General features: G+C 37.9%; 1 pseudogene; it reads left to right on the forward strand.

Moving 5' to 3' along the window:
- Window positions 1-17,212: 17,212 nt before the first annotated feature.
- LOC145112228 (protein TOPLESS-RELATED PROTEIN 2-like) lies at window positions 17,213-46,893 on the forward strand (annotated as a pseudogene).
- The last annotated feature ends 15,049 nt before the right edge of the window (window positions 46,894-61,942 follow it).

Consider the following 61,942-nt stretch of genomic DNA (forward strand, 5'->3'; position numbering starts at 1 on the left):
ATGATACATGTTATAGAACTTGTATCTTAGGCTCTGTGGTTGTGTACACTTTACTATGTTTTGTCAACTTTTTAAACAAGTATCGTACACTTTACGTGTACGCTTATCAAATATACTTGTTGTTTATCCGTATCTGCGGTTGCTAAAGTACAACCTTGGCAGATAACTTTATCCATATATCCGTATGTCTGTTTATCCGTATTTGCGGTTGTTAAGTATAACCTTGGCAAAAAACTTTATTCGTTATCCGTACAACCATGGGCTTGGTTGCTTTCAAAACGGTTTTTAAGTATGAAAATTACTTATGGAACTTAACGTTTTGGCTTTCAAAGATTCATTACAAACACAGTTTTAAGTATGGAATTACTTATGTAACATAACATTTTGGCTTTCAAAGATTCATTACAAACACAGTTTTAAGTATGGAATTACTTATGGAACATAATGTTTTGGCTTTCAAAGATTCATTAAAAACACAGTTTTAAGTATGGAATTACTTATGGAACATAAATTTTTGGCTTTCAAAGATTCATTACAAACATAGGTTTACGTATGGGTTTACTTATACAAACTATACATTTTGGCTTTTAAAGACTCATTGCAAACATTGTTTTAATTGTAGTTATACATACAAAGAAAATAATTTTTGGACTTTTTAAAAGTATTACTGCGGTTAAGCAAAAAACCTGTGACACTCACCAACCTTTGTGTTGACCCTCAAAATTTCATGTATTCTTAGGAAGTCATTAGACAAGCTTTCAGACAGAAGATTAGATGTGGATTACAGACAACTTAGCTATCTAGTTTTGTTATCTGCCTACTTGTTTAAGGCAACTACTAACTATTATCACTTGTAAGAACCTTTTATTCAAACCTTATGATGAAATATAAATGTTGTTTTGCTTATCGTTGTACTTGTGCTATATATTCGATTTATCTGTGATCCATGAACTTAGTCGCACTCCCGACATGTTCCACCTTGGTCGGGGGTGTGACACACTGATACTAGATATGTGGATCGAAGGGGCCACACTTGCGGCTAGGTTCATGAGGGTGCTTGTTGATCTTCTTTTGGATGCCACAATTGTAGCAGGCAGGGCCACGTGGCGAGGGATTGCCGCCAACAGGCCCCAATACCTAGCACCAGGATATGCTATCACTGCGACCAGGTTAGCCATCTGAAGGCGAATTGTCCATTGCTTGTTGCCAGGCCGGCGCAGGCTCCAACACCGGATACTCTAAGGATCATGGAAGGGAGTTAAGGCAGGGTAGAGCCCCCAAGGGCTCGAGGCCGCGCTTTTTAGCTCACGGCAGAGGAGGCCATGGCGGCACCAGATGTCGTGACCGACATGTTTTGATTTATTATTCTGTTAATTATGTTCAATGTTATGCTCATGTGTATGTTCCTGATAGGTACGTTCTTAGTGAACTCCTTTCCTGCTCTTGTGTGTTATTTGACTCAGGCGCGATTCGGTCCTTTGTATCTTGATCTTTCAGTAGGGAGTTTGATATGCCTATTGGGGAGTTAGATTGTCCGTTGCAGGTTTCTATCGCCAACGAATACTATGCCTATTGGGGAGTTAGATTGTCTCTTGCAGGTTTCTATCGCCAACGAATACTAGGTTTCTACTTCCACAATATATCAGGGTTGTGTATTGGAGATCTTCGGGGTGCCTTATTCGATTGATTTAATCCCTATCCCCATGGGGGATGTATGCGTGATAGTTGGCATGGATTAGTTGAGCAGGTTTGGTGCCATGATTGATTGTGAGGGCCAACGAGTGGTAGTTCGAATCCCAAGTGGGGGAGAACTAGATATCTATGGAGAGGGCACCAGAGTTGGTTTGGGGCTTTGTTCGGCAGCCGGGGCTTGACAGTATATTCATCACGGGTGTGCGGGTTATCTGGCTTATGTGGTTGATACTCGGATTGGGGAGTAGACTTCTGTTTCAAAGGTACCAGTTGTCAGGGAGTTTTCTGATGTTTTCCCAGAGGAATTACCCGGTGTGCCTCCTGAGAGGCAGCTTAAGTTCAGGATTGATCTTTTGCCAGGTGCGACCTCGATTGCCAAGGCGTCGTACCGCTTGGCACCACCTGAGATGCAGAAGTTGTCATCACAGCTTCAGGAGATGCTAGACAAGCAGTTCATCAGACCGGGCAGTTCTTCATGGGGAGCGCCGATACTGTTCATCAAGAAGAAGGATGGTTCACACCGGATATACATTGATTATCGGGAGTTGAAAAATTTAACGGTGAATAACCATTATCCCCTTCCGTGGATTAATGACCTCTTTGATCAGTTGTGGGGTGCATCTTGGTTCTCCAAGATAGATATGAGGTCTGGGTATCATTAGGTGAGAGTGAGAGAGGAGAACGTGGAGAAGACTACGTTCCGGACTCATTATGGGCATTATGAGTCCGTGGTGATTCCATTTGGGCTCACCAATATGCATGCTGTATTCATGGATTTGATGAATCGGGTATGTAGGCTGATGCTCGAATGATCTGTCATTATGTTCATTGATGATATCCTGGTGTATTCCAAGACTAGAGAGCAGCATGAGGAGCACCTTCGAGAGCTTCTGGGAGTTTTGAGACGGGAACGACTTTATGTCAATTTCACGAAGTGTGAGTTTTGGTTACGAGAGGTCTAGTTCCTGGGGTTTCTTGGGTTTGGCTAGGTTTCTATCGGAGATTTATTCAGGACTTCTCCAAGATTGCGACACCCCTCACTCGTCTAACGAGGAAGGGGGTGGATTTCCGATGGGGCCCTGATCAGCAGTTGGCGTTTGAGACTCTTCGACAGAGGTTATGTAAGGCCCCGGTATCGACCCTACCGGAGGGAGTCGAGGATTTTCTGGTGTTCTATGATGCATTCATCACTAGTTTGGGGGCGGTCCTTGTGCAGAGAGGACGGGTGATTACTTATGCATCGCGGCAGCTGAAGCCGCATGAGACACGATATCCCACTCATGAACTGGAGTTAGGGGCAGTGGTATTTTCCCTCAAGATTTGGAGACATTATCTATACGGGGTCCGTTGTACGGTATACACGGATCACAAGAGTTTGAGATATCTAATGGATCAGTCGAACCTGAACATGAGGCAACACAGGTGGCTTGATGTGGTCAAGTATTATGACTACGAGATCCTTTACCATCCAGGTAAAGCGAATGTGGTGGCGGATGCTTTGAGCCACAAGTCGGCTTGGTCTTCGGTCGGGGAGATGTGTATGAGGATATCCGTTAATTCTCTGCTTTTGGGATTGATCAGAGAAGCTCAGGCAGAGGGAGTTCGGAAAAAGAACTGGAAATAGGAAAGGATCGGAGGTGAGATTGAGAGATTTTTCACGGATAGTCGAGGGTTATTGACCCGGTGTAGTCAGGTTTGGGTTCCAGTTTCAGGCGGGATCTGACAGACAATGTTGGAGGAGGCTCATAAGTCTCGCTTTTCTATACATCTGAGAGCCACCAAGATGTATCAGATTTGAGATTGAGCTACCGGTGGTTGTGTTTGAAGAGGGAGATAGCCTGGTATGTCAAGAGGTTCTTGACCTGCAAGATGGTCAAGGCCGAGCATCAGAGGCCGCATGGAAAAGTTGCAGCCCCTGGAGGTTCCCATGTGGAAATGGGAACAAATCACCATGGATTTCATCACCAAGTTGCCGAAGACGACAAAGGGTTTTGATGCTATATGGGTCATCGTGGATCGATTGACCAAGAGTGCCCACTTTTTGGCCATTCGGGAGAGCTCTTCGGCTGAAAAGTTGGACGATGTGTATGTCCTGGAGATTGTTGCTCATCATGGGGTTCTAGTATCTATTGTTTCCGACTGAAATTTTCGGTTCACTTCCCGTTTCTGGTAGAAGTTCCACGAGGAACTGGGCACGAGGTTACACTTCAGCAATGCTTATCATCTGCAGACTGATGGCCAGAGTGAGCGGACTATAAAGACCCTGGAGGATATGTTTCGGGCCTGTGTTATTGATTTTGGTGGGAGATGGGAGTCCTACCTACCTCTTGTGAAGTTCTCTTACAACAATAGTTATCACTCCAGCATTGGTGCTCCACCATTTGAGCTCTTATATGGTAGGAGATGTCGTACCCCGGTTTGTTGGCGAGAGGTTGGTCATAGGGTTATAGGAAGGACCAAAGTAGTCCTTCATACCACATGGCTTATCCAACAAATCAAGAAGAGACTACAGATCACTCAGAGTCGGCAAAAGAGTTATGCCGAATGGCACCGATCAGAGTTGGAGTTTCAAGTCGGTGATATGGTGCTCTTGAAGATCACACCTTGGAAGGGTGTAATACACTTCAGGAAGAAGTGGAAATTGGGTCCCTGGTTTATTGGACCTTTTTGGGTGATTTCCATGGTTGGCAAAGTATCTTAAATGTTGGACTTTCCGAACGAGCTTAGTCAGATCCATGACACTTTCCATGTCTCTCAGTTATGGAAGTGTATGTTGGACAACGAGGTAGCGGTTCCTCTAGATGATATTCAGGTCGATGAGCGCCTGAACTATGTCGAGAGACCGGTAGCTATCCTGGAAAGGAAGATGAAGGTCTGGCGCGACAAGGAGATACATTTGGTAAAGGTATAGTGACAGCATCGGAGAGGCTCTGAATGGGCCTGGGAGCCGGAGGCTAAGATGCGGGAGCATTATCCTGAGTTATTCACCGCAACCGACTTGGAGGACGAAGTCTAGTTCAAGTGGGGGAGAATTATAACATCCTAATTATGAGGTACTTGTAAATTGGACCATACAATTGAATTATATTGCATTTTAGTCCCAAAGTGTGAGAAAGTGTGAAAAGGGCCCATAGTGGCAATTTGGTAAAAGTTGGGGCTAGAGGAGTACGCTGTGCGTACGTGTGTACGCTAAGTGTACTAAGGTGCACCTTAGTACACTGGGCATACATCTCGTACGCCAGGCGTACGTGGAATGCATGCAAATCGCAATTTATGGCTTTGGCTCATATTTAAGCAACCTTATGGACTCATATCCTCTTCTTACCCATCCTCCTTCTGTGATATCAACTCTCAAGCGACCCTAGAGTAAGAGAGAGAAATTTTTGAGCCTTTAAGAGAGTTTTAGAGTGATTTTGAAGAGAGAAGAAGGTGGTGAGAAGATCTTAAAGTTGAGAGCACTTTGGATTTGGAATTTCTTCATGGTTTGAAACATCTTAAAAGTATAAAGTTTTCATCTTTTCCATGCCATCTTGTAGATCTAGGTTTTTTCTCTTTTAAGTTACTTTTTGGTCCCAAGATGATGATTCATGAACATAGCATGTTCTTGACCCATTTAGCTGTCCTTTCAGATCCTTGGGAAGGTCTTGAGTCATAAAAATGGATTCCAAGTGGTTGGTTTTGCTCCATGCGTCATTTATAAGGTCTTAATGGATTAAGAAGTTGAGTTAAGCACTTATGGGACATGCAAGGTCATAATGTTGGAAACTTTATGACTCTTGAGAGTATTTTAGCCATGGATCTGAAAATTAGACGTGAGTGCTTAAGCCATTAAGCACTTATTGAGTTTTGGGACATCTGGGAGTATGCGCCGCGTACTTGGAGTATGCCCTACGTACGAGGTCAACCACCTTGATGATGATCAAATTGCGAGTACGCCCAGCGTACCTTCGGAGTACACCCCGCATACTCACCCTGTGGTGACTTGGCTGGGTTGACTCAGTTGACTCAGTTGGTTTGACCAGTTTGAATTTGACTTTGACCAAGTTTGAACGAGTTTGACTTAAGGGTATATTGGGATTTTGATTGAGATTGGTCATTTGGTTGGAATAGGTTACGGTTAGAGATGAGATTCGGAGTCGAGATCTCATCAGATTTTGTCTAGTTTGTGAGGTGAGTTTTCCTCACCATACTTATGGGTCGAAGGGACCAAGGCCGACCCATTGGTTTGATATCTTGTTATTCACTGATATGCCAAGTATGGATTAGATATGCATGATTATGCTAGTAGCCGATATGCTAGTCTGGTAGATCTGTAGGACTACATGTGATTCTGTCTGCATGATTATATATATATATATATATATATATATATATATATATATATATATATATATATATATATATATATATATATATATATATGTGTGTGTGTGTGTGTGTATGTTTGTTATCTGTCATATGTCGACATATTGTGGTGGGTTGAGGTTGTACTGCTTCGTGCGGTAGCCAACAAACCCTAGAGTATTCCAGATATGAGCTGAGGGTCGGGTAGGGCATGCTAGACTCATACTGAGGGCTCAGGATCATTCTAGATATGAGCTGAGGACCGGGTGGTATGCTAGACTCGTACTGAGGGCATGATGGTATTTCAGTCCGATGACTGATTTGGTCAGGGAGCAAGCCAGACATAAGCTCTGGGCCTGAGGGCAAGCTAGACTTATGTTGTCGGCTTAGGGGTAACCCATTCTTTTAGCTGTGGACCCAGTACATGTTGTTATTGTATATGTTATCTGTTTATGTGTTGGTACTTTGGGCGAAACTCACTAAGCGTTGGCTTACAGTTTTGGGTTATGTTTCAGGTACTTCTGATGACCGCAGGAAGGAGAAGGCGTGACCGTACACATTCTCTTATTATGATTTATGATTTTGGGAGACTCTGATGTTGGAAAATGTTTTGAAAACTTTGATTTGTAAACAATTTATGAAATTGGATTGACTTTAAAAGTTTAAATTTCTTGTGATTTGTATGGGTGATACACTTTAACTCTTAAGGAATTCTCTTCCATGACCCTGCTCTATATAGGTCTCTTATTGGAGCTCTTCAGTATCTCACGACTACCAGACTGGACATTTTGTACGCGGTTAATCAGGCAGGTCAGTTTCTACAGTCTCCAAGTACCTCTCACTTTCAGTGAGTGAAACGCACCCTTCGTTATGTGAAAGGTACTCTATCCTATGGACTTACCTTTGATAATCCATCTACCACCAGGCTGACAAGAAATTCGGACACAGATTGGGCACAATGTATAGAAACTCGTCGATCTACCTATGGCTACTCAATTTATTTGGGTAGAAATCTTGTTTCTTGGAGTGAAGAGAAACAACCTACAATCCTACGTTCTAGTTGTGCATCAGAATATCAGGCAATGGCAACCACCACCGCTGAAATCATTTAGATTACTCACCTTCTTCTAGAACTTCACTCTCTGCCACCTGATCGTATGACTATTCTTTGTGACAACAAAAGTGCTCTTTTTCTTAGTCAAAATCTTGTGTACCACACATGAGCCAAGCATATTGATATTGACTATCATTTTATTCATGAACTCGTCTAATTAGGGAAGTTATACACTAAGCTCGTGCCAACCAAGCTCCAGGTTGCGAATATCTTCACCAAGAGCTTTTCTCGCCCTCTGTTTGAATTCTTTCGTGGAAAACTACGAGTTGGTCTCCCACCTGTTCTCTTGAAGGGGGTATTGGGAAATAATTCTCAGTTATGAAAAGTATATACATATTGTAATTCTCTAAATATTTCCCTTTTATATCTCCATATTGTTAGGAGATTATATGTGTATTTAAACCATTGTACGTATTGTTTTTTATTATCAATAAAGATTATCAATAGTTCACATAATGGAACTATTGGACCATATCCATTGAAAAACTCATAAACAACCAAGATAAATTTTGAATCAACAACTACTGCTTCTTGCTTATTTAATTAATTTTTAGCATACATTTGACATGTTACTGATATAGATTGACTTTACCATCGTACATAGTTATATCTGATTGCATTGACTTTTTCATTACATATCTTGGATTTTTATGTAAATTTTCATGCATATTTTATAAGTAGAATGTCATATAATATTATTCTTCCTGTAGAGTTTCATGATTCCGATCCTAAAGGGGATTCAGGATACAAAAGCTTTGTTCTCACAGATCATCGAATGCATAAATTATCTGAAGATGATTTTCATCGAGTGTGTGATGTGCCACACAAAAAGGTTAGTGTACTTGTTACATTTGCATGTTAGTTTTCTTGTCCTTTATGGTTCCTAATTTTACTTTTTATTTTATTTTTTATTTTATTTTATTTTATTTTATTTTTTTTAAGATTTAAAGGGAACAAATTTCAAAGACTTACCTGGAATAATTGTGAGTACTGATAACTTGGTTCACCATGAGAAAAAAATGGAACAAGTGTTGCTTCCATCCAGAAATCCATTGGTAAGTATGCTCTGCAAAAAAACTAAAACCAATTTAAAAACCAAAATTGTATAGGGTTAGTTTGGTTTTTCATTGTACAATGTCATAATAAGAAAGTTTTGAATGTAGTATGTGTAATAGTCTAGGTCTGATTTAGCATAGAATGGAATGGAATCAAGAATATAATGAAATTTTGAACTTGTAATTGAATGATTGAATGATCTAAAGGTTAACAAAACAATCTACCAATTCGAGAAGGTAGATTTATCCCAAGGAAACTGAACAAATCAATAGCTAACCAACTCACCCTTACTAACCTCTTATTTATACTAAACTAATAACTGACCTAACTGAGAACAAAATACCTCTAGCATAAGTCTCTATTAAAGAACAATCAGGGAGTTCAAAGTCAACTCCTCTAAGGTCACCACAACTCGTGATGCCTTAATTAGAGTAAGATTGGAAGTATAATGTTGTAATAGAAATAAATGAAAATTAGATGTGATAATTCACAACTAAATGAAAGTAATTAAGTTGATATTTCTTACATTTATTTGAAAAAAAACATAAAATGCATACTTTGACTTTGTTTTCTAAGCTTAACAAAATCGTACATGCTGCAATACATCCAAAGTAGGAGAAAGTCTTCACAATACAAGAATGTTCAAGGTTGCAGGGCTTTCATGATCATTATAGATTTTGTGGCAATGTTAAAGAAAGGTATGCAAGTTGTAACACCCATTTTCCTGAATGGATTGTTCGAATACTTAGAGGGCTTAACGATAAGGTTTCTTAGAGAAAACCTTATGCCACGACGTAGTGTATGGAAGACCACGATGTGGCATGACATGTATGGATTGCGTGTCCTGATGAACACCACAATGTGGAACATAGGTGGCCATGATACGGTGGTTGTTGTAGCCCAAGCCCACGATTTTTAGGGTTTCTCCCATATTTAAAGCCTTTAACCCCAAGATTAGGGCATCCTCTTCAGCCTCCATTCCTCCTTTTCAAAACCTAGCCTCTTATCCTATCCTTTAAGCTCTTTGATGGTGTTTTGGTCACTTGAAGGTTGAAGGAATGCCTTTTTAACAATCAACTAGCAAGCTCATATCCATCTCTTGGTGCATCTTCTGGACTCTTGTAAGCCTTCAAGTTCTCACCTTTACAGTTCACCTTTTTGTAGATCTTGGTTTTGATCTCATTTCCTTCATGTTATGTTGATATGAATGGTTGTCTTTGACAAAGTTGGCAAATTTATTAGTTTTTCAGGTCCCTTGGTCATTATATGTTTCAGATCTAGACTTTCATATTGATTGGTGCCATACATGGAGTTTTGTCTCCATTTCTTACCCATTTTGACATAGTCTTGAGAGAGACATGCATTTGACATGCATGTCCATAAATTAAGGATTTTTATGGTTCATTTGAGGGCAATGAATCCATATGGAAAGTTGGAGCAAATGAATTAATTGATTAAGTCCTTAATGAGAAAAAATGGTTTCTGATACTAACCATGATGTGGCTAGGGAGGGCCCACGATGTGGTGGAGTTCAGCCTCGCGATTGTTTTGTCTGGACATGCCTACAACGTGGGCAAGAGGTCATGTGACAACCCAAAACTTTGTCCGTTTCCGTTGCGCGAGTTTCGTTAATAAAATTTCGAATTTGTTAACTTTTCCGTCAAACTTTTTGGTTTAGAAGATAATCTAGTTATATTTAATTAAATTATTTACGAGTTGGAACCAAAAATCGTGCGGAAACCCGAACATCTCGAAAAATCAAGCATTTGCGGTCTAAATGAGATTACGACCGTAAACGTGTTTACGGCCGTAAACTCGTTTACGACCGTAAACTCGTTTACGACCGTAAACCTGTTTACGGTCAGTGAAGAGTGGACCCCCCACAACACTCCTATAAATACGATGCCTCCACCTTCATTAGAACATTTCTGGCCAAAAACTCTCTCCTTCTCTCTCTAAGAACCTTAACCGTAAACACTCAAAACGCCTTCAAACTTCAGAAATCATCGAGAAATCACGTTTGGAGTCACTTGGGAATGCCTGGAAACGATCATCTCTTCGAAATCAGCAATCAGAACCATTTTTCTTGAGTTTACGGTCCAACCTTCAGAAACCGTAAACTCTGTTCTTGAGTTTACGGTCCAACCTTCAGAAACCGTAAACTATGTTCTTGAGTTTACGGTCCAAGCCTTCAGAAACCGTAAACTCTGTTCTTGAGTTTACGGTCCAAGCCTTCAAGAACCGTAAACTCCTCTCCGACCGTAAACACCTTTTAAGTGGTGTTTTTGACTGAAAACTCACCCTCTTTGATTCGATCAAGTCTCGGTAACATTCCTCAACCGAATACAAGTGTTCTTATGACACTTTATTTATCGAAATCGCTAATTTAGATACATATATGTATTTATTTGATAATAGGATTCCGTTAAGTGTCGTGCAACAACTCGAGGATCTTCATTTCAGTCAACGATTTCACGCAACAACTATGAGTTCATACCCCTACATTTTTCCATATTTTCAATGTTTTCAGGGGGGGAATACAAGCTAAACATAAATGTTTTCAAAACTTATGCAAATCTCATACTTTAACCCTTTTGTACTGTGTTGAGCATAAGGGACGTTTTCACAAAAATTTGCATAGTTTTTCGGACACGCTATTCACTATTCATGCAAACTATAATCGGTATAGTTTTAGATTTTCTAAACATCACGAGTACAGAAACTTTCACTATTAAACATATGCACGAAGACAAAAATAGTTTACAGTTACATCACCACTTTATCATGGTTTTCATAACTGTAATTATCATTATATACGGTATACATACGGATTTTCACTACGGTAGAACGCTACTACACTACATGTAAACTAGATTGTACGATACTGTGAGGCGCTACTTCACTACTGTACCCTTAGGTGTACAGGGATAAATCCTACCACTGTATAACCAGAGTCTCCTGGAGGGAGAGCGTGAGATTTTTGAATAGATCTATTCGGGACTGACAATCCCACATCTGGACTGCTAGCTATAGTTAGGCGGGCACGCCTGAGATGTACAAATGTCATTTAACTCGACGCCTGAAGAACGTTGGAAAGGTCACTAGTCATATCAAGCATGGTTATACGGCTCACATTATGTATAAATCACCTTTAGTTTACAAATCTGACACTCTTCAACGGTTTTATTTTTACTAAATAGAACTAAAACACACTACGTATACTGGCCAGGCCAGGGTTTTCAAACAAAACCATTTACGCTATGGCTATGCATTCAAAATATACTTCATAATTAGCTTTAGCTAGTCTCATGAGGTAGTATATTCGCTTATCACTACAGTTTTCAGTAACGAACATTCATGGTTTTATACGAAATCGATAACACTACCCTTTTCACTAAGGAAAATATCGGATTTTCTTGGAAACATACAGATATGCATGGTTTATTACAGAACTGGTAACACTACGTTCTCACTAAGGAAAATATCAGATTTTCTTGAAACTATTCAAATATTTTCCGAACTCATCAACGATTTTCACTACAAACCACCGCTTATGAACTCACCAGCTTTATGCTGATACTCTTTTAAACTGCTTGTATTCTCAGGAAATCAGTAGACAGGTGTCTGCTGGGTTTTTGAAGAGTTGAAGCAATAAGAGTTTAATGTTATATTCATACAAGTTATATGATGTAATTCAAACAAGTTTCAGAATTGATGTAAACATTTTTACTTAAGTATTCACTGTAATGGTTGTGTTGCTATGATTGCTGTTATTCATTGGTTGTGATGCTATACATGACGTCCTCCACCCCGGAACGTTTCCACCATCGGTTTCGGGGTGTGACAGGTCACCACGTCATGGTGGCGGTTGAATTAGTTGACCATTGACTTTTGTTGACCGTTAACTTTTGATCAATTTGACCTTGGGTCATACTTGAAGGATTTGGGTTGTTGACTAAGGTTTTTTCTGTGTTAAGTGTTAGTGGGTTCACGGTTTTGATCAGTGCCAGGAGCAAGAGTGTTGTTGTGCATCTCTGGTTCTTCGGTTTAGGTGAGTCTTCTCACTATGCCACGTATCCCATTGCATTTACTTTGTATAATAGGGTAGTGATATTGTTAGAGTATAAGTATGTTAGTTAACCAGGATCACTCCTTGTTATTCATGTGCAGTATAGGAAATTTAGTGTCATGGCATGCTAGACTGATAGGGTCTTGCTTGTTGATTATGTAATATGGTTGGTTTGAGCAGTGTAGGGAATTTAGTGTCATGGTATGATAGACTGATAAGGTCTTTCATGTCGATTATATGATATTGTTAGGTGTGATGGTTGGTTAAGGAAATGCTTGTATTGGTTGTAGGTGGTGAAGTTGGATAGCCTGAGAACACTTGGTCTAACGCCTGACTGAATGGTTCTTGTCTAATTTATTGCTTTTGGGTGGACCACTTGTTCAACTGTCTGTCTCATCTCTAACCACATATAACTTTATGTATATTATGAAAGACCAGGATTTGTCCCCTAACAATTGCATGATAGACCATAGGAGTACCATGACACTTGTATGAAAGACCATAGGAGCATCATGACACTTGTATGAAAGACCACGAGAGGACCATAGCAGAAAGACCATGGGAGGACCATGGAAACCGTACGTAAGACTATGAGAACCATAACAATTAAGATTGCAGGAGGACTACAACAATGAGTGATTATAAGACTCTAGAAGGATCATAACATTCACACGTTCTGTACTAATATGCACGTTGATAGGTCGGTGCTAGAGCTGAGGAATTTATGTGGATACATTGTATGCATGGTAGAATATGTGGTATACCGAAGAACTCACTAAGCTTTATGCTTACAGTGGATACAATGTTTTGCTGGTTGTTGGTGAGAAGAACTCGCTAGGACTGTACACATACATCGAAGATATTGGTTTCCGCTACTTTTGTAATGTAACTCTGTCAACATAATGGTTTTCAATAATTGAATGTCAGTATTTGTTTTTAAGAAAAAGGTTCTAATTGGTTAATCAATTTTTTTTAAATGAAAATCTCTTTCAAACTTTTGGGATTTAACACAAGTAATATTGAAAGTAATTAATAATTAGATAGTGTTTTGTGGGATGAAATCGGGAAAGGAAGGGAATGGTTCATTCCATTGGAATTAAAGAAACAAAGTTGTTTGTTTTGCATAATAGAATGGAATGGTTCATTCCATTGGAATGAAAGAAAGAAAGTTGCTTGTATTGCCTAGGTTTTTCGAAGGGAGCAGTATTTTGGAAGCTTTTTGGAAGCAGCTTGGATGCAATTTTGCAGCGTATTGGCGCTAAAACACACGAGGAAGATGGAAGCTGGATTAAAGTAGTTGAAATTGAAGTTTTCAATTCAAAATCATGCATTTTTACAGTTATGCGATCACGTTACAAGATCGTGCAACTTTTTCTAACAATTTTTAAGACCATTTGAAGACCTCGACAAATAAACACGATCTTGTTTCTCACATTCTTTCCATTACACGATTGTGTTTTTGGTAAGAATTCTCAATTAGCAGCCTACTTCATTAATGATCATACATTTTGTTTTATATTTTATATGTAAAAAATGTATCACTACATCGATGTTTCAGAAATACGAAAAAGACTGTTATATACGTATTAGGGAAAAAAGGAAAATATACCTTGAAATTTCATGAGAATATCTAAACTTTAGATGTGAATGAGTTTTTGAAGTAGTGACATGTTACAATGCACTATACCCTCAATCATCATTAACACCTTCTCCAAGGTTCTTTGTTATTGCATGACCCTCTTAGCAACTTTAGAAAGGTACAATCATATAAAGCCCTTGTTATGTAATTAGGAGAGGGAACAACTTTTGAAAGTATTGCTATTTTTTGTTTGCAGACTATATATATTGTGTCCCATGTCTTTTTCATATTTTCATCTTTTCATGATCCATCTCCAAATTATACCGTATTTCTATGTATTTCTATCCGAGGCTCTATTTTTTTAGGGAATGTTGACGTTGCCATTGATAGATATGAGAAGAGGATTTTTACTAATATAATTTTGTTAGAGATGGAACTTCCCCAACGAGGTTTTTGGGCAACTTTCGAGCACCGACTAATCCCCCGCTATAGAGATGAGGCCATGGAGTCACTGCAAACGAACCTCCATTTCCATAAGGGATGAGTAGTGCAAAGATTTCAACATGTGTCAATAGGTTATCCACAAAATCCTCCTCATACCTTACCAAGTCACCACAACCCAATGTGGTTATACAAATGTAATTTTAAGGGTAAGTGTTAGTGTATGGTAATCGTAATCTTATATACAAAATGAATACTATATGCATCATTAAAGTCTAGATATAATACATCTTGTATATGTATTAAGATACACGATTTCCAAAATGTTAAGGTTTGGATGAGACGTTTTGGTGTCTACACATTTTGGGAGTGTAAACACATTGATAATGTGCATTTATTAGTATCATTAACTTATATTTATGTGAACCATTTACTTAATACATGACATTTAGGTTGCTTCAATAACCATCTTAGCTTTAAATACATTGTTCTCTCCTCCTTTATAACCATACGTCATAGGTGTTATAATACCATCCTGATATTCTATATGTAAAGTACCTCTTGCAGCATATTAACTTCGACAAGAACCCAAAGTGACTACAAACACGAGATGACTTTGTTTTCATAAACATATAATGAGAAACTAAAGCTCCGTAACACATGATAATCGATAACAAAACTTTTCTTGAATCATGTCAACAAGCAATGAGAAATGCAACACCTTGTTATTCGTGAATATAGCTATAAAATTATATTTTGAACACAATTGTAATGTTTTTATTGAATTGCTAGAGGAGGTTTCGACATGCTTTAAAGAAGAGAGAAAGCATCTCGAGCCTTTTGTTTTTTGTTTTTTGTTTTTTGTTTTGTTTTTTTACGAAAATGTCTAATGATTTATTATTTATTATTTATGTAATATTTTTATCTGAATATAAGTAAATAAAATATTTCTGTTTGAATATTGTTTCTAATTAACTTGGAAAAACTTATTTGTATGGGCAAATTAAACAACGTCATGATGTCAATAAAGCCAAAGAAATCATAAAAATATCTGTTTTTTTTCTTTTATTTGTTCTCCAAATTATAAAAGCATAAAAAATATCAGATTTGGTTCATTATATATATATATATATATATATATATATATATATATATAATCATTAACTATTTTCCATAAATATATATATTTTTTTAGTTATATTTAATCCTTTCTAATAAATAAAGATTTTTTTTATCATTTGTCACACTCTCATTCAATTTGCCAAATGTCATTTTATGGTTATTTTGAATTAATTTTTTTTCCACATGTTATTTTATGAGTTTTTCTATTTTATTAAATTTCAAATAATATTTTAGTTTAATAATTACAATAAATGTAGTAATAAATGGATTAATAAACTTACATTTTAATTTTAAAATTACCAAATTAAAGTTCATTAGTTTATTTTCATTATTTAAATTTAAAAGATAAAAACATTTATATTATAATAATTTATTATTTTTTTTATTTTCTTATAAATTCAATGTTTTCAAATATTTTGACATTTATATTTAATTTATTTTTTTTAAATTAATTCATATAATATATGAGTTTTATAACTTGTTGAATTACCAAACAAAATAAAACTACTATGAAAAAATTCAGAACACCACAAAAAAATCTAAGAAACAAACAAAACCTCATCAAACCTGTGTCGCTAAGTCAAACGTTAGCTGCAACGACAAGCGGGAACCGGTATAACTCTGTTTTGGACGTGGTAAGCCGCATAGATTGAAGTTTTGTTTTCATATTTGAAGTGCAACAGTCAAACATGGCCTAATTGGAATTTGGATTTTATTGGTTTCAAAAAGCTGCAAATACACATTACCGATGAACTCGTGGCTGATGTATTGCCTAAGAGAAACGACCAAACCCTTGTAATTTGTTTCATTTTCCTTTTTTAGAATCCATGAACCCAAAAGTTTGAAGCCTGATCACACAACCCTAGGCCACGTCGTTTAAGCCATTAAGGCGATTGTGAGCCGAATTTTTCTTAGTTATGATTCTGTTTCCTATTTTTTTTTGACATCAAAACAATGTCTCATATAAGACAATTCGAACACCTCAAAATAACGTTAGAAGCCATAAAATCTGCCACCAACAACTTTGCTGATGGTAATTAGAAGCCATAAAATCTGCCACCAACAACTTTGTGATGGTAATTATGTTGGGCGAGGAGGTTTTGGGAAGGTCTATAAAGGACAAATCGTCCATTTGGAGGGGCAGTCCATGGTTGCTATCAAACGCTTGGCCAGAGAATTTGGGCAAGGAAACCAAGAGTTTTGGAAAGAAATCACGATGCTTTCTCTCTACAAACATGAAAACTTGGTCTATCGTTTAGGGTTTTGTGATGTAAGCGATGAGAAGATCCTTGTGTTCGAGTTCGTATCTAACAAGGGTCTAGACTTTCATCTCAACAACAATGATCTAACTTGGACCCAACGTCTGAAGATATGCAGCGGGATGGCTCGTGGACTAGCTTACCTTCATAATTCTGGCACCGAACTTCGAGTAATACACCGTGATATTAAAAGTTCCAAAATCCTACTAGATGAAAATTGGAATGCAAGAATCTTAGATTTTGGTCTGGCCAAATTAGCTTCTGCTAGTAATTACACATTTGTTTACACCTCCGTTGTAGGCACACCTGGATATGATATAAAGAAACGGGGCTTTTAACAAAAGAGTCTGATGTATTCTCTTTAGGTGTGGTGTTGTTTGAAGTATTGTGTGGAAGGTTGTGCAACAAGGGTCATCAGCCTTTAACAAAATTAGCGCGGCAATACTACAAACTAAAAAAAACAGATACAATAGTTTTTGGTAATTGTAGGGATGAAATGAACCCAAATTCTTTGTTGGCTTTCACAAAATTGGCGTATGGATGCTCTAACAGAGATCGTGAAGAACGCCCGTCAAAAGAGTCCGATGTATAAAGAAACGGGGCTTTTAACAAAAGAGTTCGATGTATTCTCTTTAGGTGTGGTGTTGTTTGAAGTATTGTGTGGAAGGTGGTGCAACAAGGGTCCGATGTATTCTCTTTAGTAGGGATGAAATGAACCCATTATAAAGAAACGGGGCTTTTAACAAAAGAGTCCGATGTATTCTCTTTAGGTGTGGTGTTGTTTAAAGTATTGTGTGGAAGGTTGTGCAACAAGGGTCATCAGCCTTTAACAAAATTAGCGCGACAATACTACAAACTAAACAAAATAGATACAATAGTTTTTGGTAATAGTAGGGATGAAATGAACCCAAATTCTTTGTTGGCTTTCACAAAATTGGCGTATGGATGCTCTAACAGAGATCGTGAAGAACGCCCGTCAATAACTGAAGTCGTGAGTACGCTTGAAACAGCACTTAGATATCAAGTAAGTTGTATATTTTCATTTTGGTGATTCTTTTAACATAATTTTTCGGTAAAAATGTGTTCTCATGACATCAATCGATTGAATTCTTTGTATTCACTACTAGAGTATTTCTTAAATTCAAGAAAAAATAAAGCAAGAAAGAATCTGTTCGATGTAGAAAAGTGTTCTGATATAAAGAAAATTCCTTGATTGAATTTGTTTAATACTAATAGTAGTTTTACGTGTAGATTGACAATTTATTTTAAACTAATTCTATAAACAATACATGTTGTATCTTTATCGATAAATTAAGTCATACTTTCTTCGGTAAATTCAATCCAGGCTATTGTTTCTCCTTCTTCTAGATGGATGGCAACTGCTAATCCTTCCATGCCACATACCTCTGTTGTAGCTGGACCTCCTGACCTTATGCAGCCTCCAGTTGCAGGTCGGGTATACTTCAACTTTCATTAAACGTTTTGTGGTTCCATGATATAACATAAAATGGATAAATTAATGTTTTGTTCTTACATCTGCAGCTGCAGCCCTGAAGCATCCCCAGACACCTCCAAGTGCTCCTGGATTGGAATATGAAGCTGGACCATCTGATGAGGTATGCTATCCATATCAGCCATTAAACACTTCTGGTGCCATGTTCTTATTGTTTGAGTTCCATTGATCTATAGTTATATTTCCTCCCACGCTAACATGATCTAATATGTCTAATAGGAGTTCTTATCTGCTTCAAGTGATCATCCTCCCAATTCATACTCATCCAATGATATTCCAAAAACTGTGGTTCGGTTGCTCCAGCAGGGTTCAAATGTCAAGTCAATGGACTTCCATCCTCAACGACAAACTATTCTCTTAGGTTGATCCCCAATCTTTTGGCTTTAGTCTCTAGTAGTTTCTTAATTCATTTTAAGGGAAAATGACTTATAAGACAAACGAAGTTTTCAAACCGTTCAAAAAACCCCAATTATGTTTTCTCTGTTCAAAAAAACTCAACGAACTTAACCTTTTGTCTAAAAAAACCCAACTAACATACATTTTTATTAATTCTTATTAGGTTCAACCGGCTAATGAAAATCAGCGAATGACATGAAATTAAATATCAGGAAAATGACTTGTAAGACCAACAGAGTTTCAAAACCGCTCAAAAAACCCCAGTCATGTTTTGTTTGTTCAAAAAAACCCAACAACCTTAACCTTTCGTCTAAAAGAACCCAACAACCTTACATTTTTGTTCAATTCTCAGTAGAGGCAACCAGATTCATTAGGTATACAATTAGTTGGCAAATGACATGACATTATATTTAATGATATGGAATAAACATATTATAATTGCCTTTTATATATTGATGTAGGGCTTGGAGAAGAGAAAAACGAACGACGTCTGTGTTTGATCTCTTGTAATTGCTACTTCTTCTTCCTCTCAATAGTTGATGTCCAACTCAAGCTCTACAAAAAAGATATTCGATGATGAAAACCCTTGTACGCCCTTACCGGATTCTAAAACAGAGGATCATCCATAGAAAAAGTTGAAAGTTCAAGGATTCATTGAACAGATGGATAAGTGTAACTGAAAGTTTTATTATGTCCATCTTCTATCTATTTGTTTGCTTCCTTAAAAAACAAGAACTTATTAAGATAATCAACCAAATAGATAGAAGATGGACATGATGAATCTTTCAATTACACTTTCCCATCTGTTCGAACAAGCCCTAAACTTTTTCTCTAGATGATACTACATTCTAGATGTCCAAATTCGAGAAGGCTGTACACATCCACAAGGGTTTGCATCATCAAATATCTTAACTTGTAACACTCAGTAAAACACACCCAAAAATTTCATTTTTCATTTATTTCCAAAACCATAATGTGAATAGTAAAGTAATAAAAGTCATAAACCATGTATCTCAAACTGTCATAACAAGTGTCACATATCAAAATAATATAGCAAAATATCAGAGTCCAGCTCCCAGGCTGAGAACTGTGGTGTCTGTCATGCGATCATCCCGAGCCCTTCCCAGTGCTAGTGGAAGTACCTGAAACCAAGACTGAAACTGTAAACACAAAGCTTAGTGAGTCTCCCCAAACTACCATTTATCATACTCATATACCATACAACTAAGATACTCGGGCCCCGCCCACTCTCATGGAGATTCGGGCCCCGCCCACACTCCGTTGTCTAGGAGATTCGGGCCCCGCCCACACTCCGCTGTCTAGGAGATTCGGGCCCCGCCCACACTCCGCTGTCCAGGAGATTCGGGCCCCGCCCACACTCCGCTGTCCAGGACATTCGGGCCCCGCCCACACTCCGCTGTCTAACAAGCATACAAGTATCACACAGACATCAAGTATATTATCAAGCATATAATTATATCTAGCTATCACCGTAAGATTCGGGCCCCGCCCACACTCAGCTACTATCATACTATGGGCCGACCTTGGTGCCTTAGACCCGCTCCTACTGAAGGGAAACTCACCTCGTAAGACTAACTGCTGACAACCTGTGTGAGAAATCCCCAACTGCTGCTCCGACGACTTCCCGACTATTAATACATAACAATATTTTAGTCAAAACTTGATAATCCTTCCTAGGGTAAAATGACTCTCTTACCCCCGGTCTAAGTCAAAGTCTTGGTCGGAAACAAACTTCCAAATTGACTCTACCCGTCGAGTCCATAAATTGACTCGTCGAGTTCTAAGCTCTCAGATCTCATAAATCGAGACTTGACTCGCCGAGTCATTCCATGACTCGCCGAGTCCCTCCGTCAACGAGTCCATCAACCTCTAAGACCTAGTTCCACTCAGCTCACCGAGTCTACCTTTCTACTCACTGGTTCGACTCACTAATCAAGGAAAAGTATGGCACACGACCAAACTCGTCGAGTCAGAGCAACGACTCGTCGAGTCCTTGCATGCAAATCATCAACAGTCGATCTAAATCGATTTCTGTGCATCTAATACATCGATCTGGTCTTCTAAGGCTAGTATTACACGTAAAGTTGCTAACTTTACATGTATGCACGGTGTAAAGAAGCAAAAACACCAAAGCTTAGCTAATATGGAGGTTATTTTTCTAGAATAAGGTCATGGCTGCATAAAGGCGACTTCCTTGAGCTCCAGGGGCTCAAGGATGATTAGATCCGAGATATGAATCGCTAGCAATGCTTTATCACTGAGGATTTAGGGTTTTTGAGCCCAAAACCATCATATTTGGGGACTACTAAATCTAATACACATAAGGATCAAGGTGAGAGCTTGATTACCACAAAAGGTGCTAAAAGAGAGATTGCTTCTGGATCTACTTCCTCCTCCTTGAGTCTTCAATCTTCTCCTTCTTCTTCTAGCTTCTAAATGCACCAAAAATCACTCAAAAGGTAAGAATCACTCAAGAACACTTATGGGGGACTAGAGTTTTGAGAGAGATGATCTGGAGGTGATGGAGGCCGAGATGGGGGATTATAGTGATGCTTAAATAGGGTGCAAACCCTTAGTATTAGGGTTTTCTCCAGCCTGGCCGACTCGCCGAGTCGGGAATATTGACTCGCCGAGTCGTCCTACAAAACTCCGCGTCCAGGCTCGCTCCTACTCGACGAGTTATGGCTACTGACTCGTCGAGTAGTCTCAAAATAAAGAATAAAACATTACTTAATCCACGTACCAGGAACGGGGCGTTACATATTTGCAGATCTTGAGTTGGACATCAACGATTGAGACGAAGAAGAAGTAGCTATTACAAGAGATCGAACACAGACGCCGTTCATTTTACTCTTTTCTAGACCCTAAATCGGTATATAAAGGGAAATTCTAATATGTTAATTCCATGTCATTAAATATAATGCCATGTCATTTGCCAACTAATGTATACCTAGTGAATCTAGTTTCCTCTAATGAGAATTGAACAAAAGCGTAAGTCCGTTGGGTTTTTTGAACAGACAAAACATGATTAGGATTTTTGACGGTTTTAAAACTCTGTTGGTCTTACAAGTCATTTTTTGGATATTTAATTCAACGTCATAAGTCATGTCATTAGTTGAATTTCATTAGCTAGTTGGCCCTAATGAAAATTAAACAAAAGTGCAAGTTAGTTGGGCTTTTTAGGCAAAAGGTTAAGTTCGTTGTGTTTTCTTGAACATACAAAACATAATTGGGGTTTTTTGAACGGTTTGGAAACTTCGTTAGGCTTATAAGTCATTTTCCCTTCACTTTAACTGTATGCTTCTATTAAGGATTTTAGAAAATAGGTAATGTGATAATTTATACATAACAACACATGGCTTCATGTTGAAAATGAGCCTTGCAGTTGCAGTTGCTATGAACTGACTAACAAGATGATATTCAAAACAAGATTAGATAATCAAAATGTTTCCTATATTGATTAATACCCATAAAGAACACAAGAAAACCCTAATGCTTAGTAGAATTTCGATATTCTAGTTCTCTCCCAAGGTACAATGACCAGAAATTCCACAAAAGATGAATATACCCTCATCCCCACTACCCTCTTCTAAGCACTATTATAAGCACTTTGATCTAACAAACTATTGAAGTAAATACCTAAAGTACCCCCCCCACTAAATAAATTCTCACTAGTTTGCTAATTAAGTATTCCCCATTCTATAGAACATGACTTCAGTGGATGCATAACGATATCTCGCCCTGGAAATTAAGGAGGGTTAAATGTTTTAGTATTGGCGGCTTTATTCACACAGTCAAAAGATAAGAAAGGTAAATAAAAACAAGAAAGCACGCCTCTTTAGTCTTCACGACAACAAATTGATTCTACTTGCTCCTTTTATTTACAATTTTGAGTTTTGTGTTTGATTTGATTTCCCATTGATTCATCCTTCATGCTAGGTACACATGACACATATTCATATACTTTCTTTTTTATTATTTTTCAAATAATGGGGTATTATGTCCTAGAATTTTATTATGTTGAATTGTTAATTGATTTCACTTTCTATACCCAATACACACATCCACATCCATAGTTTTCAAATAATTTACCTTTGACTGATCTTCTTTATATATATATATATATATATATATATATATATATATATATATATATATATATTCTGAATTTCTGATACAATTATTATTCACTTATTTGGGTGTTATTTTTAATTAGTGTTTATACTTTGTAATTATATATACAAAGGAAATGGATAAGTTTATTATTAGAACTTCTACAAACATTGGGCAGAGCTAAAAAATAAGGCCAATTTTGGAACAAACTACAAAAATGGGTAAAAGTTCAAAAAGAAAGCCAAATTTGGAACAAACTACGAACATGGGACAAAGTTCAAAAAGAAATTGTGAAGAAATTAATTTAAATGAACTTCTTGCCGACCCTGGGACTCGAAGAAGAATGTCTAAATATAATCCTAACGGTCGTGAGAAAATCCGAAGAGCCTACTTACAAAGAGGTCCTCATCAACCGCTCATAAGTTCCGTCAAACAACTTTTGGTAAGACGAAAAGGAGATTTATTCGTAGTTGGTTCGATTTAGATTTATACAAACCTTGGTTAGAATACAGCTTGACGGAAGATGTTGCATTCTGCTTATATTGCTATTTATATGATGATGATGTCGAAGCAAGTGATGGCAAATCTTTCATAATCGAAGGATTCAGTAATTGGAAAAAGCCGGAAAGATTTAAAATTCATATTCGTGGTCCAGGGAGTGCTCACAATCAAGCCCGACAAAAATGTGAAGACTTGATGAATCAAAATCAGCACATTGCGTATTCGTTTGTTAAGCAATCTGATCAAATCAAAATTGAGTATAAGACTCGATTACTCGCTTTTGTTGATTGTGTTCGATACCTTCTACATCAAGGTTTAGCATTTCGGGGCCATGACGAGTCAGAAGTTTGAAGTAATCAGGGGAACTTTAGAGAGTTGTTGAAATTTTTGGCAGACCACAATGAAGAAACAAGAAAATTCATCTTGCAAAATGCTCCAAAAAACAATAAGTTGTGCTCTCATAAAATCCAAATAGATATAGCATCGTCTTGTGCAATTGAAACTAGTAAGCTTATAACTGAAGATATTGGGGATGACTACTTTTCTATTTTGGTTGATGAATGTCGTGATGTCTCTACAAAAGAACAAAAGGCACTTGTACTTCGATATGTAGACAAAAAAGGTTACGTAATTGAACGCTTTCTTGGGGTTGTACATGTACCAAATACTAACTCTTTCTCCTTGAAAGCAGCCATTGATTCATCACTTGCAACATACAGGCTTACTATGTCGCAGATTCGTGGGCAAGGCTACGATGGAGCTAGCAATATGCGAGGTGAGTTTAATGGTCTCAAGAGTCTGATTTTGAGGGATAACAGCTCTGCATTTTATGTACATTGTTTCGCACATCAACTCCAGCTGGTCCTTGTTGCTATAGCTAAGAATCATGTTGATATTGCTTTGCTTTTCACTATGATTAGTAAGTTAGTGAATGCTGTTGGAGCCTCTTGTAAGCGTAAAGATATGCTTCGTGAGAAACAAGCTGAGAAGATCCTGGAAGCAATAGATGTTGGAGAAATTGCAATTGGTAAAGGGTTAAATCAAGAATATACTCTTCAAAGGGAACCGATACACGATGGGGATCTCATTACGTAACATTGTTGAACATCGGTATCTTAGTTTCTTCTATAATTGAGGTAGTTGAGTATGTTGTTGAGGATTGTGGGAGCTCTGAGCAAAAGGCAGAAGCGGTCATATTATTCGATTGGACACAATCTTTTGATTTTGTTTTTGTGTTGATCTTGATGAAAAGTATACTTTGAATTACAAATGAGTTATCATTGGCATTACAGAGGAAAGATCAAGATATATTGAAAAGTATACTTTGAATTACAAATGAGTTATCATTGGCATTAATGACACTGAGAAATGAAGGGTGGGAATCATTGGTCAAAGAAGTTTATTTATTTTGTGAAAAGTATAGTATTGCTATTCCAAATATGGATGATGTCTTTGTAGCTAGAGGTAGGCCTCGTCGTGTAGCTCAGCAAGTGACGAACCTTCATCATTATGAAAATGATTTATTTAAAAATGTGATAGATTGGGTGCTTCAAGAACTTAGAAGTAGATTTAATGAAACCACTACTGAATTGCTACTTTGTATGGCTTGCTTGAACCCCGATGATTCTTTCTCATCTTTCAAGAAGGAGAAATTGGTTACCTTAGCCCAATTTTATCCCCCAGACTTTTCTGAAATAGACATACTTGTTGTTGAGAACCAGCTTGACACGTATATTTTTTATATGAAGTCTAGTGTTCATTTTTCTGGATTAAAGGGAGTTGGATACCTTGAAATGAAGCTAGTCAAGACAAAGAAAAATTTCATTTACCACTTGGTTTATCAACTGATCAAACTTGTTTTGGTTTTACCCATCTCAACGGCTTTAGTTACATTGAAAGATCATTTTCAACAATGAAGATTGTGAAAACTCGATTACGCAACAAAATTGGGGACCAATGGTTGAATGATTGTTTGGTTACATACATCGAGAAAGAGATTTTTCAAACGATTCCAAATGATAGCATTTTGAAAAGATTTCAAACTATGAGATCCCGTCGTTGCCAATTACCGAGTACATGACAGGTTATTGTTTTATTAGATGGTCATTGTTTAATGGAACTACTTTATTTGTATTTCCCTAGTTTATGTTTCTTTTGATCTCTTGGAAAAGACAAGTGGTTGTCCATTATGTAATTATAATATTAAAAAAATGACTATGTTTTGTTTACTATAATAACTGTGGTTTAATTGTTGTTGGAAGATACTTGTTTGCAAGATAATTTGATTTTTCTTATTTCAATCAATAAGCTGCAACCAGAAATTCCATCAATTATCAAATTCTCATTTTTTTGTGTGTACATCTTCAAACCGCTTCAAGTTGAATTTTTTGCCCCCTGTTTAAATTTTTTTTTGGGTCCACCTCTGGTTGCATCTCTGTTATGGAAGAACACATTTCCTTCAATCCTTCTATTGTTTCCAACCTTTGAGCAATAGTTCTCTGGGCTATTGCTTTGGTACCAATTGCTATGCACCGGTTAACAAGATGATATTCAAAACAAGAACTGATAATCAAAATGCTTCCTCTATTGATTAATACCCAAAAACAACATAAGGAAACCCTAATGCTCACTAGAATTTCGAGAGTTTGGTTCTCTGCCAAAGTAGAAAGATCAGAAATTTCACAAAAGATGATGATACCATCATTCAAACTACCATCTTATAAGCATTATGCTGTAACAATCTATATAATGTAAATACTAAAATACCAAAATTACCCCTCTACTAAATAGATGCTCACTAGTTTGCTAAGTATCCCATATAACCCTTTCTATAAAACGTGACTTAAGTGGATGCATAGCACAGTTGGAACAAATGTTGGTGAAATAAGCATTTGGGAGGTTGGAATTCAAGAAAAGATGGTGCATAAACCCTTCAAGGTTTGGGATTTATCTGCTTGCTCAATGACTTTTCAGGTACGCTTCCTTTAGCCTTGCCTTCTTTCTATATCTGGTGTTTAATTTGTGTTCATATATGCGTGTCTATTATTTATTATATGATTTTTAATATTTTTCATATTCATCTAATATGAATCACGATCAATTTCGTGTCCAGACAGCTTTGGCAAAAGATGCAGTAGTATCTGTTAAACGGTGCACCTGGGGAGCAGATGGATCAGTACTTGGTATAATTTAAATTTATGTTTCTTTCATAAAAGTTCTACATTACTATCTGATCATTTTTCCGGGGTTTTTGTTGACTTTTCTTGTTAACTTTACCCCACTGTCATAGGCGTTCCCTTTTCCAAGCACATAGCTCAGATATATGCATACAACCGGCCCATCAGGGGAGTTAAGGCATCACTTGGAAGTAAACTCTCCATCTTTTTGTTCTTCTATCTTTCTCTTCATGAAAGCATGGAATCCTAAGTTTTTGATGGATCTTGCACATACAGATAGATGCCCATGTCGGAAGTGTAAACGATATTGCTTTTGCTCTTCCTGATAAGAAGCCATGTATTGTCACATGTGGTGATGATATGACAATTAAGGTACAATGAACTATCACCGGAAAGAAAAAGTTTTATGTCACTCATAACCAACCCCTACATTGTTGGTAATAGGTATGGGATGCTGTAGATGGACGTATGCAGTATGTGCTAAAGGGTCATGAGGCTCCTGTATATTCTCTCTGCCCTCATCATGAAGAACAAATGCCAGCAAGTCTTCTTTCCTTGCTTTATCGTTTTAACTTTTTTAATATTTAATTTGAACATTACATATTTTAGACCCAAAGCATTATGTGAAATATGATATATTCACTTCCGATCACCAATGTTATTGACTCTGTTCATTTTTTGTTATGTAGTTAATTTTTCAACAGCAGTTGATGGGAAAATCAAAGCATGGATCTCTGATTCTTTGAGGTCAAAACTAGATTGGGATGCCCCTGGCCATTGGTGCACAACAATGGCATATAGCACTGATGGAACCAGGTCATACTCAAATAAACATAAGATTAAAATCTAAACCTGTTTAGAGAATGTAAAATGAAAGGGAGAAGTAAGATGTATACAGGAATTGGAATCCTGAATATTTTGGGGAGTGGGTAATATTGTTACTATTGAGGGAAGGAGGGTGGGTTTCCCTGTTATGGGAAATGGATTTTGATTGGTGTGGATAAGCTTGGGGGTTGTGTTAAAAATAACTATAGAGATGAATAAATAGTGAAAAGAAATTTTCATTAGTTTTAAGCAAAACTATTGATATAAACAAGTGGCTAGTTTGTTTATCTTGATGCATTAAATTGGTTAAACCCCATCTCTATGCATGTTTAATAACCAACTCCATATTGGCAAATTTGGTGGCGTCTTTGTTTCCAGTTATGTTAGGGTCGAAGTCTTGTTGTAAAGAGTCGAAATGTGTTTACTATATTTCGTATGTAATGTATTTACTAAGTCATTTCATGTTCGAAGCGTAACTCTTAGACTTAGTATTTTTTGTACTCTTAGTTTCCTATAAATAGGAACTGAACATAGAGTTAGATAACAAGTTTTCCATGTATGTTGTCTACTTTTGTACTCTTGTTCATTTGAGAGTAATAAGAGCTGAAACTAGATTCTATTTACATTCAGTGTTCTTGATTGATCTTTGGCTTGTTTAACTCTGATTTTATTCGATTTCTCGTTACAATTGCTCTTCATTTGGTATCAGAGCAGGAATGAAACTGCAATGATCTGATTTTCATTTTGAATCATCTGTTTTTGAGTCATTTCTCGTCTCAAAAAGTTTCCGCGTTTTGGTTCTGAAAATCTCGTCTGATCTACAGACTTGATTAGATTCTGCATTTGAATTGTATAATTGAGTGATCGATTACAAGCTTCTGATCAATTCATTTGATCAAATTTCAAATTCATCAAGTTTTCTGAATTTTCTCGTTTGTTCATCAATGGCGAACTTCAACTTTAATACATTGACTTCTTATTCTCATCTACTTGGATCATCAACAAAAATTCCGATGCCGATTCCAGAGTACTACGATCAATGGGCGGATCGTATGGAAGACTATCTGAATGGACTGGATGAGGAATTATGGAATTGCATCAAAGGAACGGTTCAACCTCCAACAAATGTTCAGAGCATTGGTTCATCTAGAACAACTTCTGTTGTTGAAGATCAATCCACAAGGCTGGAAAACAATGAGAAACGTTGTATGAGAGAGCTGAGAGGTGCTTTGCCACCTGTTGTTTACAACTACATCCGTGGTTGTAAAACTGCTAAGGAGATCTGGATCACTCTCAAGGAGAAGTATCAGGGGAGTGAGAAGACGAAGATCAATTCACTTAAGCAATGTTTGGTAGAGCTGAAGGAGCTCAAGGAGAAGTATCAGGGGAGTGAGAAGACGAAGATCAATTCACTTAAGCAATGTTTGGTAGATCTGGATCACTCTCAAGGAGTTCAGACAAAAGGAAAATGAAACAATTGAAGTTCATTATGATCGTCTGAATGAGCTGATTTACCGATGCAATAGGTATGGAATCACAAGGTCCTTAATGGAGTTCAATCTTACTTTTGTCGCGGGACTTCGTAAGGAATGGAGGAGTGTGAGTATGATGATCAAAAATCAATAAAGTTTCGACTGTTCATCTCTAAATGAGGTGTACAATCAGCTAAAAACACACGAAAGTGAAGTTTCAGAAATGATGGAAGAGGCAAAACAGAGCATAGGAGGACCTCTAGCTCTGGTTTCTAAAGTGTCTGAGGTGGAGACTGTTGAAAAAGAGGGTTCGGATGAAGAGGGTTCGGATGAAGAAGGTTTTCTCATGAACTCTGATGATGAAGCTGTAGCTTTTTACTCGAACAATTGAGTTAAAAAGTTTTTCAAGAAGCCTTTTAATTCCAAAGGGAAGCAAAGTGATGGAAAAGGAAGCTTCGTGAAGTCTGGTGTGGATGAGAAGAAGAAATTCGAAAAGACTGAGAAGAATGATGACAAAGGGAAAGAGTCCAAGACAGAGAAGAAATTGAAAGGTGATTCAGGAATAGATTGTCATTATTGGAATGGAGCGAACCATCTTGCGAACGATTGCATGCTTCGTAAGAAAGATGAGAAGAAGAATAGAGTGAAGGACGAAGCATACTAATCTGAAAAGCTTCAAGAGGTTTGTATGAAGGCTAAGGGAATGTCCCTTGTGGCAAGAGGAGAAAATGAAGATGATGACACTTATCAGATCTGGTCTTCTGGATCTGATGATGAAGAGATGAGGCATCCCACTCATGGTGCCATGTTTTCAAAGTTTGAGGATGGAGAAGAAGAAGAAGTGACTGGTCGATGCTTCATGACGAAGTCAACCGACAAATCTCCAATGACAACAAAGGTACGTTCTATTCTTGAGTCATTTAACATTCCTTTACAAGCATATGATTCTGAAATAATTGCTTTTGATGATATTGTTGCTTACTTTGATGCTATTGTTGTGTCTGCTAGTACTGAAGTAAAGAAACTTAATAATCAACTGCTAGAGACACAAAAGTTACTTGACACGAAACGAAGCAGAGTAGAGTATCTAGAATTACAATTAAGGAAAGTTAATAATGATAGGGAAAATCTTGATAAGGAAGTTAGGATGTTAATTGCTCAACGAAACATCTATTGTAATTCAGCTAAGCGTTTGTATGCAAAATTAACTGCTTTACATCATTCATCTGAGATTAGCAAAGAACAACATCGTAAGTTGTTACCTTTTCTTGTCTTTGAGAGCGAAAAAGTTGATATCATCTCGTATGATTGTGAAAATACCATAGCTGATTTTAACAAAGTGCCAGATGATAGATTTGCTTATGGTGTTGTTAAGATAGATGAATTTTTAAATAATGATGAACTTGTTGAAATTGTAAATGAAAGTTTGACAAAAGATGAACAAGTGAAAATTTTGAAAAGAATTGAACATTCGAAACTTGACTCTCAATTCAATTTTACTGATATTGATGATAACTCGGATAATGTTAGTGAAATCAGTGAAATTGAAGAAAAGGAAAGTATTGATTGTTCTCAGTTATCTATCATTAATGTCACATCTAAGATCAAAGGTAAAGAAATTGTTAATGATTTGATGGTTGAGGATGACATTGGAAAACCCTCTACTTCGAATGTTTGTGACTTTGATGATGTGGAGATACGAGACAGTCAAACGGATAGTAGTGATGATGAGGAGGACGACGTCAAAGTTTCGTGTAATAATAAGTCAGAAAAGAATGTTTCGAATGAAACATCCATTCCAAGAGTTGTTGTTGAACAAGTTTAAGGAGGAACAGAAAAGTTTGACAAAGTGATGAAAAGGTGCTCACTATTTGGAAACTAATAATGTCGTGTATCCAAATTTTACATGCACAGATGAAGTAGTTTTTCCAAATCAAGTATTTGTCACTACTGGGAATGCTGAGAACATCATGCCAAAGTTTAACAAATTGATTGAAGAAAACAACAAAAGAACTTCAGACGAATGATTCTTTTCAAATCAAAGCACTGTTGAAAACAACCTAACCAAGATTTCGTATGTTTTTCAAAGACAAAAATCAAAACGAAAATGGGTTGTAAAATCGGAAAAAGAAAAAGAAGTTTTCAAACAAGAAATTGTTGAGACATCTCAAGTTGTAAAACTTAATTCACAAGAATATAAAACACTTGTTGAAAAATTTTCAAAAGAAAAAGGAGTTTCAAAAAGAAAGGCACGAAAAGCAATTTTTTGGCAAGTAGCGTTAAACGAAAATCAAACAACTGAGCCAACAATGAAAAAGAAAAATCCTGCTCTGTCAAAATCGAAAGTTTCGTCTGATTCACAAAAACGAAAAATCAACAATTTTTCAAATTTAAACTCATCAAAGATTTTTCAACCAAAGATTTTTCAAAAGACGTTTTACAAAAGAAAACCAACAAATTCTTCTTTTCATAAGCCAACAAATGTAATAGATAAATTTCCTTCAACTAAAAGTGATACAAATCAAAAGGTTGAAAATGGTCGAAAGGATGTCAAATTTCAAAATTTTAAGACAACTCACAACCTTGTGAATGTCAGAAAATCTGAAAATGTTCAAAAATCAACACATTCTCAAACGAATGTCAAATTCACTCCACAAAAACCAAAATTTTCAAATCCATCAGTTCATAAAGAAACAAAGGTTTCATACTCAAAAGGTACTTCGGATGTGAAATCAATCAATCATTGGCTTGAAGGACAAGGGAAAAATTTTCAATTAGGAAAGTTTTCTCAACAACAGATTAAAAATGCTTATGAAGAGTATTTGAATGAATCTTCAACTGGAAGTTCATCTTCTCAAGATTCGAATATTCCGGTTCAGAGATGGCAACCAATCAACAGAGTTACACGAAATGAGAAGCCTGAGGTGGAATCAAATGAAAGCCCAAAACTATCGAAAAATTATGTTTCAATATCTTTAATTGATGATGTTGACTTAATTGATAGTGTAAAAACAAAAGTTCGAACTTGGGCTTTGAGTTCTAAATTTCATTCATTGTTTCAAGCTAATACCCAAGGACCCAAAAAGCCTTGGGTACCTAAATTATTTATTTGAATGTAGGTATTTTGTGACGAGCAATATGATGAGAAATGATACATTGATAGTGGTTGCTCTCGTCACATGACTGGAAGAAAAGAGAATTTAAGAGATTTTCGAAGTCTTGAAAATGCTGGAGTGGTGAAGTTTGGAAATAATCATAAATGTCAAGTCAAAGGTTATGGCAAAGTAACAAATGACCAATTCACAGTAAATCGAGTTGCTTATGTGGAAGGTCTTCAACATAATTTGATAAGTATTTCGCAACTTGTTGTAGGCACTGGGAATCAAGTTGTGTTTAACGAAGAAGGAAGCATAATATCAAAAGTTGAAACGAATGAAGTGTTGTTAAAGTCGAAACGATATGGAGATATGTTCACGCTTGATATCAAACCAATTGTGGGCAAACCATCTGTGTGTTTACTTTCGAAAGCCTCAAATGATGTCAGCTGGTTATGGCATAGGCGTTTATCACATCTTAATTTTCGAAACTTGAATAAGCTGGTTACAGAAGACTTAGTTCGTGGTTTACCTGTGCTGAAATTTGACAATGATACTCTTTATGCAGCTTGCGAACAAGGAAAACAACATCGTAATGGACATTCAATCGTCATAGATTCGAAAATTGTTGAACCGTTGGAACTTCTTCACATTGATCTTTGTGGACCATCAACTGTTGAAACACTTAACAAGAAACGGTACATTTTGGTTATAGTTGATGATTTTTTACGATTCACTTGGGTATATTTTCTCAGGTTAAAATCTGAAGTAGCTCAAAAAATGATCGAATTTATCAAGAAAATAGAGATAAGTCTGAAAAAGAATGTAAGCAGAATCAAAAGTGACAATGGGTCTGAGTTTAAGAATAATGTGCTGGATTCGTTTCTAACGGAAAAAGGGATTTCCCATAATTTCTCATCACCATATACACCTCAACAAAATGGTGTCGTCGAAAGAAGAAATAGGTCATTGTGCGAAGCAGCAAGAACAATGTTGACATATGCGAATCTTCCTCAATACCTATGGGCCGAAGCTGTATCAACAACATGCTTTACTCAGAATCGATCGTTTATTCATAGACGATTTAATATCACTCCATATGAAATAAAAAACAATCGAAAACCTAATGTCAAATTCTTTCATGTTTTTGGTTACAGGTGCTTCATTATGAACCTCAAAGATAATCTTTCAAAATTTCAAGCTAAAACCGATGAAGGAATATTTTTGGGATAGTCGAACAATTCAGTTGCATATAGAGTGTTAAATAAACGAACACGAAAAATTGAAGAAACGTTCAATCTTACTTTTGATGACTATTATGTCAAACAAGTGGAAAGACAGTTTGAACAAAAACCAATTCTTAATGAATCAAATAATAAACCTGAAGATGATAATTGTCACACCCCAAAACCGGAACGGCGTAAACGTTCTGGGGCGGAGGACGTCATGTACAGTATCACAACAAAGCATAATAGTAAACAAGCAACAACATCATCCATTGCATTAATAATAATATTTAATACAAGTGTGTTCTGTATAGTTTATAAGACACCAAAAATATGAATTCAAAATAAAAAGGCGAGTCTTGAATGTGCTCCATCTTCTCAAAAGCTGGCATCGGTACCTGTCTACTGATGACCTGAGAATACAAGTTATTTTGGAAGCGTTGATCAGCTTTAAAGCTGGTGAGTTCATAAGCATTTTAGTGTCATTGCTTGTATGAAAATGTTTGTAAGTGTTTGATGTATAAGTTTGTACAAGTTTGTAGTAAATGTTTGTATCTCCTAGAAAATCCTATATTTTCTACTAAAAGTAGCCTTCGACCAAGGCATCAAATGTTCTGTATGTTTGTTTCTTGTAAAAGTGTGTAATTCTCCCAAATGTGACTATCATTAACAAAATATAGATTTTACATTACCATTTATGTGAGAAGATCACAATGTGAATGCAATGGGAAAATAATAAAGTACTGTAGTGTTGTATTATAGTAACTACTGCTGTACTAACTACATTAAGCCAATTGTTAATTAAGGTATAATGTGATATGATTGTAACCATACTTGATCGACTTAGTAAAACACGACGCTCAAAGACGTCGAAATGGTATGACATTCGTCACCCGTAGACCTGCAGGTCCCACTGTAGCTAGCAGCAAGGTGTAGGACGGTCACTCCCGTATAGATCTATACACAAATTCACGCTCTCCCGCCAGGAGACTCTGGTTACAAAATGAGCCATAGCAGTGATGCCATGCCCCGAAGTAATGATTCACATTTATGTTATAGTATTCTTGTATATGTATTGTATGTACTACTGTAGTGTATGTTTTCTCTGTCTAGTATGTAGTATGTTCTCTTGTATAGTGTAGTGTATGTATTGTTTCTCGTTATAGTGTTCTCTATCTGTTTCTTTTTATAGTGAGTATTGCTTCTCGTTATACTGTTCTCTATCTGTTTCTCTTTATAGTGAGTATTGTTTCTCGTTATAGTGTTCTCTATCTGTTTCTCTTTATAGTGAGTATTGTTTCTCGTTATATTGTTCTCTATCTGTTTCTCTTTATAGTAAGTATTGACTCATGTATGAACTGACTCTTTGTATGTTTCATTGTACTAGAAATAGTGAATAGTAACTTCCTAAACTATACCTATTATAGCTTACTAGTAGAGTTGTTTGTATAACTGAGTGTATTGAACTGAGATAAAAGCTTTTATGTCTATACATATATACATAATACATAACTAAGGATCAAACGACATTCGGCCAAACAACAGGGTACTTTAAGTCCACAATCAAACAAGGAACAGGAAATAAAGTGAGTTATCAGTCCTAAGTCCTTCAAACCTTACTTATATAACTATATATGCATTAGACATGGTTTCGACAACATATAAGTTTGAAAGAGTTAAAAGAAAAGGTTTGGCATATAAGAACAAGTTTGGTAAAGAGTTTAGCATGTAAAAGAGTTTGAATAAAAATTTTGAAGTAGTTTGTTTGATAAACAGTTAAAAGTATAGTAAATCCATTTGTTTGATAGTTATTAATCACATGTGATTGATATAATAACTATAATGTTTCAACTTGTATTCCCCCCATAAAAGCATTTAAAATCATTTAAAAGGTTGATTAAGGGGTATGAACTCACCTGTAGTGAGTGGTTTGGATGTACGAGTGGTATAGGATGCTAAGTGCCCAGTGAAGACTTGAGCACACACACGAATCCTATTATTCATATAATGATACATATATGCATCTAATTAGTGATTAAACAACTAATTAAGCAAGTAAAGACACCCTAGGACGTGGAAAACACTTCAATTCATGTGCTAGAAGTACAAAGGGTTGCATCTAAGGGGTGTAGGGCCTCACTTAGGAGTTTACGGCCCAATGGTAATACCCCCATGAGTTTACGGCCCATGGGTTTACGGCCGAATGAGTTTACGGCCGTAAACTCATGGTATCTTGTACCATTTTGTGTGTTAAGGTCCTATGGTCTTCCTTGAAGTGTTCTAGACTCAAGTCCAAGGCTTAGGAAGGAGTTATGGTCCTTATGCACCAATAATTACGGTTTACGGCCAAGGGAGATTGCCTTGGACGTAAACACCCTTTTGTTCTTGATTTCTTGATGTTTTTAAGGTGTTTAATATGTGATTCAAGTATATAACATGCTAAGGGTAGTGTACTTACGAATTGAAGGCAAATGAGGGTGTTTTCGGCCTAAAGACACTTCCTTTCACTCATTCCTTTGGTGTACTAAGCTTAGAATGCTCAAACAGACTCTAAACAGTGCTAAAAGTTAGTAGAAACAAGTCTGAATTTGATTGAAGTGAATGGTTTTTACAAGATACAAATTTCGGGTTGTCACAAAAATTCAATCGATTTTGATTATGATTTAATTTTTGGTGTCCCAGACAGGGCTGTTGATGTTGAAGTTAATGCTGTTGATAATCAAACACCCGAATCCTCGAAACATACTGATGATTCAACACTAACTTCGGATACTATTACAAATGGCGAAAGTATGCTAGATGATCGTTTGGAGGGGGAGCATACGAATATACCTTCAAGTGTTGAGGGGGAGCATCCTTTCGAGGGGGAGAAGAGTAGTATGAATGATAATTTCGAGGGGGAGCATCAAAATGACAATTATGTTGAAGGGGAGCATAATGAAACAGAAACAATAAATCTTGATCAAAATGATGAATTTCATGAATTTAATGATAATATTTATGTTTCAGGATCTGAAAATGAAGATATGTATGAAGATGCACCATTGTAATTTGATCCAGCATATCCGCCACTTGAGAAATGGACGAAAAATCATCCGAAAGAGCAAATTATAGGAAATCCACAAGATGGACTTTTAACGAGAGCTCAAATTCGTGCGAAAAATGAGGTACTCAATACGAATCAAGAATTATGCATGTTTAATGTTTTTATTTCGAAAATTGAGCCAAAGACAGTTAAGGTTGCTATGGAACACTCAGATTGGGTTGTTGCAATGTAATCTGAACTTGCTGAATTCGAACGAAATAAGGTTTGGAGATTGATTCCAAAACCAAATGATGTTTCGATTGTCGGGTTAAAATGGATTTTCAAAAACAAAACCGACAAAGAAGGCAATATCATTCGAAATAAAGCTAGACTTGTAGTTAAAGGTTATTTGCAACAAGAAGGTATCGACTATGAAGAAACCTTTGCCCCTGTCGCAAGACTCGAGGCTGTTCGAATATTTTTAGCCTATGCAGCTCATATGGACTTTGATGTTTATCAAATGGATGTCAAATGTTCATTCTTGAATGGAGAGCTTGAAGAAACTGTGTATGTTGAACAACCACCAGGTTTTATTAACGAAGAATTTCCTAATCATGTATACATCTTAGATAAGGCTGTTTATGGGTTAAAACAAGCACGAAGAGCATGGTATGCAACACTTACCAATTTCTTAAAACATTCGAAATTTAAACAAGGATCAGTTGACCCCACATTATTTCGTAAGAAAGTTGGGAATCATCTAATGATTGTTCAAATTTATGTTAACGATATTATTTTTGGCTCTACTGACCCAGCTTTGTCTAGTGAATTTGAGAATTTGATGAAGAGTAAATTCGAAATGAGCATGATGGGTAAAATCAACAATTTTCTTGGGTTAAATATTCGTCAAAGTAGAGAAGGAATTTTCATCAACCAAGAAAAATACACGAAGAACTTGCTTGAGAAGTTTGGAATGACGAATAACACGAAGCTAAGAGTTCCAATGACAGTTGGAACGAAATTAACACCTTCGTTAGATACACCTGCTGTTGATCTTACTTTGTTCAGAAGCATGATAGGTTCTCTACTTTATTTAACTGCAAGTAGACCTGATATCATGTTTTCTGTATGTAATTGTGCAAGGTGTCAAGCAAATCCAAGAGAACCACGTTTAACAGTTGTGAAAAATATCTTTCGTTATCTCAAAGGAAAATTTTCGTTAGGATTGTGGTATCCTTCGAAATCTGGATTTTTCATTCAAGCCTTTTCGGATTCAGATCTTGGTGGATGTACTCTTGATAGAAAAAGTACAAGTGGAGGATGTCAATTACTGGATGGGAAACTTGTTAGTTGGCAATCGAAAAAGCAAACTTGTGTTGCAATTTCCACTACTGAAGCTGAATACATTTCTGCTGCTGCTTGCACTTCTCAAATCATCTGGATTCAAAGCCAATTGCGTGATTATGCAATTAATATGAAAAATATTCCATTGTATTGTGATTCACAAAGTGCTATACGCATTTGTTATAATCCAGTACAACATTCGAAAACGAAACATATTGCTCTTCGTTATCATTTCATAAAAGATCACGTTGAAGATGGAAATATTGAAGTTCATTTTGTGAAAACAACTGATCAACTTGCTGATATTTTCACAAAACCTCTTGATGAAAAATCTTTTATGAGAATTTTGGCGGGTTTGGGAATGTTAGATGCGAATTCTGTACCAGGATCAATCATACAAAATTAACGAAGTTCCTATTGGTATAAAGGTGTTGATTCAGAGGCAAAATGATTCATTCAGAGGTTGAACGTATTAACCATTCAGAGGTTACTGTTCACATTCAGCGCTTCGACACGCTTCGTTTTCGTATATTGGAGCTGAAAATTTTCGTGTGTTTGGTATCATCTTTAAATTTCGTTAGTTTGTCTTTTATTCTTTGAAAAACTGAAAAAAAAACCAAAAATATTTTCATTTCTTTGTAATCATTTTCGAAAATTCAAAAATTCCAAAAAGATTTTCTTTTGTTGCATGTTTTATTTTTCGAAAAATTCAAAATCACAAAAATAATTTTCTTTCTTTTCAAAAATATAAAATCCAAAAAGATTTTTGTTACTTTGTTATTTTTTTCAGGTATCAAGGATGTTTACACGAAGATATTTTCAAGGGTCATGCTTATGTTTCTTAGGGAAGGTATTTTTCTTCAAACTATGGACTAGTTAAGATGTCCTTAGAAGCATGCTGCTGCATGTCGACCCAAGCCTCCAAAGACTCAATGTGTGTTTACGAAAGCCTTAATGAAATTTTTCGTACGAAAGTTTCTTCCCAATCAGGCTTACATTCGCATTAGTCACTGAGCTACCTTACTCTTCTCAAACGAGTTAAAAGTTTACTGTTTGGTCCATGTCTAATAGAGGTACATTCGAATCTTTCACCATCTTTTTCATCACAAAATTCTTAACACTTTTCACGCACAAAGACACATGTTCAAGAGGTCATTGATCAAACCAATCATGGCTTAAACATGTCAAAAATCTGTGTTAATGATCTTAATTCATGAGACCGTGATGCAAGTGAAACCCAAATATACGAAATTATCAAGGAATTGACGGGGAACTTCGTTCCAGATTCTTACGAAACACTTGTTTCTGTCCCAAAATTTTGTATACTCCAAATCACATTCTTTTGTATGAGTGGTCTTGATCAAATGTTCGAAGCCCACGAAATTTGTTTCCCAACAAGATCCAGCTTAAATATTTTTCTTTGGATGTGATTTCAGTGTGAGTATCAATTCTTTTCTTTAGTCACTTTTACATAATTTTCCAAAGCAACTTGTCACTGACTACACTGGTCAAACAAGTAATTTCGGTTACAATTACTCACCTTATGTTTAGGATGATATGTAACGAAATTCGTAAGCCACCCTTTGAAGCCTTGAAAAAGAAGCCCTTTGATACTTCTCTATAAGTATTCGATTGTAATTCACGGGAACATACACAAGCTGTTGATTATCTCTCTTGATAATTAACGAAGCAACCTTTGCCCGGGGTTTAACTGACTTCGTGTCTAAATTTTAGACATCACAGAACCCAAATTTTTGTTAATTTGGTTCTTATCTTTTTCCTTGGCACACTGCACTCACGAAATCCTTGAGGTTCTAAGTAATACCAACTTAGGCTGAAGATTTCACAAGACTGGAAAATGACTTCGTTTTGAATCCCAAAAACGAAAGAGCCTAGCCTCCAATCCGAAGGGTTCGATCTTATCCACTTTGTACTCACAAACAGTCTAAAGTTACCGTTTGGCAACTTGGCCCTAGTTTCAAGGTACTTTATGAGACGTGATGGGATAAACGGCTACTGGTGCGAGTTTCAAGGAATGACGTGGCCTACTCTTTAATGATAAACGGTTCAAATTATTTTTGGCTTACCTATAAAAGGAAAATCCTTTTCCTTTGATCATTATGCGATCAAAAATTCACAGACGACCAAAAAGCCCTAATTTTTCCAAAAACTTTCAAGAACTCACAAATGGCTGCTATTCAGAACTCCAACACTAAAGAGTTTGAATCTCAACCGTTGATGAAAATTCAAAGCACCAACTACCAAGTTGAGGCCAATGTTTCATTGTATCTTGAAGAATTGAAGATGCTAATCGTTGCCCTGAAACGATCTGGATTAGCAACTGCAATGTTCAACTCATTCGCAGTCCCGATGACATGGTTGTCAATAGCTGCCTCAACTGCTTCTTATAACAAGGCAACATATGTCATTACCTTCAATCTAATCAATGAGAAGAGAGTTCGCCTGACGATGAAGATGTTCACTCAGTATCTGCAAAATTCCTAACTCTCCACCATTCTTTAAGCCTACGAATCCACAAATCATGCACATGTTCAACGAGATGGGACACCAGCCCCCACTCGAGAAGATTAGTGATTTCAAGAAATCAGGACTTCCTTGTATGTGGAACTTCTTCTTTGGAATTTACATTAGATGCTTGACGGGAAGAATTGTAGGACTTGACAAAGGTAGACTGGAAGTTTATGCAATGGTAATGGGTCTTTACTATGATTTGAGTGTTGATTATGCCACTCAGTTATGGAAGGAGATCGTTAAAAGTCTGGAGAACACGAATCTGGTGAAGGGGATTTCGTGTGCAAGGTATTGGAGCCTTGTTCTTCAGAAGGTATATGGAAAAGAGCGAATCCAAGTCCCTGCTGATGAAACTACTGCTGAATTTGCAAAGTATCAGTTTCCGAAAGTTGTGGAGGATGATACGAATATTTTTCCAAGTGTAGCACGAATTCCCGATGCTATGCTAAAGAAGGTGAATCCTACTCACAAGGTTCTTGTGAAGTATTTGAAGACTATTAATCCCGATATGGAAACATGGGTTTTGCTTACAGTCGAAGCTGTAACTTCTAAACAATCCAAGAAGTCTAAGGATGATGAAGCAGAGGTACCAGTTACAAGTACGAAAAAGTCTACATCCAAGTCTCCTAAGAACAAGCCTGAAAGTGATACGAAGAGGGCAGAAGAGGTTATTGTTGTTAAGCCTTCGAAGTAAGTGATGCCATCAAAGTCGGGAGTATTGAAAAGGTTAAGAAGACTGTCAGACAAACGAACTTTGTCTGATGACTCACAGACAGTTCGTAAAGTTCAAGTCAGTAGCAAAGGGGTCATTGTTCGTGAGATCCCTGCTCCTGCTTCTCCATCATCTAAAAAACGAAGGGCTCAAGATGTAATCAATCATATCTCAAAGAAGCAGAACAAATGAAAAATCGTTCTTCGTGACGATTGGTCCGAAAATGAAGTGGTCCCTGATACACCACCAGTTTCGTCTACTCCCATGGTAACTTCAGTTCCTGTCATTTCATCAGTTACTCCTATTATTCCTATTAAACCTTCAACAACTATTCCACTCGAAATAGGGTTGACCAAGTCAATTTCTGAGGAGGTCCCTATTTCAAACATCCCTGGTAACGTATCTGATACAGGAGCAAATGTTTCAGTGAGTGTCGACGTTTCACAACCCATTTCTCTTTCAACTTCATTACCAATCATTTCATCATCATCCTTAGTTTTGTTACCACCATTTGTTCATCCTATATCCACTGTCACCACATCACCAATCTTTGACAATATCCTTAAACAACCTATCACAACTTTGTTTTCATCACAATCCACTGAACCACAAAAGCCTCATTCCGATGATGAAACAGAAGGAGGAGGTTTCGGAGGAACATTTGAAGATTTGCACTTCGATTCAGAGGAAGAAGATATTCCTGATCATATGCTTATGTCAGGAAAACAGTTTAAAGTGCTAAATCGAAAGCTTAATTATATTCTTCAATTTCAAGCTGACTCAGGGTCAAAGCATTCTGTATCAGGAATAGAAGTTGATGTGATACTAAAAGCTGTAGAGCATCGTTTGCAACATCAACTTGATGTAAATGATAAAAATAACGAACTTCGGATCAAAGCTCAGGGTGATCTGTATAACTCTTCATTAAAGGAGCTTTGAAATTTTGCAAAAGAGAGGCATGTTCTCTTCATACAAGATGTGAAGAAGGTACGAGAGGATGTGAATTTCAAACTAGAAGAATTGAAGAAGGAATTTTCGAGTGAAATTCATCAAGTAAATGATCGTTACAATTCGATTCAGGAGAAAGTTGATATTGTAGCGGGGGCTGTAACTAATTTCATTCAATCATTTCAAGCAACTGTACCAACGTTCGAAGCCAAGGCAATTGAAGATAAAAATCAGTTTGCGAAACTGAATGCCCTACTTGTAGAATTGAAAGAAGTTGTCTCTAAGCCTACTCGAACATCATTCTTAACTCCTGAGTTGCTTACTCAGAAGTTAAACATTCTTGATCAAGTCATACAAAAGGTTGTTGCTCCTATCACAAAGTTTGCTCAGATGTTACCACAGAATGCCCCACCTGCTGTCACAGGGGTGCAAGGGGAAGAAAGGAGGGTGAGCAAAGGGTCAGAAAACAATAATAAGGGAGAAGGCATTGGAAAAACAAATGACGATGCAAAGGTTGTAGGGAAGGTTCTGACTTCCAAAATTCCGATTTCATTACCTACCAACACTGATTCTATTTCAACAACAATTATGACTACAAAACCACTTGCAAGACCTATTGTCAAAGGAATTGTAATTGGTTGATCAAATGAAGGGGGAAGCTCAAGTTCTTCAAAACCAAATCCTGTTTTGAAAGATAAAGGGAAAGGTGTTGTAGTCAAAAAGTCTAAAGAAGAAAAGAAAGCAGAAGTCGAAGCCGAGATAGAACTTCAGAGGCATATTCAAAGTATCTTGAGGCTGAGGGAAAGTGATCCTCCAGGCATGGAGAAGGGAGATCCGAAGAAACTCTACAGTTACGAATCTATAGAGTCAAGGGTTGCATTCAATCACATATATGCCTTTGAAAAGAAGCTGAAGAAAAGTTATTCCATAGCCAACACAGACATGAATCAGCTTGATTTCCCTATTAACGAAATGATGTTCATAACAACTCAGTACAAGATAAGCGAGAAGTTCGAAAATGCTGATGACTACACACACATGAAGATTCGTTTTCATGCTGTACTTGGAAAGGAACCTAAAGAAGTATGGTCTCTCATCAAAATCAAGAAGGTTGTTGCAATAAAGAAAGATGTGTTGTTCAAAAACATGATACAAAACTTTAGGTATCATGTTGTTCGTGCGAACAATCAACAAGACGACTTCAGTGTTGCAGATTTCCCACTAATAAACTTGAATGATCTGATTCAAGTTGCGTTAATCTTGAAGGATATGGAAGCATCTCAACTTAAGGGTACAAACAAAGAGGTGTTCAGACTTGGTCTTGCTCACATTAAAATTTTCATTGACAATTATTATGATTGTCTGGCCCTGACGGACGAAGAGTTGGCTTCGGGTATGGAAAGGAAAATAACAGTTGCTATGTTACCTTCGAAGCCACAACCTGAACTGAAGAAGTATGCAGATGGTGAGATATGCTTAAAACCGTTTGGCATGGTGTTTGCTGGAAAAGATACAAAGGGGAAAGCCAAAAGATTCTTATTCCAAGTTGCTGAGATAGAAAGATACACAACTTCACAATATACGAACTTCATTGTTCTTATGAATAATTGTACGAAGAATAATGAAGGCGACAAGACCGAGTTGAAGAAAGTATTAACTTGGTATTTGGAAATCAGAAGGATGATGCACTTCGCTGCTCAGATTCTCACGAATTGAGTAGTTCGACTCGTTTACAAAGGGGGAGATTGTTAGGGTCGAAGTCTTGTTGTAAAGAGTCGAAGTGTGTTTACTATATTTTGTATGTAATGTATTTACTAAGTCATTTCATGTTCGAAGCGTAACTCTTAGACTTAGTATTTTTTGTACTCTTAGTTTCCTATAAATAGGAACTGAAAATATAGTTAGATAACAAGTTTTCCCTGTATGTTGTCTACTTTTGTACTCTTGTTCATTTGAGAGTAATAAGAGCTGAAACCAGATTCTATTTACATTCAGTGTTCTTGATTGATCTTTGGCTTGTTTAACTCTGATTTTATTCGATTTCTCGTTACAATTCCTCTTCAAGTTATCCTTCCAAAATCATCTTTTCCATTTTCCTTGAAAATATGGCTGGTATATTTTTATTGATCTCTTACCCCAACTTGTTTTGTTGCTTAAAATATGGTATCCTAATTCTCAAACTCTAATGTTATGTACTAATATTTCAGACTGTTCTCATGTGGAACAAGAAAAGGAAGTGAAACCCAATTGGTTGAGTGGAATGTGATTAATGGAGCCATCAAGAGGGAATATTCTGGTTTAAGAAAGAAGTTTATGGGGGTTGTAGACTTCGACACCCTAAGAAATCGTTTCTTAGCTGCTGGAGACGGGTTTCACATAAAGTTTTGGGACATGGATAGTATCCAAGTGCTGAAACATACCTATACAGATGCTCGATTGCATGTGAGTACACAGAACCACTTGCATTTCTTTAATGACATTTCTTATAGCATTTAATGACAAGATCAACCAATAATGTTCATGGATATGATGAAACTTCACCATTTTGGAAATTACTCTTGAAATCCTGTTTGTTGCATTTGTTTGATATAAATGCACATGCTTCACATGTGTACATGTGTGAGTGTTCCAAAACACATTATTAGTTCCAACACATGTCACTATGTAGTATATGATGAAAAATATCTTCCTAACACATGCTTGTTACACATTTCATTAACAAAGAATGATATTTTTGGCTAAGCGGCAGTTATTACATGAGTGCGTAAAAGGAACTTGTGGATGCTAAATGATTGGAGTCTTATCTTACTTTATGTGTTTTCACTTTTCAGGCAAGTCCTAGATTAAGATTTAACAAGGAAGGGTCATTGCTGGCAGTCACCACATGCGACAACGGAATTATAATCTTGGCAAATGATGATGGGCAGCGCTTTGTCACTGAATTAAAAGATGGAATTTATAGCGAGTCCAGGCATATACAGTTTCAAAGGTGTAGCTATTTATAGAGAATATGGAGTTTCAAGTGTGTAGCTGGAGCACATATTTTGTTTGTTTGGAATTGCTTTTTGGCGTCTTGTTAACAATGTATTCGTGGTAACGACAATATACACTTGGACCAGAAAAACCGGTACCCAAAATCCATTATCCGTTGGCAATCTTGTAAGTTATACCCTTTTACTATAAACATGTAATTTTTATTTATGTGCTTATATTCTATAATATGTGAACATTATAGGCTAATTCAGAAAGCAGTAAGGATGTGGAGATCAAACCAAGAATTATGGATGGTGCATGGCGGCAACCTTTGCAATTTATAATTTGGTTACTATCCAATTATGTTTTCATCATTTAACTAAGCTGTGTAATATTTATAGTTAATTTCTACTGTTTATTACGTGTATCTATTTTTCTCCGTCTCTTTTTTACAATCTGTTTACAGTTCTTGTACATTTCTAAAGGTATCAGTTTCAATAGATGAATGGATTTTTAAGACAGGGTATAAGCCTAAGTCCTCACATATGTGAACTAACTTTAACAAGTGTCCAAACAGTTAACAGAGTGCAAACTCAATGATAAGAACAACGAATAATGATTCAAATGCGACTTGATTGAATTTCAAATGATAAATGAAGAAATACAAGAGAAAACCTAAATCAAATGGTTCTCCCTTGCCCAAGCAACGGTCGGATCTGGACTAAAAGGGTAGGCTTGACCTCCAGCCAGAAAGTGGGGAACTTGTTATAAACTGTGATTGTATCTGTCCATGTGGCATCTTCTTGACGGCTGCCATTTTACGAGCCATTATTGAGATTTTTTCTCCTTTTGATGAAACTTCACCAAGTGCGAAGCGTTGTTCTGGAATTAGTAAAGTGGGAGAATCCAACTTCAAGACCCGATGGGAGGGTGGGTTCCATTATGTGAGTGCCCACAACTTTCTTTAGAAGGGAACCATGGAAAATTGGATGGATACATGTAGATCTGGGAGTTGGAGTTTGTAGGAGACCTGATTGATTTTAGAAATAATTAGGAAAGGCTCGTAGAATTGTGGTGCCAATTTCTAGTTTATGTGGTGTATGGTTCGGTGTTGGAGGTTGGGACGAAGTTTTAGATAAACCCAATTGCCGATATTAAATTCTACCTCATGGCGGTGCTTATCTGCTGATTTTTTTCATTCGATTTGGGCCTTTCCAAATGGTATTTGAGATGTTTTAGGGCATCGACATAGTCTTGAAGGTCATTTTCCGCAATGTGCATTTGACTTCTACGAGAACAAATTATATGATGGTGGGTGGAGAGCATCCTACACTACATGAAAAAATATAGTGTTGGTAGATACGTGATATGAAGAATTGTGCTAGAATCATGCCCATGGTAGCCAAAAAGTCCATGATTTGGGCTTATCAGAAGCAAATCAATGAAGGTATGTCCCAAGACTTCGATTAACTCTTGGATTAGGCATTCTCTTCAGCCTTCATTCCCTGTTTCGAAACCCTAGCCTCCCTTCCATGGTTGTGAGCTTGGTGGTTTGGTTTTAAACTTTCTTTCATGGTTTTGTGAAGCTTGAGGAAGAAGGAACACCATCTTCGTGCAAAGAAGCAGGGAGTTAGATTAGATCCATCATCGTCTTCAGATTTCTGAGTCATTTGAGGTATAAAGCTTGTATCTTGACCTTTGTTCTCTTTGAATCAAGATTATGCTCTTTATGGATGGTTTCGGTCCCTTTCATAAATGCTCTTGGAGTTTAAGTGACTCTGGATCTTGTTATGGCACTCTCTTAGCTCTTGGACTTCTATGGAGTAAGAAAAAGGTCCAAGTTTGGGTTATCTTAAGTCCATGCTCAAGGACTTGGTCTTTGAAGGACTTAATGGACTTAGAGTTGTAGATCTTGTTTTGTGGTGATGTCTTAATGGGTAAAGTTAAAAACTTTATCCATTAAGTCAATGAAAAAACCAAATCTAAAGTTATGGGCTTTGACCTATAAGGATTAAGCTCTTAATGAATAAAATAACATTCTGCCAGAAACCACAACGTGGCGGTGCTCGTCATCTCGACTGTTTGGTCCTGACTTGGCCACGGTGTGGTGACCATTGACTGTTGTTAATCGTTGACCGTTGACTTTTGACCAGTTTGATATTAGGTCAAACTTGAAGAATTTAGATTGTTGATTAAGAATTGATCTTTATTTGGTGATAGCCGGTTTGTGGGATTGATCAGTGCAGGAAGTGAGAGTGTTGTTGTGCTCCTCCGGTTTTGCAATTCAGGTGAGTCTTCTCACTATGTCAGATATGACATTGTATATCATTTGTATGTTAGGATAATGGTACTGATAGACTACATGTATGCTATTTGACTAGGATATCTCTTTGTTATGTATGTATAGTATGGGACACTTGGTGTCATGGTATGATCAACTGGTAGGGTCTTTCTTGTTGGTTGTATGATATTGTTAGATGTCATGTTTAGCTGGGGTAATGATATTATTAGTTGATCGTTGAGTGGATACCCTAAGGGTTGTATGTAGTTTAATTTGGATAGCCTGGGAACTCTTGGTCTAGGCTCTCTTTCATGGTCATTGTTTGGTTGTGGCTTCAGAGGAGGATCATGTGTTCGACTGTCTATCTGACTCCCGACTACATATGACTATGTGTTCATGAGGCAGTGTCAGTATTAGCATTAGCTCGGTATAGTTGTGGTTCCGACGAGACGCAGATGATTGCATGGCAGCTGAGACTCGGTAGTAGTGACGGATGAGAGTCGGTCATAGTGGTAGCTGAGAGCCAGTGGCCAAGTGCTAGGATATGATATGTATGATTGATGTGCATGTTGTTTTCTTGTGGATAGGAGAGTTGGAAAATCGGCACCAGAGCCAAAAAAAATTCATGTATACAGTGTATGTATGGTGGAATATGTGGTATATTGAGGAACCTACTAAGCTTGATGCTTACATTTGTGGATAAAATGTTTTGTAGGTTGTTCGTGAGAAGAGCTCGATGGGACTGTACACATGCATTGAAGATATTGATTTTCGTTGTTTTTGTAATTCGACTATGTTAACATTATGGTTTCAAAAAAATGAATGTCACTTATTAATTTTAAGTAAATGATTTTAATTGGTTGATCCATTTTAAAATGAAAAATATATTTGAAATTTTTGGGACGTTACATTGGTGTAGCTATTAGCTCTAGAATTTTCAATGAAATACATAATATTGTTCAGTTATTTTCATGGCATTTTGCTCACTCCTGACACTATCCTATGATGTTTTCATTATGAATACAACATTGTGGTGAATTCTTAGGATTTCCTAAAAGGCAATACTTTAATGGAATACATTCATACATTGATATTTTAGACATAGGTGAGTTCTCAGTTCATGAGTTCTCAGTTGTAATGAGTCTTTGTGATTTGGATGTTGTGTTGTTGGCCTTAGGTAATGAAAATGATGTATGATGACTAACAAACTATTTTCCAAAACATAGATTGTCATAGATGTACATTGAATTATATAGGACAAGGGTTCATACTTGTTTCCGTGCTGGCTGGGGAGTAATATTGTTATTGAGGAATATGAAGACGATGGTACACCTAAGTGTATGGGAGACTAGGTTCAAGAAATTCTGGTAATATGAGGCCACCATATGGTAAAAATTCTTAAACCATAGTGGATGTCCGATCAGGGTTATAACCTTGGTAATAATACATAGTAATAATACAACAGTTAGTGGACAACTTATCCCACCCCAAGTCAACTATGCAATTTCCCAAGATTTCGACCACGTATTCAAAGGAGGTCAGATAATGTCACAAGAAAAGGGTGACAATGAGATACACCATAAATCATACACTTAAGATTATTTTGATGGAAGTGAAGATAAATAAGATGAAAGTGAGGATGATTTCATTGTCGATGAGAAGGACTTATTGTTGAATGTAGAAGTTTTTATGAATGATTTTCACTTGAAGCTGAAAAAGAATCAAAGATCAATTCAGAATGGATTGAACCCATATCAACCTTAATTGATGTTATAGATGGAGATAATGAAAATCTATAAATATTGGACCATGAAGACTTTGGCTCCATTTTTAAGGTGAAGATGGCACAAATAGAATAACGAGAATGAAGTAAAGGGTATTGAGGAAAAAGAACAAAAAGGATGAAGTATTTGCTAGTTCTAAGGGGACTCACTTTCATGTTCTTCAATCCTTCTACACATCTAAAGAAGTTAAAGAAGAAATTAAGAATCATGCAATAGAAGTTCCCAGAAGGATAACCAAATTTCTAAGAGCTTCTCCTCCTCTCTCCTTTCTCATCCACTTGCTTAGTTTGGGTGTGATCTACTATAGGCGTGACACTTGTGACGCTTGCTCTCGAAGTTCAAGATTATGAGGTTTTCAAATGTTTTTGCTATAAAACAATCAAGGTATGTTTTTCTTAACCCTATTTTTATAGATTTCAAAAATAGTATATACCTTCTAGGGTTTTCTGTTTGATGTTCAAAAGTTGTATGTTCAATTAGAGAAAACATAGATCCAAGAATTAAGGTTGCATGCATACATAGTTTATTGTTTGTTGTGCTCAAAACCCATCAAGAGCCTCTATGCTTGGTCTTGTCTGATTAAGGCTTTGGGGCTCGAAGCATCACCTGAACACTTGATTGGGGTATAGTCGGATGTGGGTTCGACTTAGGATGATTGTGGTTGATCTGGTAGAGGTGTGGTAAGACCATGTGCAATGACCATGGCGGGATTGACGTGTCGTAAGACTACAGGGTGGCCATAGCATTCATTGGGTTGGCAGATAGTATGAAAGTATTGTAAGACTGCAAAGTGGCCGTAGCATTCACCAAGATATCAGGAAGTTGTGGGAATTGTTGTAAGTCTGAGATGTGATCGTAGCATTTTCCTAATTGAGGTAGACCATCGTTGGGGTGGTCGTTGGTATGAAAGGGGATCAGCTCATGCCTAGGGTAAGGCGGACAGTATTGTCAGAGAATATCTCCATGTTATGAGAAGATGACCATTAGGGTCCGAGGTGAGGTTGGGCCTGTGTAGCTATCGATGGGGTGAGACCCGTGGGCGTGGCCCTTTCGTTGGTATAGACTGGGTGAGACCCGTGGGCAACGCCCGTATGATTATGGCAATACATGTGAGACCTGATAGAGACTAATGGGGTCAAAGGATTTGGATTATGGTTTTAGTAGGATGATTATGTGGCCAGGGAGTGGCGTGCATAGACTAGGGTAGCCTTATTAGTTGGACTCTCAGGAACCTGGTAGTTGGACCAGGTGCGAGACTAGCAGTCTCAGCGGTGGTTTAGGGATTTATATATCCCAAATTAGTGAATGGTTGCCGTGAATCAGAAGATTTCGGGTGAAATACAAGTACAAGTCCTTGGATCTCAGGTTATGAGTTATGTACCGAGTTGGCTTTTGGTTGAGACTCGCGTTAGGAGTTGATGATGTAATTATGTAAGATCTTTACCTCAGAAGGTTATTGATTAAGGAATATGTATGCCAAAGGAATCAGTTGAAGGGTTCAGGGTCAAAAGGATGTTTCAGTTATGATAAAACAAGACTATTTTGTTTGTGTTTGAATTGCTTCCACCTGTGTTGAGGTCAGGCAAGATATGGGACTTCGGAATTATAGAAGTAATGGGTTGGATCGACAATTATAGGATTAGTGATTGTTCAACACTAAAAGGTTTTGTTCGGAACGGTTGTTTCCAGGAAGGTGGTGAGGAGTGATTTCGAGGACGAAATCTAATTTAAGTGGGGGAGAGTTGTAACACCCTGTTCCGTATCATTTCTTAAATCAGGGTTGTGGCATGAATATCAGTTATCATCAGGCTTAGGGCCTTTGGGTAAATAGAGATTTAGTCCCATTCGGGTGTGGGCAATGTAACTTAGATGATCCAGGTGTTTGGTTTGTGTTTTGGAGCCAAGGGTTATATTGGTAAAGTGTAAGTTTGGGGTTTTATGGAAATTGGGTTTTAGTTCGGGATTTTTAAGGAAAGTGTGAGTTGATAGAAGCGTAGAGATTCTCGTTACCTTTCCGTGGATACAATGATCGTCGGAAACGGACTTAGAATGAAAAAGTTATGGCCTTCAGAAGTTTTAGTGGTTTTAGGGTGAAACCGAGTACGCGGGGCGTACTAGTTCTAAGACTAGTAAGCAGGGCGTACATTGATGTACGTTGGGCGTACTAAGCAGATGCATTGCGGTTGTTCTTCGAAGTACGATGGGCGTACTCCAGTCAGACCCAAACCCTAATTTAGGGTCTTGGACCCTATTTAAGCTCCTTAACTCACCACCAAACCCTATTATCTTCAATCTCCATCCTCTCCAAACCCTAGAAACGAAACCCTAGTCCCCCATTTGAGTGGTTTTTGAGCTTTTGGTCCTATTTCATGCTTTTTGGTGTTCATTGAAGAAGAGGGAACTTCTTCGAGAACTGGGGATTGCTTGAAGCTTTTGGATCCAGGCTTATTGCATCTTGATCTACATTTTGGAGGTATAAAGTGTCTATCTTGATGACTCTATGTGTTAGATCTAGTTTTAGGAGTATTTTGGGGTTCTTTTGGTCCTTAGAGTCATCCTTGTGAGTATGAGCTACTACAAGAGATTAAAATATTGGATCCTCGCCTTTGGGAGGTCCCTTGTTCATAAAAATGTCATCTTGGTGGGTTATTGTGGTGCATGCATGAGTTTGGGTGATTATTATGAAATGTATTAAGGTTTTAGTCCCATTGAGCCATGAAAAGGAGTAAAGTTGCCAACTTTACATGTTAAGACATCTCATTAGGGTCAAATCCGGGATTAGAAGTCATTGTCTTAACAATTAAGAGCTTATTTTGGATTTTTGGTCTCTGGAGGAGTACGCTGGGCGTACGCAAGTGTACGCTCAGCGTAATGCTGATTTTGTGCATCAGGGACTTGTACTTTATGCTTCGATGGCGAGTACGTGGGGCGTACCATTCTCGTATGCAGGGCGTACTCCCTAGTATGTCATTTTGGGCCTTTTTAAGTTTTGGGCCTTGTTAGGCCATTGGACTTCTGACTTTAGGCCATGGATGGACTTAGGGTTTTCTTGGAAGTAGATCCATGATAGTTTTGGGGCCTAATTGCGTTATTGGGCCATAATGGGCTTTTGGTTGCTTTTGATTTGGGCTTTGGGTTGCCATTTTGCGCTTTTGTGCTTTTGGGCTGGACCTTGGTTATGGAACAAGTAAGAAAAGAGTAAAATGGTCTTTTACCTTTTAGGAAGTTGGCTTATGGAGTGGGCCTCAGATTTTCGGTTACCGAGTTAATTATTGATTAATATTGTATTTATTGATAGTTGGCGTGAGGTTATCCGGTTCAACGACTTGAGCAGTTATTTGGCTATCAACGGACTAAGGTGAGTTTCCTCATTGTTTATGATAGAATGCTAGATGTCTGCGTAACTCTTGCATGTGTTATGTGCTGATATGTATACCGAGTGAGGCTCGATGCCGGGCGAGGCCCGATGACTGTATTATATGATATTGGTTGTGGTTATAACATGTGTTAGTATGATCATATGTTATATGTTTATATGTTTGTTATGTGTATCGGGCGGGGCCCAATGTCAAGCGGGGCCTAATAAATGACATATTTGTAATCCGAGTGGGGCTCGATGCCGGGCGAGGCCCGAGGTCGACCGGGGCCCGAGGTCGGGCGGGGCTAGATGCTGGGCGGGGCTCGATACCGGGCGGGGGCCCATTATATGTTGATATGTATGGTATGTGGCATTTTAGGGAACTCACTAAACTTTGTGCTTACGGTTTTTACGGTTATAGTTTCAGGTACTTCCGGTTCAAAAGGGAAGGGCCCGGCTTGATCGCAGCGCATCCACCCATGTTTCCACATCATAATGATTTTCAGATTGTACTCTGATAACTGTTTTCTTATAAAAGTATCTTTGAATATTTAGATGAATAGATATTGAATGTTGACTTAAAGATTGATGAGAATAAATCTCAGATCGATTAGATCTTTCACAGGTAAAAGACGAAGATCAAACAAGACAAACACAATAATATTAAGAACATAGAACAGAATCAACGTTATGCTTATGATTCAAATATAGTCACGCCTCAGCAGAGCTCTATGAAGAACTTCCACTGTAGAGGCGAGCTAGGGTTTACAATACTCAATAAGAATAATAATAAAAGTGTTTTCTTCCAAAGGCTGCATGCATGCAGCTTAAATACTAAACCCTAGTGAAAACATGCACGGTTGGACAGGCCCACACCGGCAATCAAAACTGGGCTAAGGACCGAGCCCATGACGCAACACTATAAGCCCAACAATCTCCCCCTTTGCGTCAAATGAGGCGAGATATCATTTTCTTTGAGTAGGCTTCCCAGTCTTCACAACCTTGAACAACCGAGGGATGATTGCAAGAAGTGTTTGCCGAAACTGAATGTACCATCGTAGCATGTCAGTAAACAGCTTCTTGTCGGCTGCAGAATTCTGATTGCACTTGTGGATAATCTCCAAAATATGCTCCAAGCAAGCAGTTGAGAATAAGTGCTTATCACACAGAGCGAAGATACACTTTTGCTTTTCGCCTCTGAGGAACATCACTGTGTGAGACTGGGGATCAATTCGACCCTTGACCATAACATTTACATCGCCCATTCTGCCAGAAGGTTTTATCGTTGGACGCTTGTGAATGGCAGAGGCGACCTCTTGGTCCATTTTCGCTACTTCGTGAATGTAGCATACAAGCATTCGCTTGATATAGTCTATGATCGGCTGATACTCCTGAGGATTGGACAGCAAAATGTTGTTGAGGAGTATCCAGTCGTGTGGGTTAAGGTTCGGTAGATCAGCCAGGGAAAAGTTGTGAACCGAGCCTTCAGAGCCTCGAGTCACTTTGAATTTCACATTAACAAACTTCCCTGTTGAGTAAGGCTTCAGCACCTTGACAGTAGTAATTTTCTGTAAGCTCCATGTCAGGTACTGTGGTTGAGCAAATTCCAGATAGAACTCCAAAAGATCCCGATCAACCTTCGGGTCTGGAGAGGGAATGGGCACAGTAGAGTTGAAGCAGTGAAAAATGAATGCCTTTCGCGTGATAGGCATGTCAAACTGTGCATCCTTGGAATTTTCAAGCCCAAACGACATCGCAGGCTCAAGCCAAAGTGTACTTGGTTCGTCAATAGCACACCTTTGGAGCGAATCAAGAGTCCACCCAGGAAAAATGGACTTCTTCTTTTCCAGGAGCTCTTTTTCTTTCAGCTCTTTTTCAAGCTCAAGCGATTCCTTCCTAAGCTTTTCTTCAAGCTCTTTATCAGATGTCTTCGTTTTCTAAAAAGGATTAGAGGGATCTGCTTGAAAATTATCTTCAATGTCATCATCATCAATTTCGTCATCTTCTCCAATTTTCTTCTTCTTTTTATCCCTTTTTCTGCCCGAAGCTTCATTACCCTTCGGTGCAGCAGTTGATTTGGATTCAGGAGGAGGTTGAGTTTGCTCTTCTTCCTTTTCCTTTTCTTTCCCTTCTTCTCCCCCTTGTTTCGGCTGAACAGGGGTCACCGAAACACCCTCAATACGACTTAGGATGTCCAGTGTTGGCCTAAGTTTCTCATCCAAGTGTCTTCGGATAGTAATGGAGAGAATGGGATCATAGGCTTCAATAAGGTGAAGCAAATGGAGTAAACGTCACCAACTGAGCTTCGTATTACCTCCCTCTCAGATTTCAAATTGTTAAGTTCGGCTGTGGCAGTGCGAAGCTTGAGGTTCTGCATCTTCAGCTGAGAGGTTCGCTTGTCGAGTTCATCCATGATGCGATTTTCCACAGATAGTGTTGTTTCCAACTGAGTTAGACGCTCATCCACCTGTGTATGAAGACGTGCGTTGGCAATTTCAATGGCCTTTCGAGCACCCTCAAGATTAGCCCTTTCAGTTTCAAGAGAACTCTGGAGAGTCGCAACCGAGTCATTGACTGTTTTGGCGTTCTTTTGAGCAGCAGCCTGCAAAGAATCTAAGAATAATTGAGCTTCAGAAATTAGTTTTTCGACTTTTTCGGTCGCATCTTTGCATTCTTTGGTGGAAGCCTCAACAGCAAGGGAGGCTTTTTGGCATTGGGAAGTGGATGCGTCAATAGCTTTAGCTGCAGCGGTAAGAGAGGCACTTTGTTCTTGAACCACTGAAGAGAACAATGCCTTGAGAGCAGCGTCTGAATAAGCCCCAGAGGAAGAGGAGGAAAGCAGCTGATCAAGTTTGTTGTTGACTGCTTTGAGATGACGCTTAGTAACAGGTTCATCGTCGTCGTCATCACTTTGTACATGGTAAGGACTAAAATAAGTGGAATCAAATTCCAAGTCCTCACCGCCTAGAACTGGGGTGGTGTCAGAAGATGGTGTTGGTGATTGAGGTTCGGTTGTTAGTGGAGGTTCGGTGGTAACAGGGGGTTCGGTTGTGAATGTAGTTTCGCAGGCATGTCTGCTTCTTCGATTGATTTTATCATTTCGGCCGTGAGTTCCCTTGGACCAGAGGAGGGAAGCTTCTTGTACTCCTGAATAATTTTGCTTGTAGGAGGCACAGAAGCATACATCGACTTAGGAATGGAGCCAATGAAAATGAATTTTGAGGCATGAGTAACGATGATGTTGGTGGTGTGAAAAGTGGTAATGGTAGAGAGCATGGAGTCTGCCATAATCAGAACATGAAACCGATCCATGATCCACTGAGTAACAACAGTCCAAAAAACGAGCACAGGAAATCTCAGTGTGCCGGGATGAAGATGATAAACTTTGAATCAGTTGATGCCATAAAACCGTGCCAAAGTCGAGATTGAGACCGTGATACACCCCATAAAGAATAGTCATGAAGAACTTACTTGCACCATCGGAACCAGCACTTCTTTCAGAGAGTCCTTTGAAGAGCAGTGTGAAAAGGCCATTCCATTGAGGGGGAAGGCAGGACTTTTTGAACCTTGTCATAGTTGTTAGAGTTTCAGTGTAACCCATGTTGTAGAACATTGAGAAGAGTTGGCCAGTGGTAATAGAATCAGGGTTCACCATGCACTCTTCGTTTGCAAGCCCTAGAAGAGTACCTAAACGATTCTTTGAGATTGAAGCCTTTTGATTGAGAATATCGAAGAAAATTTTGTCTGCCCCTTTGTCATATGTTGCAGACGAGTAGACTTGAGAGAGACAAGACATCGGAACAACTTCAGCAATTGTTAGGGCTTTGGCGAGTGGGGAATACATCAGACATTCCACCACTTGATACATGTACGTATCATACTGAAAAGGAGAGAGATCGATCAGTAGGTTCTGATTAGGCTTGATGGCAAGAACAGTGGAGCGTGCAGAAGTGTCTTGAACAGATGAGGAGTCTGCCATTGTAGAAGCTTGGAGAAGAAGATGAACAGTAAGATGAATCGCCTTTGTTCTTTGAGAGAGTTTTGGAGGTGATAAAAGGTGAAAGAGCAGCGTGCCAAAACCTTTTATACGTACAAGTAGGAGAGAGAAAAATCCGGCTTATATCTTGGAGTTATTTGAAACGGCGCTTGATTTGACGGATGAACAGTTGTCATACCCAGTGATGACGCAGGAAAGAGAAAGGACGTTTCCTTTTTACACGCCATCCCATAAAAAGTGCTTTTTCAAATCGTCGAAACCGTTAAGAATTGCTGAGTCAGCCTTAACACTATCCCAATCGTCACCCCATATTTCACATGAACCGCCATCGCTTTTTAACTTTATCGAGCATTGAAGCACCGTTAATAGAACCAGATTTTGGCAAATCAAAAATTTTCGTGCATAGAGTGTAAAAGATAAAGAAATAAAGCAAACGGTGTGGGATAATTTGTGATGTCTTAAAAAGACATAAAGCAACTGATTCTGGGCACAAATCTCTTCCTTCAAAGTCAAGAGAGACCTTGAAGTGCTTGTGTGGCTTCCCATTAAATAACGATCAAATACTTGTTAAGAAGTATTGAAAGGCATCTTTTAAATTTAAAGCTAATAGCGGGTGGTCTTCACTTCAATTCATGAATTCGATACTTGATATAAGACCGAAACTGAATGAAGTACTTGTGAGATCAATGTGATCTATTGAACAAGTAGGTAGGAAACATATTCAGTGACTTGTTGAAAATAAGATAACTGGAAATATCAAATAAAATAAAAACTGGATCCATTTGGAAGAAAAGCTTTGGTAAGAAGCAATTTCATAAGGATCGCGCAAAACGAAAAAGGAGATTTCATATAAATACATAAAATAGATCAAACGTTGAAGTATTTGCCGTCAAATCAGTAAGGGAGTTGAATTTTGGGTTTCACTTAATTCGTGGTGAACGAACGTAAGATCATCAACACAGAATATGTGTAACCATAAACCTCAGTGGTTATTGCTGAGAGTCTCAAGGGTTACAAAATGTGAAACGAATCAGTGATGGAGAAAAATAAGGTGGGTAAAAGAAACGAAAGTGCCTCTGTTGGAACAGATGGACAAAGCAGAAAAACTCTTAACTCAATTTGAGAAGAGTATGGCAGCTCATGATTAGAGTAAATGTGATAGCCTGATTGGTAAGACAAGATTTGTATGTATCAAGTCATTAAGGCTTTACTCAGAATCGTTCGAGGCTTTGGTCAACATACAGCACCATGCTTCTAGGGACACTTAACTAGTACTTATGGAAATAAATATACCTGCCTTAGATCCACATTCTGTTGCACTGGTACTCTTGTTATCTAATAGAAATAAGAACAAAGAAACACACCACACAAACAAACAAACAAACAAATGAAAATAGACCGAACCCGAAACGAAAATGGTATACAACAAAATACAATCAAAACACCTTGATATGAAAAAGAAGCGAATTGAGTTCAGATGGACCGAACCCGAAATACACCGAATGCTCGGTTTATTTCGGTTCATGGTCGAGCCGACTCCGAAATAGACCGAACCCGAAATAGACTGAACGCTCGGTTCATTTCGGTTCACTCTATTTCGCTTCTTACCTTTATTGAGGCGAAGGCGATTTTGGTACTGATTCCGATTCCATCATTCCTAGACCATGCAGAATCTTGTTGAAACTTGCTTCAGGAAGAGCCTTAGTGAATATAGCTGCCAGTTGATCAGTTGTCCTTACGAAGTGAATTTCTACATTGCCATCTTCCACATGATCTTTGATGAAGTGATACCTCAGTGCGATATGTTTAGTCTTTGAGTGTTGTACTGGGTTGGGACAGATCCTAATTGCACTTTTAGAGTCGCAATATAGTGGGATTTTCTTCATGTTCAGCCCATAATCTCTAAGCTGACTTTGTATCCATATAACTTGAGATGTGCATGATGCTGCAGCGATGTATTCAGCTTCTGCAGTGGAAAGAGAAACACATGTTTGTTTCTTCGATTTCCAGCTAACCAATTTACCGTCTAGAAATTGGCATCCTCCAGTGGTGCTTTTACGGTCTAATCCACAGCCACCTAAGTCAGCATCTGAGAACGCTTGAACAAAGAATCCTGAGTTGGCTGGATACCACAGACCGAGAGAGGAGGTTCGCTTCAGATAGCGAAAGATGTTTTTCACAGCTTGCAAATGAGGTTCGCGTGGGTTAGCTTGGAATCTGGCACAATAGCAAACTGAGAACTTGATGTCAGGCCTACTGGCTGTGAGATACATAAGTGATCCAATCATTTGTCGATAAAGCGCCATGTCAGCGGCTGGTTTCTCTAATGAAGGTGTAAGCTTTGTCCCAAAAGCCATTGGAACTTTAACTCTGGAATCTCCCATCATACCGAACTTAGGAAGTAGTGTCTTGGTGTATGCCTCCTGATTAATAAAAATGCCTTCGGGTCCCTGTCTAATGTTTAAGCCAAGGAAAAAGTTAATTGGACCCATTGAGCTCATCTCAAATTTAGTTTCCATCAACTTCCTGAATTCAGCTGTTAAGCTGGGATTCGTGGAGCCGAAGATGATATCATCAACGTAAATTTGGACTATCATAAGGTGGTTACCTTCTCTCTTACGAAAGAAGGTTGGGTCAACCGAACCTTGTTTGAATTTAGACATTTTTAGAAATCGAGTGAGAGTTTCATACCATGCTCTGGGAGCCTGTTTTAGGCCATATACCGCTTTGTCAAGAATATAACAGTGATCTGGATGCTCCTCGTTTATGAAGCCTGGCGGTTGCTCAATGTACACAGTTTCTTCAAGTTCGTCGTTGAGAAAAGCACACTTGACGTCCATCTGATAGACTTCAAAGTTTTTGTGTGCAGCATAGGCAAGAAAGATACGAACAGACTCTAATCTTGCAACTGGAGCGAAAGTCTCTTCATAATCGATACCTTCTTCTTGACAATAGCCTTTCACCACTAAGCGAGTTTTGTTACGAATTACGTTCCCTTCCTTATCCATCTTGTTTCTGAATACCCATTTGAGACCGACAACCGAAGCATCCTTTGGAGTTGGAATAAGACGTCATACTTTGTTCCTTTCAAATTCATTCAGCTCCTCTTGCATGGCCTGAACCCAGTCAGAATGATCAAGTGCTGAATTAACAGTCTTCGGTTCAACTTTGGAAACAAAAGAGTTGAACATGCAAAACTCTACTTGAGAAAAGAGTGCAGCTTGTTTCGCTTTGATCTGTGATCGAGTTAACACTGTTTCTGAAGATTCTCCAATAATTTGACTCTGAGGATGATCTTTGGTCCATTTAATAAGCGGTGGATAGTTTGGATCACAAGAGGGATCCAATTCTGCATTTATTTCTTCTTCCAATTCTGATAGAGTATCATCATCATTGACATGTGTACTCTCCCCCTCGAATGATGACACTAATTCTGGATCAGAATGTTCCCCTTCGTTTGGACTTTCGGTTGAGCCAGATGATTGTGACGTTGAATTCTCCCCCTGGAATGAAGGACCTTGATCGTGTTGTAGAGTCGGACCCTCCCCCTGGACAGAAGGACGGTTATTTGAAGGTTCACCTTCGACTGGCCTCTCGGTTGCTTTAGGTTGATCAGCAGCCATCTTTTGAGCAGCATCATCGATGATTTGCTTTAGACTGTCAACCTTGTTATCTTTCGCCATTAATTCAGAATGAATTGCCGTTGGAGGCTCGTAAAAAAGAAGCATATATTGCTCAAAAAGATTTGAAATAGGGGCTGTTACTTGACCAGTCTTTGGAAAGATTTCCTGAGTTGTACCTTCGGTTGCTTTCATCTTCTTGACATATCTATCGTCAAAAGTGACATAGTATGTTTCTTCAATCTTCTTAGAGTGCTTGTTTAAAACCCTATATGCCTTAGAATTCAGGGAGTAACCTAAGAATATTCCTTCATCAGCCTTAGCATCGAACTTATTTCGCTTCTCTTTAGAGTTGAAGACGAAGCACCTTGAACCAAACACATGGAAGAATTTCACGTTCAGTTTGCGATTGTTCAAGATCTCGTAAGGAGTGTGGGAGAATCGCTTGTTTAGATATGATGTGTTCTGAGTATAACAAGCAGCAGCTATAGCATCAGCCCAGAAATAGAGAGGCAATGAAGCAAAGCTGAGCATAGTGCGGGCTGCTTCGCACAGAGATCGGTTTCGCCTTTCGACGATTCCATTCTGCTGTGGAGTATATGGGGCTAAAAAATTATGAGTTGTTCCCTTCTCAGCAAGAAAATCTTCGAAATCTTTGTTTTTGAATTCCAAGCCGTTGTCGCTTCTAACGTTACGAACAACTTTCCTTAGTTGAATTTCAACCTGCTTTATGAAGAGCTTGAGCCTTGGAGTAGCCTCAGATTTTTGCTTCAAGAAAAATACCCATGTGAAGCGAGAGAAGTCGTCGACGATAACCAGAATGTACTTGTTTCCACCAATGCTTTCAATGGAAGAGGGACCACACAGATCGATGTGCAATAGCTCCAATGGTTCTATCACCTTTGTATTGATAATGGAGGGATGACTTTGTCTACTCTGCTTTCCCATTTCACAGGCTGCGCATAGATGTTCTTTGTCGAATTTGAGAACTGGAAGACCTCGAACATGATCTCCTAAAACCAACTTGTTGATATCCTTGAAATTAAGATGAGAGAGTCGTCTATGCCATAACCAGCTTTCATCTGAATGAGCCTTCGTGAGTAAGCAAACTGCTGGTTTACCTCGAATTGGGTTGAGGTTCAAAGGGTACATTTCCCCCTTTCGCTTCGATTTCAGTAGAATGTTATTTGACTTCTTCTCAACGATTTCTGAGCCTTCATCATCAAACGAGACCTTCAATCCAGTTCCAACTACCAGCTGAGATACGCTGATAAGATTGTGTTGGAGCCCTTCAACATACGCGACCTTTCTGATTGAGAAATCACCATTCGTAATCATTCCATAGCCTTTGATGGTTCCAAACGAGTTGTTACCATACTTTACAATACCACCATCCTTGAGAGACCTAAATTCCCTCAGTTCTTCCCTCCTTCCTGTCATGTGACGCGAGCAGCCACTATCAATATACCATTCTTCGTCAAACTGCTCGTCACGTATAACCTACAAAAACTAAGCAGATTTAGGAACCCAAAGTTTCTTGGGTCCTTGTGAGCCTTTTACTAGAGAGGGAATAGTAAGAGAGATATCAACTAAATAAGTACGTTTAATTAAAGTTGTTTCATCTTTTCTTTTTATAGTGAAAACTTTAATTTTGTTTGACTTAGATTCGATAGGGGTAGGATATGAGATGTCATCTTCTGGAAAGAGCTTTCCTTTCCCCTTTAAGTCTGTGGAAGAATTGGAATGAGAAGAGTTAGATTTGGAAGTGACATAGGATCTTCTCTTCGTTTGATTGATCTTGCAGAGTTGAGGACCGAAACTTCTTTTTCGGTTGCCATTTGGTTGAGGACCGAAACCGTTCTTTCGGTTGTTATTGGGTTGAGGACCGAAACCGTTCTTTCGGTTGCTATTGGGTTGAGGACCGAAACCCTTCTTTCGGTTGCTATTGGGTTGAGAACCGCAACCGTTCTTTCGGTTGATGTGGTGCTGAGGACCAAAACTCTCCTTTCGGTTCCTTTCAGACGAGGGACTGAAACCATCTTTTCGGTTCATTTCAGTCGAGAGACCGAAACTACCCTTTCGGTTCACTTCAGTCGAGGGACCGAAACTACCCTTTCGGTTCCTTACCTCTTTTTGTTTAGAAGATTTTTCATAGTGAACATAATTAGGATTTTGAGATCTCCAGAACTGCTTCCTTTCGGTAAGGTTTTTCTTGTACCTCACATTTCTTTGATGCTTTCTTTCTCTCACCTGTTTTGGGTTTCTGTGAATGTTAGCCTTTTTCTCAGAACTTTGAGTATTAACATTGCACCTAGGTGAATTGGTTTCGCTTGAAATAACCACTTGCTCATCTG

The sequence above is a fragment of the Lactuca virosa genome, chromosome 5 (genome assembly GCF_052849685.1).
Source record: "Lactuca virosa cultivar CGN04683 chromosome 5, Lactuca_virosa_CGN04683_v6, whole genome shotgun sequence".
Lineage (NCBI taxonomy): Eukaryota > Viridiplantae > Streptophyta > Magnoliopsida > Asterales > Asteraceae > Lactuca > Lactuca virosa.